This window comes from Arachis stenosperma, chromosome 2 (genome assembly GCF_014773155.1).
Source record: "Arachis stenosperma cultivar V10309 chromosome 2, arast.V10309.gnm1.PFL2, whole genome shotgun sequence".
Lineage (NCBI taxonomy): Eukaryota > Viridiplantae > Streptophyta > Magnoliopsida > Fabales > Fabaceae > Arachis > Arachis stenosperma.
The window spans coordinates 65,314,952-65,387,040 of NC_080378.1; the positions used below are offsets into that span (position 1 = coordinate 65,314,952).

Sequence of the window (72,089 nt, forward strand, 5' to 3'; positions counted from 1 at the left end):
GGTGCATTGTGGTGATGGTGTGAAAAAGTCATCAAGAAAACATAAACAAAAAGCTACTAATAAAAGTAAACAAACAACCAAAAAGATGCTATTTACACTATTAAATCATACAAACGATTTAAAACCTACTGCATAAATCATACACTATACTCTCTCCATCAATATTGCTAACACCAGTTCAACCAATCCAATGGATCCATCTGTAACTAGAACCGCTCGCGAAAATAGAATGGCAACAATCAAACAATGAAGAAACTACCTTACAATATCCCGATGTAAGAAAATTTTCATTAGTTACCTGGGTTCACTCTTAACATAATAAAAAAGACATATGTATTGTGAATATTTTGTTTTTTATTCGAAATTGTTATCTTAATCTCTCACATACCCTTTAATTTTTATTGAAGCATTAAGAACAGTGGTGCACGAAATTGTGATCATCAACAATGGCGCCAAAAACTTGGTAACGCTCTCAAACATGAATCACACTTAGTCACAACTCCGCACAACTAACCAGCAAGTACACTGGGTCGTCCAAGTAATACCTTACGTGAGTAAGGGTCGATCCCACGGAGATTGTTGGTATGAAGCAAGCTATGGTCATCTTGTAAATCTCAGTTAGGCGGATAGTAAATGTTATGGAGTTTTCGAATAATAAATAAAATAGAAAATAAAGATAGAGTTACTCATGTAATTCAATGGTGGGAATTTCAGAGAAGTGTGTGGAGGTGCTTGTCCCTGTTGGATCTCTGCTTTCTTACTGTCTTTCTTCAATCCTTCTTATTCCTTTCCATGGCAAGCTGTATGTAGGGCATCACCATTGTCAATAGCTACATCCCATCCTCTCAGTGAAAAAGGTCCAAATGCTCTGTCACGGCACAGCTAATCATCTGTCGATCGGTTCTCGATCATGTTGGAATAAAATCCCTTGATTCTTTTGCGTTTGTCATCACGCCCAACAATCGCGAGTTTGAAGCTCGTCACAGTCATTCAATCCCTGAATCCTACTCGGAATACCACAGACAAGGTTTAGACTTTTCGGATTCTCATGAATGCCGCTATCAATCTAGCTTATACCACGAAGATTCTGATTAAGGAATCCAAGAGATATGCACCCGGTCTAAGGTAGAACGGAAGTGGTTGTCAGTCACGCGTTCATAGGTGAGAATGATGATGAGTGTCATGGATCATCACATTCATCATGTTGAAGTGCAACGAATATCTTAGAATAAGAACAATCGGAATTGAATAGAAAATAGTAGAAATTGCATTGAAACTTGAGGTACAGCAGAGCTCCGCACCCTTAATCTATGGTGTGTAGAAACCCCACCGTTAAAAATACATAAGTTATGAAGGTCCAGGCATGGCCGAACGGCCAGCCCCCAAACGTGATCAAAAGATCAAAAAATACAATCAAAGACACTGAATACAATAGTAAAAAGTCCTATTTATACTAGACTAGCTACTAGGGTTTACAGAAGTAAGTAATTGATGCAGAAATTCACTTCCGGGGCCCACTTGGTGTGTGCTTGGGCTGAGCTTGAGCTTTACACGTGCAGAGGCTTCTTTTGGAGTTGAACGCCAAGTTGTAACGTGTTTTTGGTGTTCAACTCTGGTTCTTGACGTGTTTCTGGCATTTGACTCCAGAATTCAGTATGGAACTGGCGTTGAGCGCCAGTTTACGTCATCTAATCTCGAATAAAGTATGAACTATTATATATTGCTGGAAAGCTCCAGATGTCTACTTTCCAACGCCATTGAGAGAGCGTCATTGGGAGTTTTGTAGCTCCAGAAAATCCATTTCGAGTGCAACGAGGTCAGAATCCAACAGCATCAGCAGTCCTTTGTCAGCCTTTTATCAGAGTTTTGCTCAAGTCCCTCAATTTCAGCCAGAAATTACCTGAAATCACAGAAAAACACACAAACTCATAGTAAAGCCCAGAAATGTGAATTTAGCATAAAAACTAATGAAAACATCCCTAAAAGTAGCTAGATCCTACTAAAAACTACCTAAAAACAATGTCAAAAAGCGTATAAATTATCCGCTCATCACAACACCAAACTTAAATTGTTGCTTATCCCCAAGCAACTGAAAATAAATTAGGATAAAAAGAAGAGAATGTACTATAAATCCCAAAATATCAATGAGTATTAATTCTAATTAGATGAGCGGGACTTGTAGCTTTTAGCTTCTGAACAGTTTTGGCATCTCACTTTCTCCTTTGAAGTTTAGAATGATTGGCATCTATAGGAACTTAGAATTTCAGATAGTGTTATTGATTCTCCTAGTTAAGTTTGTTGATTCTTGAACACAGCTACTTTTATGAGTCTTGGCCGTGGTCCTAAGCACTTTGTTTTCCAGTATTACCACCGGATACATAACTGCCACAGACACATGACTGGGTGAACCTTTTCAGATTGTGACTCAGCTTTGCTAAAGTCCCCAGTTAGAGGTGTCCAGAGCTCTTAAGCACACTCTTTTTGCTTTGGATCACGACTTTAACCACTCAGTCTCAAGCTTTTCACTTGGACCTGCATGCCACAAGCACATGATTAGGGACAGCTTGATTTAGCCGCTTAGGCCTGGATTTTATTTCCTTGGGCCCTCCTATCCATTGATGCTCAAAGCCTTGGATCCTTTTTACCCTTGCCTTTTGGTTTTAAGGGCTATTGGCTTTTTCTGCTTGCTTTTTCTTTTTCTTTCTATATTTTTTTCGCAAGCTTTTGCTTTTTCACTGCTTTTTCTTGCTTCAAGAATCAATTTCATGATTTTTCAGATTATCAATAGCATTTCTCTTTGTTCATCATTCTTTCAAGAGCCAACAATTTTAACATTCATAAACAACAAGATCAAAATTATGCACTGTTCAAGCATTCATTCAGAAGACAAAAAGTATTGTCACCACATCAATATAATTAAACTAAATTCAAGGATAATTTTGAAATTCATGTACTTCTTGTTCTTTTGAATTAGAAACATTTTTCATTTAAGAGAGGTGAAGGATTCATGGAATTATTTATAGCCTTAAGACATAGTTACTAAATACTAATGATCATGTAACAGAGACACAAATATAGATGACATAATAAGCATAAAACTGAAAAACAGAAAAATAAGAACAAGGAATGAATCCACCTTAGTGATGGTGGCGCTTTCTTCTTGAAGAACCAATGATGTCCTTGAGTTCTTCTATGTCTCTTCCTTGCCTTTGTTGCTCCTCCCTCATTGCTCTTTGATCTTCTCTAATTTCATGGAGAATGATGGAGTGCTCTTGATGTTCCACCCTAAATTGATCCATATTGTAACTCAAATCTTCAAGAGAAGTGTTGAGTTGTTCCCAATAGTTGTTGGGAGAAAAGTGCATCCCTTGAGGCATCTCCGGGATTTCTTGGTGATGAGCTTCCTCATGCGTCTCTTGGGTTCCATGAGTGGACTCTCTTGTTTGCTCCATCCTTTTCTTAGTGATGGGCTTGTCCTCCTCAATGGGGATGTCTCCTTCTATGATGACTCCAACTGAGTAACATAGATGGCAAATAAGAAGAGGAAAAGCTAGCCTTGCCAAGGTAGAGGGCTTTTCGGCTATTTTGTAGAATTCAAGGGAGATGATTGATGAGCAGATAATTTATACGCTTTTTGGCATTGTTTTTAGTATGTTTTTAGTATGTTTTAGTTAGTTTTTATTATATTTTTATTAGTTTTTAGTTAAAATTCACTTTTCTGGACTTTACTATGAGTTGTGTGTTTTTCTGTGATTTCAGGTATTTTCTGGCTGAAATTGAGGGACTTGAGGAAAAATCTGATTCAGAGGCTGAAAAGGACTGCAGATGCTGTTGGATTCTAACCTCCCTGCACTCGAAGTTGATTTTCTGGAGGTACAGAAGCCCAATTGGCGCGCTCTCAACGGCGTTGGAAAGTAGACATCCTGGGCTTTCCAGCAATGTATAATAGTTCATACTTTGCCCGAGATTTGATGTCCCAAACCGGCGTTCCAAATCAGCTCAAAACAGCTCGGCGTTAAACGCCGGAACTAGCACAAGAATGGGAGTTAAACGCCCAAATTGGCATAAAAGCTGGCGTTTAACTCCAGAAAAGTCTCTACACATGAAAGCTTCAATGCTCAGCCCAAGCACACACTAAGTGGGCCCGGAAGTAGATTTTTATGTCATTTACTCATTTCTGTAAACCCTAGGCTACTAGTTCTCTACAAATAGGACCTTTTACTATTGTATTTTCATCTTTTGATCACTTTACATCTTTTTGATCACTTTAGATCTTTAGATCTTTGAATCTTTTGATCACGTTTTGGGGGCTGGCCATTCAGTCATGCCTAGACCTTGTTCTTATGTATTTTCAACGGTGGAGTTTCTACACACCATAGATTAAGGTGTGGAGCTCTGCTGTACCTCGAGTATTAATGCAATTACTATTGTTCTTCTATTCAATACAGCTTGTTCTTGTTCTAAGATATCACTTGTTCCTCAACTTCATGAATGTGATGATCCGTGACACTCATCATCATTGTCACCTATGAACGTGTGCCTGACAACCACCTCCGTTCTACCTTAGATTGAGTGGATATCTCTTGGACCCCTTAATCGGAATCTTCGTGGTATAAGCTAGAATTGATGGCGGCATTCAAGAGAATCCGGAAGGCTTAAACCTTGCCTGTGGTATTCTGAGTAGGATTCAATGATTGAATGACTGTGACGAGCTTCAAACTCCTGATGGCTAGGCGTTAGTGACAGACGCAAAAGAATCAATGGATTCTATTCCAACCTGATTGAGAACCGACAGATGATTAGCCATGCCGTGACAGGGTGTGTTGAACATTTTCACTGAGAGGATGGGACTGTAGCCACTGACAACGGTGATGCCCAACATACAGCTTGCCATGGAAAGGAGTAAGAAGGATTGGATGAAGACAGTAGGAAAGCAAAGAGACGGAAGGGACAAAGCATCTCCATACGCTTATCTGAAATTCTCACCAATGAATTACATAAGTATCTCTATCCTTGTTTTATGTTTTATTCATAAATCATCCATAACCATTTGAATCCGCCTGACTGAGATCTACAAGGTGACCATAGCTTGCTTCATACTAACAATCTCCGTGGGATCGACCCTTACTCGCGTAAGGTTTATTACTTGGACGACCAAGTGCACTTGCTGGTTAGTTGTGCAAAATTGTGATAAAGAGTTGAGATTGCAATTTAGTGTACCATGTTGATGGCGCCATTGATGATCACAATTTCGTGCACTAAGTTTTTGGCGCCGTTGCCGGGGATTGTTTCGAGTATGGACAACTGACGGTTCATTTTGTTGCTTAGATTAGGCATTTTTCGTCAGAATTCTTAAGAATGAATTCTAGTGTTTCAAGGTGATGTTCTTATCATCACCAAAGCTGACTGATTCTCATCAATTTAGCTCTTGAATGCAATGTCCTGCTGAAGCTTGGCTAGCCATGTCTAATTCCTTTAGACTGAAGCTTTAGACTAACATTGCATGATTCCTGGAATTCTCATTAAGAATTTCGCTATCTTTATTTTCTTTTCCACTTAATTTTCGAAAAAAAATTACAAAATCATAAAAACCAAAAATATTGTATGTTTCTTGTTGAGTCTCGAGTCTCATGTTAAGTTTGGTGTCAATTGCATGTTTCTGTTCTTCTTGCATTCATTCATGTGTCCTAAGTGATCTTCAAGATGTTCTTGATGATTTCCTTGCTCTGATCTTTGAATTCTCTTGACTTGAGTGTTTTGTTATATGCATTCTCATTTTGTTAGTGTCAGTAGTATACAAACTACTAAGTTTGGTGTCTTGCATGCATTGTTATTTGATTTTAGTTGCATTTTGATTATTCCTCATTATTAAAAATCCAAAAAATTTTTCATTTGTGTCTTTTCAAGTCAATAATATAGAGAATTGAAGATTCAGAACATACAGCAGAGGAATTATACAGAAAAAGCTGGACGTTCAAAACGCCCAGTGAAGAAGGCAAACTGGCGTTTAAACACCAGCCAGGGTGCCTGGTTGGGCGTTTAACGCCCAAAAGGGTAGAGCTTTGGGTGTTAAACACCAGAATGTATACCATTCTGGGCGTTTAACGCCATGATGGCACAAGAGGGAAGATTTTGTTTTTAATGCAAATTTTTTATTCAAGTTTTCAAAATTTTTCAAAATCAAATCTTTTTCAAATCATATCTTTTCAATCATATATTTTCAAAATCAATTTCTTCCCATTTTCAAAAATACTTGCTATCAATTAATGATTTGATTCAACATTTCAAGTATGTTGCCTTTTCTGTTGAGAAAGGTTTAATGTTTGAATCATATCTTTCCTTGTTAGCCAAGTCATTAATTTTTAAAATCAAATCTTTTTAAATTGTTTTTCAAATCATATCTTTTTAATCACATCTTTTTCAAAAATAGTTTTCAATCATATCTTTTTGATTTCTAATTTCAAAATCTTTTTCAAAAATCACTTGATTTTTTTTCCAATCTTAGTTTTCGAAAATCAATTACAATTTTTCAAAATGTTTTTTTTTAAAAAAAAAATCTTTTACTTTGTTTTCGAAAATTTCTTCCCCTCTTCTCACATCCTTCTATTTATGGACTAACACTATTGATGGTGTGGAAAGCGATCCAACACAAAACTCACCGGCAAGTGTACCGGGTCGCATCAAGTAATAATAACTCACAAGAGTGAGGTCGATCCCACAGGGATTGAAGGATTGAGCAATTTTAGTTTAGTGGGTGATTTAGTCAAGCGAATCAAGTTTTGGTTGAGTGATTTGTGTTTAACAGAAATTAAATGACAGTAAATGTAAAAGGGGAAGGGAGAAGTGCAATAAAATAAAGAACAGAAAAGTAAAAGTGCAGAAACTTAAAGTGCAAGGAACTTAAATTGCAGTAACTTAAATGGCAAGAAAGATAAATTGCTGGAAGATAAAAGGGAATTAAGGAGTGGGATTGCAAGATCTAAACGAAGGAAAAGTAAATTGCAGTAATGAAGGTAGCAGAAATTGAATTGGATGCAAACAGAAATTTAAACAGCAAGGAAATTAAAGTGCAGTAAAGGTTCACAGAAGAACCAAAAGTGATCTCAGGATCCCAAGGGCTTAGGTAGCAGAGCCTAAAACCCAATTTCCTTCCCAGATCTGAAGTTACTAAGCAAATGACAGAAAATTAAAGATGAAGCAGTAGAAGAACAGAATTTAAAGTGAATTATGCAGAAAACAAATTTAAACAGAGCTAGAATGGGAATTGGGACAGAATTTCCCCAATTTCACACATCCACAACTCAGAAAAATAGAGAGTAGAATTGCCCAAGGGAAATGAGGAAGGAGATCAATCAATTCTCCCTTGATCCTCTTAGTTCTCGGCCAATTCTATCAAGAACAATTCCAAGAGAGTCAAAGCTCCAAAGGGATGTGAAAGTGAAAATTCTAAAGCCAATGGTAAAAGTAAAAATTCAAAAGTGAGCCTAAAGGTCCTAATTACATCAAACTAACTCCTATTTATACACTTTCTATTCTTGGATTTTGGGATTTGGATGGGCTTTTGGATTGGTGAAGAAATGAATTCAAATTAATTTTTAATTTGAATTTTGGCCCAAAAACCACTCCCAGGAGGCTGCCCTGCCCTTGTGGAGGGCAGGGCAGAAAATTGATGCTTGGTGCTTGGAGTTGGTGCGGCCATGATGCGTCTTGGTGCTGCGTGGTGCGCGTTTGGCACGAGGTTGGTGCGCCAGAGGCTGCCCTGCCCGCGCCAAGGGCGGGGCAGAAAATGTTGATGCGCGCGCTTGGTGCGCCATGCTTGAGGAGCGCGCGTGCGCGTGCTGCACGTTGATGCGTGGGATGCTCCCTGCCCGCGCCAAGGGCAGGGCAGGAATGGTTTTGGTGCGCCAGGGAGCGTTGTGCGCGCGGATGGTGCTGCCAGGGGGCGTTCTTGGTGCGCCAGGTAGCAAAGTTGGTGCGCCTAGTTCAATTGCTGCCCTGCCCGCGCCAAGGGCAGGGCAGGGTCCTTCCTTCACGTCTTGGGTTCGATCCTGGGAGAGTGCAAACACGCTATTTTATTTTTTTGGCTTCCTGGCACGGTAGTGGGTCTCAAGGCTTGGCTTCCTCATGGTCCCTTGTTCGAAACTTGTAGCTTGCATGGGTGTCATTTTCCCTTGAATTTCTTTCCTCATGGAGCCCGATCCTGCTCTCCACAAGGGCAGGGCAGAGTTTGCTTCTCTTGGCTCCAAGGCACCATTTTGTGCTCTGCCCTTGGAGTGGGCAGGGCAAGGTTGCCTTGTCTTGGTTTGGTCACTTAATGCTGCCCTCCTAGAGGGCATTCTGCCCTTGTGGAGGGCAAGGTTGCTTCCCCTATGAGTTGCGGCACGCTATTTCTTGATTCGGCTACGCTTTCCTTTTCTTGGCTACACTTTCTTAGGCCACGCTTTTCATTTTCTTTTCTTTTCTTCACCTACAATAAACCAAAACAACCACTCAAAGTATCACTAAATTCAAAAGGCTTATAAATCAATTAAAATGCAATTAAAATTAGCTTAAACCTCATGATTTATCATTAATTTCATAGTGGTTGCTTGATTTAGAGAAGTTATGCATTTTCACTCCAAATCACTAACTTAGGATGCAAGAAAGTGCATAAATGCTAACAAAACAAGTGAAATTAGCTTGAAAAATGGGTATATGATGACTTGTCATCACAACACCAAACTTAAACCTTGCTTGTCCCCAAGCAAGCATCAAAACTAAGAGTAAATGATATGAATAAGAAAAGAACACAAATCCTTATTATGCAGATAGCAGAACTTCAATTTATGGGGCATTTATGCAGACAATGATACTCACTTATTGTTACTGCTGCATAATACATATCTTTCTTCAAAGGCTTGCTAAACTTGCTGTTATAAGACTCACCTTTTACTCACTCCCTTGCTAACTCTTCTTGGCTTATAATGCTTTAACAAGCTTTTTATTCTTTAAGAGGTTTGGTGTTAAATGTTGCAGCTTAGCCTTTGGCTTCATTTTCTTTTATTTTGCTCAACATCTTTCCACCACAGACACTTAGCTCACTAATTCTTCCTAGGATCATTGATGCCCAGCATCTCTTTGGATCACTTAGTGCTTTGTATCTAAGTTGCTCTTTATTGTGGATTTTCAATTGGCCATCCCAAATCAGTTGATCTAAGTGACCGGGTTTCAAAATACCCCTTAGAATTTACTCATCCAAGCAGATCTCAGTACAAGAACACCACAGGCATTTGTCCTAAGGTTCAAACCATTGGTGTCCAACCTTTATTCTTTGTTTTTTTCTTGCCATTTTGGCTTTTTCCTTCCTTTTTCTTTCTGTTTTTGTTACCAAGGGTTGTTTCATTATTGATAGGAGTCTTTGTAACAGCAAGCTAACTTACAATTGAATGGGAATGATATTATGCAACATTTATTTCATGAGTTATGCATTTAATCAAACACATGTGCCACCACTAACTTCCATTCATACTCATGCAACATTGGATTTTTTACTTTTCAATTCAAACCAAACTCTCTTATTTAAGCATATGGGAAACAAAGCAATATTTAAAGCTAAGTGATTGATACAAGCATTATGCAGACTCATCATTTTTCTAGCTAATTATTAACTAACTAAAATGAAAAGCAAAGAACAGAAATTGCATAAAGCAAAGAAAATAAATGGTGGAGGCATATCATGTTTCAGACATGCATCTCCTTATTAAAGACATGAAAGAGGAAGTATGAAAGAACTTTGCCACCTTCTAATGGTCATGGCTGCTGCTTGATTCTCCCTTCTTCTTCTTTCTCTTCCCTGTCTTGGAGTAATCTTGGATCTCTTCTCCAGGACATCTTCTAGCCCAAACAGAGTCTATGAGTCCTTTGAGCCCATAAGTTTCCAATGTGTTAAAGGTTGACTCAGTGTATTGACGAGATTTTGCTTGTTGTTTGGCTAAGAATTCAGGGCATTGATCAAATGGCTTGATCTCCGGATTGAGTGTTGGCAAATTGTGGGTCAAGTACTCCAACCTTGCTTGCATGTTTTCATCATACTCCATTCTTTGTACGTGTCTAACTTCACCTATGGTATGATGAACATTCTTCCATTGATATAGGTTGTGACTATATTCCGATGCTTTAGCTTGACTGAAATACAGCTTATCATATGATTCCTTGAATTCTTTGTATTGCTCTTTTTGTCCTTCAAGGATTTGTGCTTGGAATTCTTGCTGCTGAGTCATCATTTGTTGTTGCCATTTCTCTTGCTTCTCCTCCATTTGATGCTGCCAAGCTTCTCGTTCTTCTTTTTCTTTCAAGAATTGCTCCATGAATTCAGGATGGGGCTCTAGATATTTCTCTTGGCCCTCCTGATTTTGGCCTTGTGGCTCTAGATATTGCACTTGGCCTTCTTGATTTCGGCCTTGTTGGATCTGCATGAGTTGATTCTGACCTTGTTGAGCCTGCATGAGTTGCTGAGTTAACTCTTCAATTGATCTTTGCAATTGGCTCATATCTATGGCATCATAAGCCTGATTTCGTCCTTCCTCTCTTTGTGATCTCCTTTGTCTAGGAGCTACTACCCCTTCTTGATTTTCTTCTTCATTACTTCCCTCCATGCTCTTCTTGGTGATCCATTTTCCTACTTTCACTTTTGTTGTGTCCTCATCTTCAAAAATGACATTAGCTCTGTTACATAGCCTTTGGATGGTGCTTGGATGTCCAAGGCCTTTTGACTTGCTTGTGCTATCTGCCATTTCTTGAATGCTGTCGGCTATGAGTTGTGCAACATTGATCTCACCCCCATGCAAGATGCAGTGTGTCATGAGAGCTCGTTTGATTGTGACCCAAGAGGCATTTCCAGTAGGAAGAATAGATCTCCTCACTATTTCAAACCATCCTTTAGCCACAGGAGTGAGATTGATTCTTCTTATGTGACTTGGAACCCCCTTTGAATCTCTTTCCCAATCTGTATTTTCCATGCATATTCCTTGCAGGATCTCATCAGGATTGTTTTCCCGTTGCAATCTAGCCTCATAGCTAAGCTCTGGATAGGTGATGGTTCTCAACTTGAGAGCTCTTGTGATAGCAGCAGGGCTAAAACTCACTTCAACCCCTCTGACATAGCTTGTGTAGGGAGCACTATTTTTGTTTTCTTTGGCAGCATTTGCATAGAACTCCCTAATCATTACTGCACTGATGTCAGTCAGAGGAGAACACAAGAGTTCCCACCTTCTTTCTCTTGTAATTTGCTTCATGATGGGGTATTCTCCTTCCCTCAAATCAAGGCCTTTCTCATAGATGACATTCTTTCCCTCCATGAACCTATGATATCTCCCTTCATGGAATTGGGATCTAAACCTTCTTGCATCAAATGATGGGGGTTCGGTTGCCATAGGTTCGGCTACCATAGGTTCTTTTCCGGGCCTTCTTTTTGAGCTTGAGGAGGCCATTGAAGGTTGAAGTGAAAAGAAAGAGGAAGTAAGAGTAGAAGAAATATGTGTTGTGGTTGGGGTGAACTTTGGTTCGGTTTTGATGTGTGAGGTAAGGAAAAAATATGTTGATTTCACATGAAAGTGGTTTGAAAGAGAGTGTGTAGGCCATGTTGGTGCAACGGCTATTTATAGGCCATGTTTCCAAGCTTTTCAACAAAACCACAATGAATGAATGAAGAAGGGACCGTGAGTGTTCATGAAGGGCTGAGATTGGTTTGCTCTTTCAAGGAATGCATGAGATGGACGGCTTGCATGCATGGTTGAGGCTTGACGAGGATTCTCCTCCCATTGGTTGCATGCACTTCGGTGTCCAATGTTGCATGCATGCAGATTTTGTTCCCCATGAGCACGTTCTCCTAGGCACATGTGACCTCCCTTACATAGCTCCTCCTAGCCGTGGCCCCTCCTTGAGCTTGTCTTAATCTTTTTCTCCTGCATGAATCAAAGCAGCTAGCCTTAGATCATTAATAAGGTTGTTGGCAATTAATTCGTATTAAAGAGAAAGAATTGTTTTGTTTTGTGTATTATTAAGAAAAAATATTTTTATGGTCAATTGTGTCCCTTAATTGAAGATGTTGAAAGTTGGTGAACACCAAACTTATTCTTTTATTAAGGGAATGGCCGAACAACTATCAACCATTTTTCACAATTGACATTTTCTTTAAAAAATAATTGTGTCGTATGATCCTGTTTGTATGCTTTTGATTCCATAAATGGTAAATGATATTCTGAATTTTGTTGCACTTGCAGACACCAAACTTAGTGTTTGGTCATATGCTTTATTCAAATGAATTATGCATATGTTCTAAAAAATATGGCTCCCTTTCTTCTTGAAAAGCTAAAATTTAGTGTACCTTAAGGGACACCAAACTTAGAACTCTGACTTATGCTATAAAATGTGCATTTATCAAATATGAAGGTTCAGAATCATACTCAGGAAATCATAGCTTATTAAAGAGAAGGCAGAAATTTTAAATCATGGGTTGCCTCCCATGAAGCGCTCTTTTATTGTCATTAGCTTGACATTGAACTCCCTTTAAGGTGGTTGATGTTGGTGGTGTCTCAACTTGTCACCCCTTACTGTCAGCTTTCTCTGAGTGTCTTGATGTTCAATTTCCACATGCTCAAGAGAAAGTATTTGATTAACAGTGTAGTAATCCTTTGTTCCCAATTGTTGATACACAAGTTGTACCTTGTCACCTTTGGCAAATCCTTCTATTGGAATTTTTCTGTTCTTCCAACCCCTTTTTGTTTTGCTCCTGTGTTTCATCTTTCCTTTTGTTGACCTTTCTTTTCTGGCCATGGGCTTCTTTTGAGGATATCTCTTCTCAGTAGCTAGTATTTCAATATCTTCTTGGGCTTCTTCATTGATTTGCATAATCCTTGGCTTTAGGGTGTTGCTGTGATTTTCCTTGTCAATTTCTTCCTTCAGCTGTGATCCTCCCTTATCAATGTCCACATAGTCTTTCTTCTTTTCACTAAACTGTTCCTCTGGTAGGACCTTCAGAATGACATTCTGATCATGCATTCTGAGAATTAACTCCCCTTTTTCTATGTCTATGATGGCTCTTGCAGTTGCCAAAAATGGCCTTCCTAGTATAACAGAGTCTCCATCATCCTCATCTGATTCTAGAATCACAAAGTCAGCAGGATATATGAGGTTGTCCACCTTAACCAAGAGGTTTTCAACTATACCCCTAGAGTGCACTATTGACTTATCTACCAGCTCCAGGGACATTTGCACTGGTTTGACTTCCTCTATGTGCAACTTTTTCACCAGGGAGGATGGTATTAAATTAATACTTGCTCCCAGATCGCACATCGCTTTAGTAATGGTTAATTCTCCAATGGTGCATGGCAACAGGAAGCTCCCTGGGTCCTCAAGTTTGGGGGGAAGCCCCTTTTGAATCAAGGCCCTGCATTCCTCAGTGATCGCTATGGTTTCTTGCTCATCCCATCTTCTTTTCTTGTTGATGAGCTCCTTTAGAAACTTAGCATACAGGGGCATTTGCTCCAAAGCTTCTGCTAAGGGTATGTTGATCTCCAATTTCTTGAAAGTCTCAAGAAATTTGTGGAAGTGCAGGTCCTTTGTTTCCTTGTGGAATCTTTGTGGATAAGGTAGTGGTGGTGTTGAGCTCTTCACCACTTGATGCTGTTCTGGAATTGGTTCCTCCATGATTTGCTTTCCTTGCTTCAACTTCTGTGGCTTGTCATCTTCCTCTGTGAGTTTTTCTAGAGCATTCTTGCTTATCTTATCCTTGTTAATGGCTTCATCCTTCTTTGTTGGCTCATTGTTATTCTCCATAAGCTTCTTTGTTGCTCCTTGGTTACTCTCTGTTAACACCCTTCCACTTCTCAGTTGCACCACCTTGCATTCTTCCTTTGGGTTGGGGATGGTATCACTAGGTAGTGAACTTGATGGTTTCTCAACAGAGATCTTCTTAGAGATTTGCCCAATCTGCCTCTCTAGGTTCTTCATGGTAGCTTCTTGATTCTTGGTGGTCAATTCTTGGTTTTTCATCAGTTTTTCCATGAGCTGTTCTAGATGGGTGATTCTCTGTGAGTCTTGTGAGGTAGGTTGATTTTGGGGTGTTGATGGGTGAGGATAAGTGTTTTGGTTAGTTGGGTGGTTATTGGGTGGGTATTGGTTAGAATTTGGGTAGTTGTTTTGTGGTTTTCTGTATGAATTTTGGTTAGTGGTTGGCTGGGGGTTGTGGTTTGTGTTTTTCCAATTGTTTTGGCCTGTGTTTCTTTGCCATGGTTGTTGGTTTTGATTATGGTTGTCTCCCCATCTGAGGTTGGGATGATTCTTCCATGATGGATTGTAGGTGTCACCATAGACTTTATTTGTTCCAGGATTTTGGTTGTGCATGTATTGAACTTGCTCTTGTTGTTGCTCCTCTTGAGTTTCTTCATTTTGCACCCAAGTGGTTGGAGGTTGGCTTGTGGTGCTCACTGCTGCCACTTGCAAGCCATCAATTCTCTTAGCCATTTGCTCAAATTGTTGTTGAATCTGTTGCTGCATCATCTTGTTTTGAGCTAAGATTGAATCAACTCCTTCCAACTCCATGACTCCTCTTCTCTGTGATGGTTGGCGTTGTCTTTGATGAGCAAAGAAATATTGGTTGTTGGCCACCATATCAATGAGGTTTCGAGCTTCCTCTGTGGTTTTCATGAGTTGTAGAGAGCCTCCAGCAGAGTGATCAAGAGCTTCTTGAGCTTTAAGAGTGAGGCCTTCATAGAAGTTTTGTAGCTTGTCCCACTCAGTGAACATCTCTGGTGGACACTTCCTCAATAGAGCCTTGTATCTCTCCCATGCTTCATATAAGCTCTCGGCCTCCAATTGAGTGAATGTTTGAACCTCTGTCTTCAACCTTAGGACTCTTTGAGGAGGGTAGAATTTGGCAAGGAACTTGCTCACCAAGTCATCCCAAGTGTTGATGCTTTCTTTTGGAAAGGTCTCTAGCCATTGAGTTGCTTTATCTCTGAGAGAGAATGGGAAGAGAAGCAACTTATAGCTATCAGGAGGTACCCCATTTGTTTTCACTGTGTCACAGATTCTCAAGAAAGTAGACAAATGTTGGTTTGGATCCTCCAAGGGCCCTCCTCCAAAAGAGCAATTATTTTGCACCAGAGTTATGAGTTGTGGCTTGAGTTCAAAGTTGTTGGCATTGACATTGGGAGGAAGAATGCTACTCCCACAATGTTTGGCATTAGCAAATGTGTATGAAGCCAAAACTCTTCTCTGTTGGTCATTGTTGGCTCCTCCTCCTGGGTGATTGGTATCTCCTTCCATATCTTGGAATTCTTCCTCAGATTCTTCTTCTTCTCCAACAATATTCTTCCCTCTTTCAGCTCTTCTTATTCTCCGAAGAGTCCTTTGATCAATTTCAGAGTGGATAGTAGAGGATCTTCCTATACCTGACATACAAACACACAACAATAAACACACAAACCCAGAAATACTATGGAACTTCAATCTGTAGCTAGAATGAAGTTCTGGTTGGTTAGTTTAAGCAAGAACTCAAACAGTTAGAGTGTTAGTAAGAGTTAGAATAACAGAAAAGAAAAAAATGCTTAATCTAGACCTCCACTTCACTTAATCATTGTCAATCTATTTCAATCCCCGGCAACGGCGCCAAAAACTTGATGGTGTGGAAAGCGATCCAACACAAAACTCACCGGCAAGTGTACCGGGTCGCATCAAGTAATAATAACTCACAAGAGTGAGGTCGATCCCACAGGGATTGAAGGATTGAGCAATTTTAGTTTAGTGGGTGATTTAGTCAAGCGAATCAAGTTTTGGTTGAGTGATTTGTGTTTAACAGAAATTAAATGACAGTAAATGTAAAGGGGGAAGGGAGAAGTGCAATAAAATAAAGAACAGAAAAGTAAAAGTGCAGAAACTTAAAGTGCAAGGAACTTAAATTGCAGTAACTTAAATGGCAAGAAAGATAAATTGCTGGAAGATAAAAGGGAATTAAGGAGTGGGATTGCAAGATCTAAACGAAGGAAAAGTAAATTGCAGTAATGAAGGTAGCAGAAATTGAATTGGATGCAAACAGAAATTTAAACAGCAAGGAAATTAAAGTGCAGTAAAGGTTCACAGAAGAACCAAAAGTGATCTCAGGATCCCAAGGGCTTAGGTAGCAGAGCCTAAAACCCAATTTCCTTCCCAGATCTGAAGTTACTAAGCAAATGACAGAAAATTAAAGATGAAGCAGTAGAAGAACAGAATTTAAAGTGAATTATGCAGAAAACAAATTTAAACAGAGCTAGAATGGGAATTGGGACAGAATTTCCCCAATTTCACACATCCACAACTCAGAAAAACAGAGAGTAGAATTGCCCAAGGGAAATGAGGAAGGAGATCAATCAATTCTCCCTTGATCCTCTTAGTTCTCGGCCAATTCTATCAAGAACAATTCCAAGAGAGTCAAAGCTCCAAAGGGATGTGAAAGTGAAAATTCTAAAGCCAATGGTAAAAGTAAAAATTCAAAAGTGAGCCTAAAGGTCCTAATTACATCAAACTAACTCCTATTTATACACTTTCTATTCTTGGATTTTGGGATTTGGATGGGCTTTTGGATTGGTGAAGAAATGAATTCAAATTAATTTTTAATTTGAATTTTGGCCCAAAAACCACTCCCAGGAGGCTGCCCTGCCCTTGTGGAGGGCAGGGCAGAAAATTGATGCTTGGTGCTTGGAGTTGGTGCGGCCATGATGCGTCTTGGTGCTGCGTGGTGCGCGTTTGGCACGAGGTTGGTGCGCCAGAGGCTGCCCTGCCCGCGCCAAGGGCGGGGCAGAAAATGTTGATGCGCGCGCTTGGTGCGCCATGCTTGAGGAGCGCGCGTGCGCGTGCTGCACGTTGATGCGTGGGATGCTCCCTGCCCGCGCCAAGGGCAGGGCAGGAATGGTTTTGGTGCGCCAGGGAGCGTTGTGCGCGCGGATGGTGCTGCCAGGGGGCGTTCTTGGTGCGCCAGGTAGCAAAGTTGGTGCGCCTAGTTCAATTGCTGCCCTGCCCGCGCCAAGGGCAGGGCAGGGTCCTTCCTTCACGTCTTGGGTTCGATCCTGGGAGAGTGCAAACACGCTATTTATTTTTTTGGCTTCCTGGCACGGTAGTGGGTCTCAAGGCTTGGCTTCCTCATGGTCCCTTGTTCGAAACTTGTAGCTTGCATGGGTGTCATTTTCCCTTGAATTTCTTTCCTCATGGAGCCCGATCCTGCTCTCCACAAGGGCAGGGCAGAGTTTGCTTCTCTTGGCTCCAAGGCACCATTTTGTGCTCTGCCCTTGGAGTGGGCAGGGCAAGGTTGCCTTGTCTTGGTTTGGTCACTTAATGCTGCCCTCCTAGAGGGCATTCTGCCCTTGTGGAGGGCAAGGTTGCTTCCCCTATGAGTTGCGGCACGCTATTTCTTGATTCGGCTACGCTTTCCTTTTCTTGGCTACACTTTCTTAGGCCACGCTTTTCATTTTCTTTTCTTTTCTTCACCTACAATAAACCAAAACAACCACTCAAAGTATCACTAAATTCAAGAGGCTTATAAATCAATTAAAATGCAATTAAAATTAGCTTAAACCTTATGATTTATCATTAATTTCATAGTGGTTGCTTGATTTAGAGAAGTTATGCATTTTCACTCCAAATCACTAACTTAGGATGCAAGAAAGTGCATAAATGCTAACAAAACAAGTGAAATTAGCTTGAAAAATGGGTATATGATGACTTGTCATCAACTATTCCTTAATGCACAATTCGAACTCCATCTTTCTTGATAAGTTCGAATTCTCTACTCCTTCCTTCTATTTTTCTTTTCCTCTGACACCTCAAGGAATCTCTATACTGTGACATAGAGGATTCCATATTTTCTTGTTCTCTTCTCTTTCATATGAGCAGAAGCAAATACAAAAGCATTCTTGTTGAGGCTGACCCTGAACCTGAAAGGACCTTGAAGCAAAAGCTAAGAGAAGCTAAGGCACAACTCTCTAAGGACCTAACAGAAATCTTCAAACGAGAAGAAGATATGGCAGCCGAAAACAACAACAATGCCAACAATGCAAGGAAGGTGCTGGGTGACTTTACTGCACCTACTCCCGACTTCTATGGGAGAAGCATCTCTATCCCTGCCATTGGAGCAAACAACTTTGAGCTTAAGCCTCAATTAGTTTCTCTAATGCAACAGAATTGCAAGTTCCATGGACTTCCATTGGAAGATCCTCATCAGTTTTTAGCTGAGTTCTTGCAAATCTGTGACACTGTCAAGACTAATAGGGTTGACCCTAAGGTCTACAGACTTATGCTATTCCCTTTTGCTGTAAGAGACAGAGCTAGGATATGGTTGCACTCACAACCTAAAGAAAGCCTGAACTCTTGGGAAAAGCTAGTCAATGCCTTCTTGGCAAAGTTCTTTCTACCTCAAAAATTGAGTAAGCTTAGAGTGGAAGTCCAAACCTTCAGACAGAAGGAAGGATAATCCCTCTATGAAGCTTGGGAAAGATACAAACAATTAATCAGAAAGTGTCCCTCTGACATGCTTTCTGAATGGAGCATCATAGGAATTTTCTATGATGGTCTGTCTGAACTGTCCAAGATGTCATTGGATAGCTCTGCTGGAGGATCTCTTCATCTGAAGAAGACGCCTATAGAAGAGGCAGTGAGAGCCACTGAGGAAGACCTCAATGGACGTCCACTGGCCTCCAATGAGTTCCCTAATGAGGAACCATAGGAATCTGAGGCTCACACTGAGACCATAGAGATTCCAATGGATTTACTTCTGCCATTCATGAGCTCTGATGAGTATTCTTCCTCTGAAGAGGATGAGTATGTCACTGAAGAGCAAGTTGCTAAATACCTTGGAGCAATCATGAAGCTAAATGACAAGTTATTTGGTAATGAGACTTGGGAGAACGAACCTCCTTTGCTCACCAAAGAACTGGATGACTTGTCTAGGCATAGATTACCTCAAAAGAGACAAGATCCTAGGAAGTTTTCAAAACCTTGTACCATAGGCACCATGACCTTTAAGAAGGCTCTGTGTGACTTAGGGTCAAGTGTAAACCTCATGCCTCTCTCTGTAATGGAGAAGCTAGGGATCTTTGAGGTACAAGCTGCAAGAATCTCACTAGAGATGGCAGATAACTCAAGAAAACAAGCTTATGGACTTGTAGAGGATATTTTGATGAAAGTTGAAAACCATTACATCCCTGCTAATTTTATAGTCCTGGAGACTGGGAAGTGCATGGATAAATCCATCATCCTTGGCAGACCCTTCCTAGCCACAACAAAGGCTGTGATTGAGGTGGACAGAGGATAATTGATCATTCAAGTGAATGAAGAATCCTTTGTGTTTAAGGCTCAAGGATATCCCTCTGTCACCATGGAGAGGAAGCATGAAGAGCTTCTCTCAAAACAGAGTCAAACAGAGCCCCCACAGTCAAACTCTAAGTTTAGTGTTGGGAGGCCACAACCAAATTCTAAGTTTGGTGTTGAACCCCCACATTCAAACTCTAAGTTTGGTGTTGGGAGGTTCCAACATTGCACTGATTATCTTTGAGGCTCCATGAGAGCCCTCTGTCAAGCTACTGACATTAAAGAAGCGCTTGTTGGGAGGCAACCCAATGTTATATTTAATCTATTTTCCTTTGTTATTTTATGTTTTCTGTAGGTTGATGATCATGAGAAGTCACAAAATCAATTGAAAAAGCAAAAACAGAATGAAAAACAGAAAGAAAAATAGCACACCCTGGAGGAAGATATTGCTGGCGTTTAAACGCCAGTAAGGGTAGCAAATGGGCGTTTAATGCCCAGTCTGGCACCATTCTGGGCATTTAACGCCAGAAAGGGGCACCAGACTGGCGTTAAACGCCAGGAAAGGGCAAGAAGTTGGCGTTAAATGCCAGAAATGGGCACCAGCCCGGCGTTTAACGCCAGAATTGGTACAGAGAGCAATTTTGCTCCCCACTTGGTGCAGGGATAACTTTTCCTTGACACCTCAGGATCTGTGGACCCCACAGGATCCCCACCTACCCTACCACTCTCTCTCTTCTTCACCCATTCACCAATCATCTCAACACCTCTTCCCGAAAAACCCTTCACCCATCAAATCCCATCTTTCTCTTCACCACTCACATCCATCCTTCATAAAACCCCACCTACCTCACCATTCAAATTCAAACCACTTTCCCTCCCAAACCCACCCTCCCATAGCCGACCCTACCCCTCTCTCCACCCCTATATAAACCCATCTTCACTCCTTCATTTTCACACACCCTAAACACTACTTCTCCCCCTTTTGCCAAACCATAAAGCCATCTCCATCTCCTCTATTTCTTCTTCTTCTACTCTCTTCTTTCTTCTTTTGCTCGAGGACAAGCAAACATTTTAAGTTTGGTATGGTAAAAACATTGCTTTTTGTTTTTCCATAACCATTTATGGCATCCAAGGCCGGAGAAACCTCTAGAAAGAGGAAAGGGAAGGCAAAAGCTTTCACCTCTGAGTCATGGGAGATGGAGAGATTCATCTCAAGGGTGCATCAAGACCACTTCTATGAAGTTGTGGCCTTGAAGAAGATGATCCCCGAGGTCCCTTTCAAACTCAAAAAGAATGAATATCCGGAGATCCGACATGAGATTCGAATAAGAGGTTGGGAAGTTCTTACCAACCCCATTCAACAAGTCGGAATTTTAATGGTTTAAGAGTTCTATGCCAATGCATGGATCACCAAGAGCCATGATTAAAGTGTGAACCCGAACCCAAAGAATTGGCTTACAATGGTTCGGGGGAAATGCTTAGATTTTAGTCTGGAAAATGTAAGGTTGGCATTCAACTTGCCCATGATGCAAGGAGATAAACACCCTTACACTAGAAGGGTCAACTTTGATCAAAGGTTGGACCAAGTCCTCATAGACATTTGTGAAAAGGGCGCTCAATGGAAGAGAGATTCAAGAGGAAAGCCGGTTCAACTGAGAAGGCATGACCTCAAGCCCGTGGCTAGGGGATGGTTGGAGTTTATCCAACGCTCAATCATTCCCACTAGTAACCGGTCCGAAGTTACTATAGACCGGGCCATCATGATTCATAGCATCATGATTGGAGAGAAAGTAGAAGTTCATGAGGTTATAGCCCAAGAACTTTATAAGGTGGCGGACAAGTCCTCTACCTTGGCAAGGTTAGCCTTTCCTCATCTCATTTGTCACCTCTGTTATTCAGTTGGAATTGACATAAAGGGAGACGTCCTCATTGATGAGGACAAGCTCATCACTAAGAAAAGGATGGAGCAAACAAGAGATCCCACTCATCATGGAATCCCTGAGATACCTCAAGGGATGCACTTTCCTCCACAAAACTATTGGGAGCAAATAAACATCTCCCTAGGAGAATTGAGTTCCAACATGGGACAACTAAGGGTGGAGCACCAAGAACATTCCATCCTCCTCCATGAAATTAGAGAAGACCAAAGAGTCATGAGAGAGGAGCAACAAAGGCAAGGAAGAGACATTGAGGAGCTCAAGCACTCCATAAGATCTTCAAGAGGAAGAACAAGCCGCCATTACTAAGGTGGACCCGTTCTTTAATTTCCCTGTTCTTTATTTTCCTATTTTTCGAATTTTCATGCTTATGTTTATCTATGTTTGTGTCCTATGATCATTAGTGTCTTAGTGTCTATGCCTTAAAGTTATGAATGTCCTATGAATCCATCACCTTTCTTAAATGAAAAATGTTCTTAATTGAAAAAGAGAAGAATTGCATGAATTTTGAATTTTATAATAGATTAATTATTTTGATGTGGTGGCAATACTTTTGTTTTCTGAATGTATGCTTAAACAGTGCATATGTCTTTTGAATTTGTTGTTCATGAATGTTGGCTCTTGAAAGAATGATGAAAAATGAGACATGTTACTGAGGATCTGAAAAATCATAAAAATGATTCTTGAAGCAAGAAAAAGCAGTGAATACAAAAAAAAACGAAAAAAAGGGGAGAAAAAATGAAAAAAAAAAAGAAAGAAAAAGAAAGTTGTTATCCAAGGCAAAAAGAGTGTGCTTAAGAACCCTGGACACCTCTAATTGGGGACTCTAGCAAAGCTGAGTCACAATCTGAAAAGGTTCACCCAATTATGTGTCTGTGGCATGTATGTATCCGGTGGTAATACTGGAAGACAGAGTGCTTTGGGCCACGGCCAAGACTCATAAAGTAGCTGTGTTCAAGAATCATCATACTTAACTAGGAGAATCAATAACATTATCTGGATTCTGAGTTCCTATAGAAGCCAATCATTCTGAATTTCAAAGGATAGAGTGAGATGCCAAAACTGTTCAGAGCCAAAAAGCTAAAAGCCCCGCTCATCTAATTAATACTGATCTTCATAGATGTTTTTGGAATTCATTGCATATTCTCTTCTCTTTATCTTATTTGATTTTCAGTTGCTTGAGGACAAGCAACAATTTAAGTTTGGTGTTGTGATGAGCGGATAATTTATACGCTTTTTGGCATTGTTTTTAGTATGTTTTTAGTATGTTTTAGTTAGTTTTTATTATATTTTTATTAGTTTTTAGTTAAAATTCACTTTAGTATGATTTCAGGTATTTTCTGGCTGAAATTGAGGGACTTGAGCAAAAATCTGATTCAGAGGCTGAAAAGGACTGCAGATGTTGTTGGATTCTGACCTCCCTGCACTCGAAGTGGATTTTCTGGAGCTATAGACGCCTAATTGGCGCGCTCTCAATGGCGATGGACATCCTGAGCTTTCCAGCAATGTATAATAGTTCATACTTTCCCCGAGATTTGATGGCCCAAACCGGCGTTCCAAATCAGCTCAAAACTGCCCGGCGTTAAACGCCGGAACTGGCACAAAAATGGGAGTTAATCGCCCAAACTGGCATAAAAGCTGGCGTTTAACTCCAAGAAAAGTCTCTGCACATGAAAGCTTCAATGCTCAGCCCAAGCACACACCAAGTGGGCCCGGAAGTAGATTTTTATGTCATTTACTCATTTCTGTAAACCCTAGGCTACTAGTTCTCTACAAATAGGACCTTTTACTATTGTATTTTCATCTTTTGATCACTTTACATCTTTTTGATCACTTTAGATCTTTAGATCTTTGAATCTTTTGATCACGTTTTGGGTGCTGGCCATTCGGTCATGCCTAGACCTTGTTCTTATGTATTTTCAACGGTGGAGTTTCTATACACCATAGATTAAGGTGTGGAGCTCTGCTGTACCTCGAGTATTAATGCAATTACTATTGTTCTTCTATTCAATACAGCTTGTTCTTATTCTAAGATATCACTTGTTCCTCAACTTGATGAATGTGATGATCCGTGACACTCATCATCATTGTCACCTATGAACGTGTGCCTGACAACCACCTCCGTTCTACCTTAGATTGAGTGGATATCTCTTGGATCCCTTAATCGGAATCTTCGTGGTATAAGCTAGAATTGATGGCGGCATTCAAGAGAATCCGGAAGGTCTAAACCTTGTCTGTGGTATTCTGAGTAGGATTCAATGATTGAATGACTGTGACGAGCTTCAAACTCCTGAAGGCTGGGCGTTAGTGACAGACGCAAAAGAATCAATGGATTCTATTCCAACCTGATTGATAACCGACAGATGATTAGCCGTGCCATGACAGGGTGCGTTGAACATTTTCACTGAGAGGACGGGACTGTAGCCACTGACAACGGTGATGCCCAACATACAGCTTGCCATGGAAAGGAGTAAGAAGGATTGGATGAAAACAGTAGGAAAGCAGAGAGACGGAAGGGACAAAGCATCTCCATACGCTTATCTGAAATTCTCACAAATGAATTACATAAGTATCTCTATCCTTGTTTTATGTTTTATTCATAAATCATCCATAACCATTTGAATCCGCCTGACTGAGATCTACAAGGTGACCATAGCTTGCTTCATACCAACAATCTTCGTGGGATCGACCCTTACTCGCGTAAGGTTTATTACTTGGACGACCCAGTGCACTTGCTGGTTAGTTGTGCGAAGTTGTGATAAAGAGTTGAGATTGCAATTGAGCGTACCATGTTGATGGCGCCATTGATGATTACAATTTCGTGCACCAATGACTTCATGAACTTCTACTTCCTCTCCATTCATGATGCTATGAATCATGATGGCCCGATCCACGGTAACTTCAGAACGGTTGCTAGTGGGGATAATAGAGCGTTTAGATGAACTCCAACCATCCTCTAGCCACAGGCTTGAGGTCCAGTCTTCTTAATTGAACTGACTTGCCTTTGGAGTCTCTTTTTCATTGGGCTCCTTCAACACATATGTCCCTAAGGACTTGGTCCAACTTTTGATCAAAGTTGACCCTTCTTGTGTAGGGGTGTGCATCTCCTTGCATCATGGGCAAGTTGAATGCCAACCTCACATTTTTCGAACTAAAATCTAAGTATTTTTCCCGAACCATTGTAAGATAGTTCTTTGGATTCGGGTTCATACTTTGATCATGGTTCCTAGTGATCCATGCATTGGCATAGAACTCTTGAACCATCAAGATTCCGACTTGTTGAATGAGGTTGGTCAGAACTTCCCAACTTCTTCTTTAAATCTCATGTCGGATCTCCGAAAACTCATTTTTCTTGATCTTGAAATGGACCTTAGGGATCACCTTCTTCTTAGCCACAACATTATAGAAGTGGTCTTGATGGGCTTTGGAGATGAATCTCTCCATCTCCCATGACTCGGAGGTGGAAGCTTTTGTCTTCCCTTTCCCTTTTCTAAAGGTTTCTCCGACCATAGGTGCCATCAATGGTAATGGAAAAACAAAAAGCTTATGCTTTTACCACACCAAACTTAGAATATTGCTCGCCCTCGAGCAAGAGAAGAAAGAAAAGAAAAGAAGAAGAGAAAATATGGAGGAGAGTGGAGAAAGGTGTATTCGGCCAAGGTATAGGAGAAGGATTTGTGTTGTGTGAAAATTAAGGAGAATAGAGGGGTTTATATAGTGAGGGGAGAGGGAGTAGGTTCGGCTATTTAGGGTGGGTTTGGGTGGGAAAGAAATTTTGAATTTTGAAGGTAGGTGGGGTTTATGGGAAAGAGTGGATGGATGTGAGTGGTGAAGGGGGTAATTGGGAAGAGAGATTGAGGTGATTAGTGAAGGGTTTTAGGGAAGAGTGTTTATTGGAAAGAGAGGATGAATGTTGAGAAGAGGGGAGAATATGGTAGGTGGGGATCCTGTAGGGTCCACAGATCCTGAGATGATCCTGTGGGGTCCACAGATCCTGAGGTGTAAAGGATTTACATCCCTGCACCAATTAGGCATGTAAAATGCCTTTGCATGCAATTCTGGCGTTTAAACACGGAGGTGATGCATGTTCTGGGCATTCAACGCCCAACTGCAGCATGTTTCTGGCATTGAACGCCAGTTCCATGCTTGTTTCTGGCGTTCAGCGCCAGCTCTCCTCAGGGTATATTCCTGGCGTTTAAACGCCAGGATGCTACTTGTTTCTGGCGTTCAACTCTAGATCCATGCTCTGCTCTGGCGTTGAACACCAGCCAGATGCTCCTTACTGGCATTTAAACGCCAGTAAGTCCTTCCTCCAGGGTGTGATTTTTCTTCTGCTATTTTTTATTCTGTTTTTAATTTTAATATTTTTTTCGTGACTCCACATGATCATGAACCTAATAAAACATAAAAGAACAATGAAAATAAAATAAAATTAGATAAATAAAAATTGGGTTGCCTCCCAATAAGCACTTCTTTAATGTCAATAGCTTGACAGTGGGCTCTCATGGAGCCTCACAGGTGATCAAGTCAATGTTGTAGACTCCTAACACCAAACTTAGAGTTTGGATGTGGGGATTCAACACCAAACTTAGAGTTTGGCTGTGGCCTCTCAACACCAAACTTAGAGTTTGATTGTGGGGACTTTGTTTGACTCTGTACTGAGAGAAGCTTTTCATGCTTCCTCTCCATTGTTAAAGAAGAAGATCCTTGATCCTTAAACACAAGGTAGTCCCCATTCAATTGAAGGACTAATTCTCTTCTATTAACATCTATCACAGCTCCTGCTGTGGCTAGGAAATATCTTCCAAGGATGATGCATTCATCCTCCTCCTTCCTAGTGTCTAAGATTATGAAATCAGTAGGGATGTAAAGGCCTTCAACCTTTACCAACACGTCCTCTACCAATCCATAAGCTTGTCTGTACCTCAATGATCCCCAGTTTCTCCATTACAAAGAGTGGCATAAGATTTATGCCTGACCCTAGGTCACACAGAGCCTTGTTAAAGGTCATGGTGCCTATGGTACATGGTATTAAGAATTTGCCAGGATCTTGTCTCTTTTGAGGTAAAGTTTGCTGAACCCATGTATCTAGTTCACTAATGAGCAAGGGAGGTTCACCTTCCCAAGGCTTATTACCAAACAACTTGGCATTCATCTTCATGATGGCTCCTAGATATTGAGCAACTTGCTCTCCAATTACATCTTCATCCTCTTCAGAGGAAGAATAGTCTTCAGAGCTCATGAATGGCAGAAGGAGGTTTAATGGGATCTCTATGGTCTCTATATGAGCCTCAGATTCCTTTAGGTCCTCAATAGGGAACTCCTTCTTTCTTGAGAGACGTCCCATGAGGTCTTCCTCATTGGGATTCACGTCCTCTCCTTCCTCTCTAAGTTTGGCCATATTGATTATATCAATGGCCTTGCACTCTCTTTTTGGATTTTCTTCAGTATTGCTTGGGAGAGTACTAGGAGGAGTTTCAGTGATTTTCTTACTCAGCTGGCCCACTTGTGCCTCCAGATTTCTGATGGAGGACCTTGTTTCACTCATGAAACTTAAAGTGGCCTTAGACAGATCAGAGACTAAATTTGCTAAGTTAGAGGTACTCTGTTCATAATTCTCTGTCTGTTGCTGAGAAGATGATGGATAAGGCTTGATATTGCTGAGCCTATTTCTTCCACCATTATTAAAGCCTTGTTGAGGCTTTTATTGATCCTTCCATGAGAAATTTGGATGATTTCTCCATGATGAATTATAGGTGTTTCCATAAGGTTCACCCATATAATTTACTTCTGCTATTGCAGGATTCTCAGGATCATAAGCTTCTTCTTCAGAAGATGCCTCTTTAGTACTGTTGGATGCATTTTTCCATCCATTCAGACTTTGAGAAATCATGTTGACTTGCTAAGTCAACATTTTGTTCTGAGCCAAAATGGCATTCAAAGCATCAATTTCAAGAACTCCCTTCCTTTGAGGCGTCCCATTATTCACGGAATTCCTCTCAAAAGTGTACATGAACTGGTTATTTGCAACCATGTCAATAAGTTCTTGAGCTTCTGCAGGCATTTTCTTTAGGTGAATGGATCCACCTGCAGAATGGTCCAATGACATCTTAGAGAACTCAGATAGACCATAATAGAATATATCTATCATGGTCCATTCTGAAAACATGTCAGAAGGACATCTTTTGGTCATCTTTTTGTATCTTTCCCAAGCTTCATAGAGGGATTCACCATCTTTTTGTTTGAAGGTCTGAACATCCACTCTAAGCTTGCTCAGCTTTTGAGGGGAAAAGAACTTAGCCAAGAAGGTCGTGACCAGCTTATCCCAAGAGTCCAGGCTATCTTTAGGTTGAGAGTCTAACTATGCTCTAGCTCTGTCTCTTACAGCAAAAGGGAAAAGCATGAGCCTGTAGACTTCAGGATCTACTCTGTTAGTCTTAACAGTCTCACAGATCTGCAAGAACTCAATTAAAAACTGGTAGGGATCTTCTGATGGAAGTCCATGAAACTTGCAGTTCTGTTGCATTAGAGCAACTAGTTGAGGTTTCAGCTCAAAATTGTTTGCTCCAATGGCAGGAATTGAGATGCTTCTTCCATCAAACTTGGAAGTAGGTGTAGTATAATCACCAAGCATCCTTCTTGCATTATTGTTGTTGGGTTCGGCTGCCATCTCCTTTTCTTGTTCGAAAATTTCAGCAAGGTTGTCTCTGGATTGTTGTAATTTAGCTTCTCTTAGTTTCCTCTTCAGAGTCCTTTAAGGTTCTGGATCAGCTTCAACAAGAATGCCTTTTTCCTTGTTCCTGCTCATATGAAAGAGAAGAGAACAGAAAAAGAAGAGGGATCCTCTATGTCACAGTAAAGAGGTTCCTTATTATTAGTAGAAGAAGAAAGGGGATAAAGAAAGGAGAATCCAAACACAAGGGGTGAGGATAAGGGCAGTGATTTGAGATGAAGAGAAGTGTTAGTAAATGAATGAATAAATAGAATAATATGAGAGAGGGAGAAATTTTCGAAAATAAATTTTAAAAAGGAGTTAAATGATTTTCAAAAAATAAAGATAAGAAATAAAATTAAAATTAAAATTTAAAACAATTAATTAATTAAAGAAAAATTTTTTGAAAAAGAGGGAGGTATTTTCGAAAATTAGAGAGAGAAAAGTTGTTAGGTGGTTTTGAAAAAGATAAGAAACAAACAAAAAGTTAATTAGTTAGTTGAAAAAGATTTGAAAATCAAATTTGAAAAGATAAGAAGATAAGAAGATAAGAAGTTAGAAAATATATTTTAAAATCAAATTTTTGAAAAAAAGATAAAATTTTGAAAAAAAAATATGATATAAAAGATAAAATGAAAAGATATGATTAAAAAGATATGGTTAGAAAAGATTTAATTTTTAAAATTAAAATTAATTACTTAACTAACAAGAAACTAAAAGATATGATTCTAGAATTTAAAGATTGAACCTTTCTTAACAAGAAAGTAACAAACTTCAAATTTTTGAATCAATCATATTAATTGTTAGCATAATTTTCGAAAATAAAGATAAAACTAAGAAAAAAATTTTTGAAAAATATTTTAAAACATTAAATTTTCGAAAATTAAATAAAAAATGAAAAAGATTTGATTTTTGAAAAAATTTTAATAAGATAACATTTTTAGAATTTGAAAATTTGACTTGACTTACAAGAAACAACTAATTTTAAAATTTTTTGACTAAGTCAACCCAAATTTTCGAAATGTTGATAGAGAAACGGAAAAGAGATTTTTTTTATTTTTGAATTTTTAATGATGAGAGAGAAAAACACAAATATGACCAAAAACATGAAAATTTTGGATCAAAACCAATGATGCATGCAAGAACACTATGAATGTCAAGATGAACACCAAGAACACCTTGAAGATCATGATGAACATCAGGAACATATTTTTGAAAATTTTTTTATGCAAAGAAAACATGCAAGACACCAAACTTAGAAATCTTTAATGCTTAGACAATATGAATACATAAATGCATATGAAAAATAATAAAAGACACAAAACAAGAAAACATCAAGATCAAATAAGAAGACTTACCAAGAACAACTTGAAGATCATGAAGAATACTATGAATGCATGAATTTTCGAAAAAATGCAAGAAATATTTTTAAAGCATGCAATTGACACCAAACTTAAAACATGACCCAAGACTCAAACAAGAATCACAAAATATTTTCGGTTTTTTTTATTTTATGATTTTTTTTGTATTTTCTTATATATATATATATATATATATATATATATATATATATATATATATTTTGAAGAATTTTTGAAAACAAAACAAAAAGAAAATTACTAATCTGAGCAACAAGATGAACCGTCAATTGTCCAAACTCGAACAATCCCCGGCAACGGCACCAAAAACTTGGTGCACGAAATTGTGATCATCAACAATGGCACCAAAAAACTTGGTAGCGCTCTCAAACGTGAATCACACTTAGTCACAACTCCGCACAACTAACCAGCAAGTGCACTGGGTCGTCCAAGTAATACCTTACGTGAGTAAGGGTCGATCCCACGGAGATTATTGGTATGAAGCAAGCTATGGTCATCTTGTAAATCTCAGTTAAGCGGATAGTAAATGTTATGGAGTTTTCGAATAATAAATAAAACAGAAAATAAAGATAGAGTTACTCATGTAATTCAATGGTGGGAATTTCATAGAAGTGTGTAGAGGTGCTTGTCCCTGTTAGATCTCTACTTTCTCACTGTCTTCCTTCAATCCTTCTTATTCCTTTCCATGGCAAGTTGTATGTAGGGCATCACCGTTGTCAATGGCTACATCCCATCCCCTCAGTGAAAAAGGTCCAAATGCTCTGTCACGGCACGGCTAATCATCTGTCGGTTCTCGATCATGTTGGAATAGAATCCATTGATTCTTTTGCGTTTGTCATCACGCCCAACAATCACGAGTTTGAAGCTCGTCACAATCATTCAATCCCTAAATCCTACTCGGAATACCACAGACAAGGTTTAGACTTTATGGATTCTCATGAATGCCGCCATCAATCTAGCTTATACCACGAAGATTCTGATTAAAGAATCCAAGAGATATGCACCCTGTCTAAGGTAGACCGGAAGTAGTTGTCAGTCATGCGTTCATAGGTGAGAATGATGATGAGTGTCACGGATCATCACATTCATCATGTTGAAGTGCAACAAATATCTTAGAATAAGAACAAGCGGAATTGAATAGAAAATAGTAGAAATTGCATTGAAATTTGAGGTACAGCAAAGCTCCACACCCTTAATCTATGGTGTGTAGAAACTCCACCATTAAAAATACATAAGTGATGAAGGTCCAGGCATGGCCGAATGGCCAGCCCCCAAACGTGATCAAAAGATCAAAAAATAGAATCAAAGACACTGAATGCAATAGTAAAAAGTCCTATTTATACTAGACTAGCTACTAGGGTTTACAGAAGTAAGTAATTGATGCAGAAATCCACTTCCGAGGCCCACTTGGTGTGTGCTTGGGCTGAGCTTGAGCTTTACACGTGCAGAGGCTTCTTTTGGAGTTGAACGCCAAGTTGTAACGTGTTTTTGGCGTTCAACTCTGGTTCGTGACGTGTTTCTGGCGTTTGACTCCAGAATGCAGCATGGAACTGGCGTTGAGCGCCAGTTTACGTCGTCTAATCTCGAATAAAGTATAGACTATTATATATTGCTGGAAAGCTCTGGATGTCTAATTTCCAACGCCGTTGAGAGCGTGCCATTTGAAGTTTTTTAGCTTCAGAAAATCTATTTCGAGTGAAGGATGGTCAGAATCCAACAGCATCAGCAGTCCTTTGTCATCCTTTTATCAGAGTTTTGCTCAGGTCCCTTAATTTCAGCCAGAAATTACCTGAAATCACAAAAAAAACACACAAGCTCATAGTAAAGTCCAGAAATGTGAATTTAGCATAAAAACTTATGAAAACATCCCTAAAAGTAGCTAGATCCTACTAAAAACTTCCTAAAAATAATGTCAAAAAGCGTATAAATTATCCGCTCATCAAACAGCTCAAACAAGGAAGATATTTCGAGACATTAGCTCCTCAACTAATATAATGCCCTCAACACATAATTTTTGCATGCTTAAGCAATCAACACCAAGACAAGGTATGTTGTAGATATAGAAATCAGTATTCTATTATCATTAGAATATAAATCCAACTCTTCCATATAAGTATCAAATAACTTTAACTCAAACCTTCATGTGTAAAAAGTAAGAACAATACACTTTTCATCCACAAATTACTTTTACTCTGTATTTTTCCAACCTGAATTTACTATATCAACACTTCTCTACAACGAAGATTGGTAAATATTTTAGCCTAATTTATTCTTCTAAAACCTCTAACCAAGAACCTCATCTTTCACTCTCCAAGAAACACACTTCACAAGAAGCTGAAGTCCAGGATGATAAATTATTAAATATCTATTTTTATCGCCATTTTTTTCAAGTTATTGAACATAACAAACTTCTATATTTCTTAACTTATGATAATTTAATACAAAATTTGTATTTATTTGTGGTAGTTTTTTAATGGGAGTTACTAAAAACCTCTGCAATATATTGTGACAAATTATAAAACTCTCTAAATAATTAACAAAAACTCCCACTATTATAATACTTCTAATTCAATTAATTATAAAATAACTCAACCAAAAAAAGTATTTACTCAGCCCATAAGAAACAAAAAAAATCAAAACAGGGCTTCGAGAGAGAAAAAACGAAGGAGAGTGAGATCGAAACCCTAGAATCCACGGCCACCGCCACCGCCACCGCCATTCATCTCTGTCATTGTTGTCGTTATTGTCTCCTTCAACGACACGTCACCGCTGGAGTTATGAATGAAGGACAAGGTGATTGTGGAGCCTCTACTCTGCTTCTGCGTCGTTTTCCACGGCGGATTCTTTCGCTGGTTCTGCTTTTGTTCTGGTGGCTTGAAGCACTCAGAGCACAGTTTCTGCACGGATGCGGTGGCACTAGCGGAGCAGATTTGGAAGGCAAGCGAGCGGGAGTCTCTGGAATCTTCGATTGAAGCTGCAATAGTACGATCGAAGCTATCAAACCTTATGGAACTAATTCTCATGTCATTCCGAGTCATTGAGGTGAGGATTTGTTCCTACTTTGTAAAGGTTTCCATGAACTGAACAATAAAAATGAAAGAGGGTTGGGTCTTTATTTTTATGAACTTTTTGTATGAACTTTATTCATGAAATTCTATTATATTCATGTTGTAATGCTAGAGGGATAAATCTTTTAATATTAACTCTTTAGCTACTGCTTCTTTGCTATGTCATTATATTGCTCTGATTGGTTTGTTACATTGTAAATTTTATTTTATTTTTTGAATGAATTATGTTTTGTATTTATTTGGATCTTCATTTTTTTTAGATGTTAGGGGCTGGTGTTAGTCAGGTTGTTGTATGCACATTCTTCTAGTGAATAGGATACTTCCCTTGCTGTTTATCTGTACCACTAAATAATATGAAATTTATTTCTAAAGAATAAATTACCATTTGTACCCATAAAAGATACAGACGCTGACAAATGTACCTATATAAGAATAAAACGACAATTGTAACCACGGAAGATGGCTTTCGTGTGCTAAGAGTACCCTAACGGACCAATTACGTAACCAACGTTTGGGTACTCTTGGCACACGGACGTCATCTTCCGTGGTTACAATTGTCGTTTTATTCTTATACGGATACAGTTATCAGCGTCTGTATCTTTTATGGGTACAAATGGTAATTTATTCTATTTCTAAAACTACTTTTGCAGGGCCTGCTATGGTGTTTTGAGGTTTGTTATGGAAAATGGCGCCAAGGGATGCGAGGTATGTTCTTGACAGCATCTGATTTTAGGTTTCCTTGTTGCTATGCTTAGGTTGCGATAATATTTTGATTCTCTGCAGGTCATCGTTAGTGGCAAGTTGAGGGCTCAGCGCACTAAATCCATGAAGTTCAAGGACGGGTACATGATTTCCTCAGGGCAACCAGTCAAGGACTACATTGATTCTGCTGTAAGACATGTACTCCTTAGGCAGTTCAGTATATACTTTTAGATAAGTCTTCCTTTGATTGCATTGATAGTGTATGCATTTTGTTTTTATTATGAAGGGATTTGGATAAGAAATGTTGCAGATGAGTAACTTCACAAAGCTTACATGAGGTACAACTTTTTTTTTGTTCTTTTCTTTTGTTTTTTTCTTCAAGTCTTCATTTGTTTTGGTTTTGCTGTGTATTATTTCAGGCATATACGAGCGAGTTGCAGCTTAAAGTGGATCACTTGCTGGAAGAGAATGCAAGACTCAAGAGACAGCAACAAAAGGCATGCATCTTCATTTATATACATAAATACACACATTTTAGTTACTAGTGATTTTGTTTGTTTATGTTTATGTTTTAATATTTCATCAAGTGAACCTTATATTCATTTAGTTCTTGCAAAATAGGATCTGGTTTAACTTTGAGCATTGAAGTTGGTGTTTTACACTTGAAATTTATTGTATGTATAATTTGTCAGGTAAATTTATTGCTGAGGTTTCATGCTCCAAAGAATGTAACAAGAAAAATGGGACTTATGCTAAAGCTAACAAGCCTGCATCTGCTGATGATGAAGATATGGACCCCACTGTAAGTTTCATTGCAGCATTGCAATGCTTTTAAATAGTGATTTGATTTTCTGAAATATTCCATATCTTTTTGGGTGCAGCAATACCTTGAGAACAGGCTCAAGTACTTTGCGGATCAGAAGGCTGAAGGGATTAACCCATACCCGCACAACATAAATGATAGTAGAGTTATTACAACAAGTTTAAATTGAAGATAATTGATCCAAGTTTCATAAGTGCTAATTCAATATAGGGACTCTCTTCCCAGAAATTAAAGTGTCATTACAACATGTTTAAATTGAAGATAATTGAAACCCCTGCTTGCTTTATTTTGAATTGTTTTTTAACTGCTATGCGAGCTGTTGGTCCAACTCTTCTCACGATTTGGTAATTTCTTTTGTTGATTCAGGTTGGAAGAGTTTGCTTGCTGTAACAGATTAGCTTACAAAGGAATTATAATTATTCAGTTTTTAGGAATGAATTAGGTGTTAAAGGATCCCCAGTAACTGGCAACATCCTCTTCCATCTCCTCAATAGTCTTCCCCTTTTATATTTTTTCCACTGTTTGAGCCAATTTTATTATGAATTTGTATTGTTGCCTGCCTAATTCAGTTGTAATTTAAGCATGCTTTATTGATTGGATTTACTTCTTATTTATTTCTGATTAATCAATTAATTAATATGCAAAGTAGTGTAAAGATCTCAAGTTCTAAATCTGGTGTAAAGCTATTTACTTGTTATTTACTTGTTATTTATTTCTAGGAATGGGAAGGTTTATAAAGGTATTCTTGTTGACGGTACTACTGTCACCATAAAACGTGCACAGGAAGGCTCACTACAAGGTGAGAGGGAGTTTTTTACAGAAATACAGTTGCTGTCGCGCCTGCATCACTAAAACCTTGTGTCTCTAATTGGATATTGTGATGAAGAGGGTGAACAGGTAACACTCATTATAATCTGTTTTACCAAGTTCTTAAGTTATCTTTAAATGTTTAGTTATTTTTGGAAGATTTAATTTACCTTAAAGTTCCATTAGCTTGCTGTTCATATGGACTATATGAGACTATGATTTGAATTAACAAAATGATATTGAAATTGAAATTGTTTCATTAAAAAGAACATAGTAGTGCATAAAAGATGAAACAACTTCCCCTGAATATATTCATTAAAATGGTTAATGTTTAGTTGAAAAAAAGACACAGCCTAGTGAGTTTCTGTTCTTGTGACTTGTTATTGCAGATGCTGGTTTACGAATATATGCCGAACGGAACGCTAAGGGATCACCTCTCGCGTACGCCTATTCCTCTTATCAACTAAATTTTCTATGTTGTGACTTTGATATCTTTGTATGTAGCCTCACCTTTAATTATTCATGACAGCTTCTTCAAGAACACCTCTGAGTTTTACAATAAAAATAAAGATTGCTCTAGGATCCGCTAAAGGTCTTTTGTATCTACACACAGAAGCTGATCCTCCAATATTCCATAGAGATGTCATGGCCAGTAATATACTATTGGACTCTAAGTTCAATGCAAAAGTTGCTGATTTTGGACTTTCGTGACTCGCCCCGGTGCCAGATCTCGAAGGAGTTGTGCCTGGTCATGTATCTACAATGATAAAAGGGACCTAGTAAGGCTTTTGTACATTGTGTGCATTAAGAAATGAAATGGACAAAGCAACCTGATTAAGGTTTTTTGTTTCCCAAGAAAAGTGACTAATGAGTTCAAATAAAGATTATTTTTATGGATTTGTTTTGCTTTGTCTTTGAAGATGAATTTGTTTTTAATGAAGGTGTTTTCTATTTTTATGTCAAATTCTTGTACTCATAACTGTCATGATAAATTCAGCTATAGACCTTTGTCTATTGCAGTATACTTTTCATATAGAACATACAAGCTTCTATGCTCCTAAAATTTTTGTTTTAAAAGTATTTCTTTTATTTTAATTTTCTTTTACATTTTTAATGTCTTGCTTAAATATTTCTTTTTAATAATAAATGATCAGTAGTATAACAATAATGTAAATTAATTTTTAAAAATTATATTGACAGGTTTGTGAAGGTTTGAAACCTCCACAAAATAGCAATTATTTTTAAAATGAAAAAGCCTTTTTGTGGGGGTTTTGAACCGCCACAAACATTGACTAAGAACTGCCATAAAAATTCAATATAAAACCCCCACTAAACATACATAAAACCCCATACTGAATAGATTGTGGAGGTTTTTAAAAACCCCCACAAAAGACCTCGTGACACCTCAAATTTTGAGGGTTTTAGAAATTCCAGAAACCATTTGGTGGGGGTTATAAACCTCCACAAATAAAAGAAAAAAACTGTCACAAATAAACAAAAATCTTGTAGTGGATGAACGAGTGAAAGATTTTGTAATATATAAAAGTTATTGCCATCTATTCAACTTAAATATAGATATTTTAAAAATTAGTTACAATACTACATTTGTATACTCTGAAATTTTTTAATTTATTTATCGTAGAATCTATTATCTTTCAATTAATGTATATTTGATGTGAATTTTATTTGTTATTTATGAGAATTAGATAGTTTTATCATGCAGATAATTTTAAATGGAATTAATACATTTATATTGTGAAATGAATGGAATCTAATAGTCTTTACCATAATGCAAATTCTAAGGTATAAATAAGATAACATAGCCATAAATATATGGATTCAAACCCTTTAATCTCAAATTAATTAAAATATCTCCTGTTAAACGATTGAAAAAAAAAACCATAGTTTGAACCAAGAAAAAAGAGTTTAAGCTATATATTTAACACATCATAAAAATCTACAAGTAAATATTTATCACAATTGAACCACCTATATAAAATTTTTAAATCCTTTCAATTACCAAAATACTTAAGTTTTCTTTGATGGTCCAAAAACTTTTAGTTCTCAACAAAAGAAAAGATGTACTATATTTTTGAAAGTACCGATCTTCTAACTCAAGGAGTAACCAACACATAAGAATTGCATGCTTAAGCAATCAACATAAAAAATAAAGTATGTTATAGATATAAAAAATGAGTTCTCCGATTGAAGGTTAATAAATATAATATATTATAAAAGCTTAGAATATTCCATAAGCTATATTAGATATCTATCATATAAAAAATTAATTGGATATTTAATAATACACGAAACTCCGGTTCAATAGACATATAATTGTGAGATTTAGAACTACACTTTTTATTAAAAGACTAATCATATTTTTATTTTCTTTGACGCCATTCACCTTAGATACCTCTCAGTACTCAGCTTACATTTTTATTTCAAACTACTATCAATTAAATAAAGAATTTACTATGATTCAAAGATCTTTATAAACCATTTTACATATATCCTCTCAAGAATATAGATATTTAAAAAGTTAATTACAATACTATATTTATATACTCTGAAATTTTATTTTTAATTATTTTAGATTCTTAAAATTAGACATTTTTGTCATTTAATTATTTTAATTTCATAAAGACATTCCTATATGTCAGACATGGGCAATCTAATAAGAAAATATTACATTAATGTCAAATTTTAATGTAGAAATAAGATAACACAACCAGAAATATATGGATTCAAAATTTTATCTCTCATAGTTTATTAAAATATATCCCATTATTTGATGAAAAAAATAAAAACCATGTATCTAACACTAAAAAAGAATTTAAGCAACATCTTTAACATCTCAATAAAGTCTACAAGTAAATATTTATCATAATTGAACCACTATAAATATATAAAATTTAAAATTCTTTCAATTATCAAAGTACTTAATTTTTTCTTAGGTGCTCCAAAAATTTAGACTGTAAAAATTCAGTAACAATTAACGACTATAGGGTTCTCAACCAAATATAATAGATTTATTATTCTTTGGATTCAAAAGCTACTAAACTTTTAACTTGAAATAAATTTCTTATTTTAAACATACTTCAAACTTCTATGAGAGGATAATATTAAAAATATGGTATCAAATTTTTTTCAGGTGACTTAATAACCGTTATCAATCTTTCACAATTAAGTTATCCAACTCATAAAAAACTATTTATCTAACCAGATATGGCAACGACGAATCAAAACATAATAATTGTATTCTTAAGCAATCACACCTAAAACCAAAGTATGTTGTAGATATAAAAAATCAGTACTCCATTTGAAGGTTAATAAACGTAATTTATTATTTGTCCATAAGCTATATTATATATTGTTCATATAAAAATTAAATTGAATATTTAACAATACAAAAAATTTCAGTTTAATAGACATATAATTGTGATTTATAAAACTACATTTTTTATGAAAAGACTAAACATGCTTTTATTTTCTTTTAGTATTGTCATTCTTTCTTAGATATCTCCCAATACTCATCTTAGTTGTATATTTCAAACTACTGTCCATTATTACAGTACAACTAATTAATTAAATAAAGAAAATTCATTTTCAGATATTAGTATAAACCATTTTACATTTATCCCATGTATATTTTGCCATCATATACTCTGACATTATTATTGTAATATATTTCATACTTCTTATCTTAACCAGAGCTCGATCAGAATAGTCAAGAGAGTACAAATGCATCTAACAATGGTAGAAGAAAAAGGTCAATAGATCTAACACAATCATTGATCCCTTTAAAGAGTCACCACCACAATACGTTAATATGTATTCCCTCAATGCATCAACTTTCAAAGCTACCGAATGATGCCAGTACTTCCTCTTCAAAATTTATGCGTTAGGAGTTTAAGTCAAACAAACTTACAGCAGTAACTAAATCCATTGAAGACAATCACATGGTCGCCGAAATAACTATATCAGGTTAATCAACTTCATTTCTTTAACACTTATAACTCCAACTTATCAAATTCTGATAAACTAAGTAAATTTCATATTCAAATGCATATTTGAAATCAGAAAGTATGAGCGCTCGACAATTTAGAGCAAATGTGCGGCAAACCAAGAGACATAATAGTAACTCGGGGACTAACGATCATGTCATCAACACAACAAGTTATTTTCAATATGCGTTACATGTCTAACCAAAACATTAGTGATGAATTATATATTATTAATATGTTATTTTCAGTACAGATTCAACAACCATTTTAATTGTCCCATCCGTCACCTATGAATTTGGCAACTATATAAAACTAATTTATTAGAGGAAATTTAATTTGACTATACTACTCAGGAACCGTTGGTGATAATTTAATCAACCAAATTGAATCGAGGATGAAAATGTTAAGTCCAGGACAACACTCCATATCCACTCATTCCATACTTACAAAGAACATCTCTGGTCAAACTATCTCATGTGATGTTCGCTCCAAAAATATAATACAGCATCATTACCAACCACTAGATGGCCAAGCTACAGATTCACAATCCCCAATTTATAGGGACAAATCCAATACACTGCAAGGTATCGAATATATATACCTACTTTAAACAATATTATATAAGTGGATTATAATTTTCAAACACGTCAAACAAATTCGGCAAGAGAAAGAAAAACCTTTTCAAATGAATATATGGAGTTAAATTTTAAAAATGATATCATTAATTAATTTTTTATTATAATTTCTTTATATTTTATTCGTAAACATTTTATATCATTAAGTCACAAAAAAATAATAAAACATTTATTAAATATCATCTAATTAAACAATAAATATATATACTCCAGTTATATATAATTTATATCGTATATGAAAAATGTCCTAAAATGTTTACTTTCGCGGATAGCGCAGGTTATACACTAGTTCATTAGTATAGTTGCATGCACATAAGTAGTTTCATTCATTAAGTTGTCATCCTTTTAACCCTTCTCTTTTTTTATTAGCATGAGGAAATGCTATTGTTTAAGTGTGAAAAAATTGATGAATCCTTATTTGATGATAAATTTTAGCTTGAATTGAGTGGATTTCATCACATAAACTCACATTTATTCACTTGAGTAGCATGCTTTTGTGATTTTCCTCTAAATTGTACCTAAATGTAAAAACATGCTTTTTAGACTTCCAAAATATTAATTTTAATTCCCTTAAATTCCATTCGATACCTTGATATATTTGTTAAGTGATTCCAGGTTTATAAATCACCAATGGATTGGAAGAAGAGGAGAAAGAACCATGCAAGAGTGGGAAATCATGAAGAAGTGGAGCTTGGAACTTCAATGTACCCACATACTCACCACTATTGCCGAGTACGCATCGCCTGATTGCATTGTCCGCGTACGCGGACCTTATTGCCACATATGCGGAAATCCAAACTCGTGCCTCATTAATGGAGCACGTGGAGGCGATTTCTGAAGCTCTTTTGGCCCAGTTTCATGCCCAACTAGAGGAAAATAGGATGATGGGTGAAGGAGACCAACACACACACACACATCATTTTAGTTTTAGTTTTAACATGTTTTAGGTTAGATTTCTAGAGAGAGAAGCTCCAACTTCTCTCTAGATTTATAGGTTTTTTAGTTTAATTTCTGTCTAGTTTTAGGTTTTGATTTTATTTTTGGTTTAGTTTCCTTTATATTTTCTTGTTCTAGTATCTTGATTTATCTAGTTTCTCTTGTTAATTTCTCTATTTTGCCACTTTTAGTTTATGAACTCTCTTGTTAATTCTCTTTTCTTTAATACAATTTAATGTTTTATATTTTCTTGTGGTTAAATTTTATTTTTGTTATTGATTTCTTGCAATTGGTAGTCTAAGATTTTATTATTCTTGTAATTTACCATGATCTTATTTTTATGCACACCAAGTGTTTGATAAAATGTTTCTCTTAATTTTGTGGTAGTTTTTTAGCACTCTTGGTTTGGTATTGGGGACTTAAGTACCTTGATGTTATTAATGTCTAATGTAATTGGTAATTTAGGGTTGTTAGTCAGTTTTCAGATCAACTATGTCCATTTGATTTCTCCTTCCGATGCTAGGGGAAAGCTAAGTGGAATTAACTATTTGAAATTGCCATGTTGTGGTCAATGATCTAGATAGGAAACATTAATTCTTAATCCTTACCAGGAGTGACTTTTAGCATTTATATTATCTTAGTTGTTAGCTTTACTTTCTTGCAATTTACATTTTCTGTTCATCATTCCAAAATCCTAAAAAATATCTCACAACCAACAATATGCACACTTCATTGCAATTCTTTTGAGAGACGACCTGAGATCTAATACTCTCGGTATTTATAATGGTTTGACTAAAGTGACAAAGAAATTAAACTAAATTTGGCTAAGTTGCGAAAAACCAAAATTTCTGGTTTTAGTGCCCACGCACCCTATGGTGTGCACGCACGCAACAGAGCAGGTGTTGACACTCGTGCGTACACACGAGGTTGTGCGTATGCACGTCCTGCAAATTTTACAAGCTGTGCATAGATACGTACGCATGGTGTCCTGTTTTTTACACAAACTTCTATTTTTAACTGTTTGACTTCCTGGCAAGCTTACAAACTTTCGTAAACTCCTATTTTGGCCAAAAATGATATTTTTTATTGTTTAACAAATTCTTTAGCCTTCCAAACCTCTATAACTACTTTTTAAAGCCTGGTACCTAGTTTCTAAGCACAGAAAGCAGAGTAAATCTATGGAGGAAGGTTGTGAAAGGAAGTACTTGACTTTGTAAATGAAGTTAGAATTGGTAAGGAAGGAGACTTGAGAATGAATGATTGGTTTGGTGAGAATGATTAAAAGTGATTGTGAGGACAACGATTATGAATGTAAAGGTTAACTCTATATTCTGTTCCATTTTTGTTGCATTATTTTCTCTCTATTTGTAAAGTGTGTCGGGTACTATATTTCAAGAGTGTGCTGGACACTATATCCCAAGAGTGTAGCGAGCACTAAATCCCAAGAGTGTGGGAGCACTTTACCTCGAAAAGTGTGGCAGGCACTATATCCCAAGAGTGTGGCAAGCACTATATCCCAAGAGTGTGAAAACACTTTTCCCGGGAAATGCGGCAGGCACTACTATATCCCATGAGTGTGGCGGGCACTATATCCTAAGAGTGTGACGGGCACTATATCCCAAGAGTGTGGATGCATGTCTGAGAGACGATATCCGGGTTAGCTATCGAATGTGTCGGGTTCTGGCAATATAACCGTTATGTGAGCTCATGGCTAGTAGGATAGGCATGCATCATATGCATTTGTATGATTTTTTTGAGTATACATTTGTATTGGTTTGCCTAATCGCTTATCTATGATTAGCTGCTATCTGATCTATTTGATGTAACTGCTATCTATATTTTTGTTTGTGCTTGTATCTGAAAGACCCCTCATATGGTGGAGGCAGGATGAGAATTGTTCCACTAGTGACTCAGAGGTTTGAAAGAGAGAGGAGATGAAGAGTTAGTTTAGAAATGAGATTCCTTTGGGTAGATTATAGGACTTTATGGTATGGTACTAATTTTAAGTTTGATTCTGATTGTCGGAGTTCTAGGAATGGCTTTGGCTTTTCCGAAAACATATATATTATCTATGTGGGCACCTTTACCATACTGAGAACCTCATGTTCTCATTATATATATATATATATATATATATTGTTATTTTCGGATGCAGGACGCAAGACACCTCACTGAGCATTCTGGAGACTCTTTGGAAGCGAAGAACTCTTTTGGGATTTAGTGTTTGTATTTTGTTTATGTATATATTGTAAATAGATTCTCTGACTTTATATATTTTATTTTGTTCGTTTTAAAGGCTGACCTGGAGAAACAGGTGTTGTCTTATGTTTTAGTACTTTTGGGATGTATATGTATTTATTTATACTCCAGCCGGCCTTAACTTCGCAGGTTGCATCTGGAGTATGATATTTTGTATCTTTTGGTACTCTGATCTATATATATATATATATATATATATATATATATATATATATATATATATATATATATATATATATATATATATATATATATAATTTAAGTTTGTTTAACCGTTTTACGTTCTTTCTGCGTGTGTGATGCGCTTTTCTTTTACCGCTTTGTTTACCTTCTTTTTGAAGGCTCCTAGTTTTGACCTTTTCATCTCTATGTGTGTGTGTGTATTTTTATTTTTAGAGGTCATAATACCTCACCAGCTCTATTTTACGACTTAAGCGTAAAGCTCTGTGTGTTAGGGTGTTATAAGTAACACGTTACTTTTAGTACGATCATGACGTGCTAGAAATTGGATCGTTACATAAAGTACTAAAATAATACCTACCGGAAAGTTTATATATCTGCAAAAAATATACCCAAAAGATATACGAATGAAAATAATAAATAAGTCTTCGAAATGTTTAAAAAGATGACAAAAATAACAACAATGTATTTTTTATAACTCGCAAACAATTTTCTATTTGGCAAACAATTTGTGTATCTAATATAAATTTTGTAAAAGTATTTAGATTATTATTTAAAAGGTGCATGCTAAAAATTAGAACAAAATTTGATCATTTAAAAAATAGACTAAAAAATTTTCATAGCATAAATCATCAAATTTTTAAGATGAAATATTTTATTTTCTTAATCAAGTTTGCAAAATTTGCATCAAATTCTATTCTATCAAGTCTTAGCTAAAGATTTAATGATTTATCTATCATGTGTAACTTTTAAAATTATTTTTATGAGCTACACGAAATTTCGATTACTATTAGTTTACCGTGTACAATGGGATCGACAAACACATGGAGTGTAAAAAACTTCTATTACATCGGCCGTGGAAGCATATGTATGACTGAAGAAAAAAAAAGGGAAGAAATAGCATATTTCCTTACAACTAAAATTGGCATTCTTTAACATACACCACAATAATATAAAATACTTATTTTGCCCATCCCTAATAACAACTAGGAAAAGAAATACTCTCTACAAAATAATTATTTTACAGAAGTATCTTTCATTGGGAAGAATAAGAAACTTTCAAAAATAGATCACATTACGGTTCGTTCAATTTTTGTCCATCCCAAGGGTATGCTTGACGGTGTCGACAGCACCTTGAGCCATGTTCTTCACTTGCTCCCCAGTCTGTAGCCAGAAGATATAGTTCAGATAATTAAGCCGTTCTAACAATTGCAATCGTGACATAAAAAACAATTTATAATCATGTTCTATGTATTCATTCAAAAAAAATCATGTTCTATGTAAATTTAGAATTTCATAACAACCTGTTGGAGGAAACCAGCAGCTTCCTCTTTGTTTTCTTCACGAGCTTGTCCTGTGGTGTTGTAAGCTGCTTGAGCCCTATCTGCTGCTGCTGAGGCTGAATCCTTAGCAGCTTGAAAGCTTGCTTCAGTTTGGGCCTGATCAAATCAAACAAAGGATTAAATTCTTTCTTAATTCTTGAAGAGAGTAATAACAATAGATTTCTTAGGCCAAATAGAGAATTAAGACATAGACACAAAGACACAAAATCATGTTTAGTAAATAATGAGAGAAGAATAACAATGTTGTATCCTGAGATACTGATTTAGTATATTTTATATACTTTTTATAAAAAAAGACAGAAATATTGGGAGAAGACACAATTTATTTTTTTATTATTATTATTAATTTATCATAATTATATGTTTTTATCATTTTTTTAATTATGTGTGAAAGAAAAAATAGACATAAATTAAATCTTTAATTATTTATTATATTTTATATTCAATTTATTATAAAATAAAATACAAACAAATTAATTTTTGTATCTTTATTTTTTGTGTTTTATCTCATTCTATTTTTAAAATTAAATGTAGTCTTACTGTTAAATATTTTTTGTTCTTTCTTGGATTCAACCAATTCCTTAGGCTATGAGGCCAAGATATTTGCCAACCTAACCAATCTTTTGTTGGTTAATGAAAGATAAATTAACAAGAACATGTCCTTCCGAATTCAAAAATATGGAATAACATATAGCACTAAAACGTGTAAAAGTTAAAAATTGAAAAAAAATAAAAAATGAATTTTTACCTTAGCTTGGCCTGCATTGTAGCTTTGTTGGGCACTTGACATGATTTGTTTCCTTACTTGAAAAACAACAAAGGATGTAAGAAAACTTGATGAAGGTTAGTTTGTGTTATCGGTAGTTTTTGCTACTATTGAAATTGTTCTATAAGGTATTTATAGTGGTTTGGTACCTTGCTCTTCGTTTAGTTTATGAGATCAGAGGAAATGCACAAATGTAGAATCCTTTCTCGTCAATGATGAGCGCATTTTTCGCCATAGGCCTTCTGCTCCCCACAAGAGAAAAACTAACGCATTCAAAGATTTTGGTGAATAAATTCCCATCCATATATCCATGATTTCAGAGATGATAAATAATGTAGATTTTATAAAATCACAAACTATTAGTAAGTGCACTGAATTCTATCAAATCTATTTTATTATATAAAAATTGGGTTTGTACATTTAATGGAACTGACGTGACATGCTTCTGAGAGTGTTTTCGAATTTATTTCTTTTAACTCATTAAATATAAGTTATTATGATAAACTAACTATATCAATTAATTGATTTGATTAGATATGTAAATATCATTTAATTTATTATAATTTATTTCAATTTGATTTGGTAGTATTTTTTAATTTATTTATTTTAATATTCTGTTAATATTTTTTAATTTATTTCTTTTAATTTATTAAACCAAATTTATTGTGTGTACTAATTAATTAATTTGATTAATTTATTAGTCATTAAAATAATAAATCTATAAATAAATAGGCAATTGAAATATTTTCAACTAATAATTAAATCAAATCATATCATATCATATATATTGAGCTAAATTCAAATCATGTGAATCAAGGACTAAATTAAAATGAGATAATTTCTTACTTATTTAAGTTGAGTGCAATAAATAAATTAATTTTGTTAGATAATCATAGTTGTCTAGTCAACTATATATAAATGGTCACATAAAATTATAAGAATCGTGATTTTTACCACTCTTACTATTTCAATTCAAAATTATAAGAATCGCGATTTTTATCGCTCTTACTATCTTATATTCAATTTCTACTACTGTGGATGGAAGTTGACTTGTAGCAATTCAAAATGGCCAATGTATTTTTTATAGTATTAGATAGAAGAATATTTGTTAAAATGAATATACCCATTGTAATGAAATTTTTTTTAATTATTATATTTTTATGTCAGTCGTGTAAATTCTTTGAAGGCACAAGATAATAAAATAGGTTGAACTAAATTTAATAGTTCAAATAAGCACCACTAATTATGTTAAAAAAATAATTTTATAATAATAATGTGATTTATATATTAATTTTTTTGAGTAAATTCATTTCAAAATTAAATGTAGAAATTAGACTCAATTACGCTAAAATTTTAAAGGTAATATAGAATTTGACAACAAAAGTAACATTCATTCAGAAAATACATTTATTTATGGCTATTTCCTAATTATAAATAATAACAAGACTTACGAAAAAATATTAATGTTATCATTTTTATTATTAAATCATAATATTAGGTAATTGATAGTTTTATAGGCAGAAATTATTAAGTAATTAGGTCAAAATTTACAACAAACAAGCAATAAGGATTAAGAAAAAATTGATTATATAATACCAATTTCATAATTAAAATATGTCACATATCATATTCTCATATATTCTACTTATTATATATCCTATTATATAAAAATTAGGTTTCTACACTTAATGATGGAGTTAACGTGACATGCTTATGAGAGTGTTTAGAGATTTGTTTCTTTTAACTCATTAAATACAATTTATTAATAAATTACCTATATCAACTAATTAATTTGATTAGAAATTTAAATATCACATAATGTATTATAATTTATATCAATTTTGATTTGGTAGTATTTTTTAATTTATTTCTTTTAATGTTCTGTTAATATTTTTTAATTTCTTAAACCAAATTAATTATACTAATTATCTATATTAATTAAATAATTAGATTAATTAATTAATCATTAAAATAATAAATCTATGAATAAAATAGGTTCTCGAGATATTTTTTACTAATAATTAAATCAAATCAAACTATATTTATTGAGCTAAATTTAAATTATGTGAATTTAAGGACTAAACTAAAATAAGATTATTTTTCACTCATTCAAATTGAACGCAATAAATAAAATTAATTTTGTTAGAAAATCATGGTCTTTTGGTCTTCTATATATAGATAGCCAAACAAAATTATAAAAATCATCATATTTTTTAAGTTACTACACAAATATTATATTTTAGGTAATTGTATATTTTTTTTATGTTATTTTGAAAATTATTATATAATTTTAAGATCATTTAATTATATTTTTTTAAAGCATTATCATTATTGGAGAGTAACTAATGTTTGTGATAGTCTAAAATTAAAAAATACAAATATAAAATATTAATATACTGAGTTTTTAAAGTATAAATCTTAAAGTAAATATATGTGATTATAATTAATGATCATATTTAAAAGTCTTTATTTTATTTCAATTTGTTCAGGACATGTTTATCTTAAATTTTATTTCTTTATTAATTAGTATTTTTTTTACATTTAATTGTCATTAATTTATATAAATTAAAATGTATAACTTTAAAAAATAGATATGTGTCTAAAAAATAAAAAAAAAAATTCTTAGTAAAAAATTTATGTCATTTTAGCTTTTTTTTTGGCATCACATCTTACATTTTTACTATAATTAAAAGTTAGAGATAAATTATTAAATATAAATTAGCAAAAAAAATATAATACTTAATGAATTATCATAATCACATTTAAAGGTATTTAAGTTATTTTCATATAATAAAAGAGATATGCTTCAAAAAATATTTATTTATAATTTACTAACAAATATATGAGATATTTATTATAATTTTTATTTTTAATAAAAATATCATTGTATTAAAGTGATGCATTTTAAAAATGTATAAATCAGATTTTTATTAAAAAGATTTACAAGATAGTAAATGCAATTTTATTTTAATTTTATCCTTAATATTTAGTTTTAATTTTACCTTTAGAGTTTTAATATGTTTCAATTATACCATTAGAGTGAACAACATCAAGTATAACTATTCAATTATATTATCTGATTTGACCAAAATTAAATAAATATTAAATTACTTAATAATTAATAAAAAGAAAAATAAAATAAATGAATTTAATTTGAATTATTTTCTTATTATTTTCTATATCTAGGAATCTTAATGTGCTTTTATGTATTTTGATTAATAGTTCTCAAAGGAGTTACTATTTTATTTACTAACATTTTAAATTTTTTATAATATTTTCATAAAACTTGATTAATAGGTTCTTCTTCACAATGTTTTTCTTGAATTTTTTAACAAAAATATATCTTAATTTTTGTCTTTCATCTTTTATATTTATTTATTATACTAATCCTTTTACAGTGTATTTGTATCAACTACATACATTATTCTTAGTCATTTTTTACTTTTTTTTAATTATTTTATTACTTTATCTTTAATTATTTATTTTATTTTCACTCCTCATTTGTTTATTGTATTTCACTTCAATTTAGTTTTAATTTCATAGTGAACTTTCAATTATATAAAAGTCAATAGTTTCTTTCAAAATAAGGTTAAATATATTATCTATTATATACCATCATTAGGATAAACAAACAAATATAAATTGAATATATATTTTAATTTTAATTTAAACTAAAAACTAAATAAATTGTCAGAAAAATAGCAACTAATTTTGTTTTTAATTTTTCTATAATTTATTTAAAGGTAAAAATCTTTCTATAACCAGTAACATCGTCGATAACAAAATTATAAGTCTCTATAAAATAAAAAATATATAAAATAAATAAGATATATATGATTTTAAAGCTATTAATCATAGACTATGGACAAAATTTTTTTTTTAAAAAATCTTATGGATCAACATGTAATTTTTTTATATATTTATTTTTTTCTAAAATTTTTCAGACTTATCAACCTTTAAATTGTCTATACATCACTTCTCAAAATATTATGATTTCACAAGATATAATATGTGGGGTAAATCACCTTTATAAACTATTCGCATAATTTTACGTATATCCCCCATTTTAAAAAAGGCTACGTGCATATCTCAATTTACATATCTATGTAAATCAAATTTATAAAGTTCGAATGATGTGTTTTCGTAGTAAATCGAATCGATATGATTCGTGTAACAACCCCAATTTTCGAGTACGCGAGATATTTTCTGAAAGTACGGAAAACTCCGGAGGATCAGTAAGGGGAGAACCTCTGATATATCATCAAGTATCTCAATACTCATTGTCATTATGTCATCTTTAAGCTAGAACCTTTTTGAGGCAAGCTCGATAACACAGTGATGAAGAACCTAGTCTTTGAACCGTATCGGTTAGGAGTTTTGATTCAATTTTTTTGTAAATAGTCTCAATTTGACGAACCGGACTCGATTCATGAGAGAAGAGAGATAATAGGATAATATAATAATTATATGAGTATTAGAAGCTTCTTGAATAATATTATAAAGTTACCTGGTCAGTTTTAGTTAAAAATAGAAAATCGGTTTAACCGGGTTCACAGTTTACTGGTGCAGCTTAGCACCAGCACTCTCTGATGACTTTAGCAATGCTAAGGTCTCATTATACATATTTTATTCTCACAAGAAATATGTTACTAGTGTCATTTATGCTAGTAGCTCAGAAAATAATTTTTAGAGATGTTTTTACAACTGTTCTGATACATCTAGTTTTAGTAGTTATACACCTGAGATATTTTAATATTATTTTAATCCACCTCCAAGCCAACCAATCACAACTCACCCTACACCCCCAAGACACTCCAAGGCTAGTCATTTACTCCCTTTGGCCGAAAATAACAAGAGAGAAAAGAGATAAACTTTCATGAACACTTAATCTTCAAAGCTTGATTTCTTCTGAACTAAAACTCAAATCAAAATTTCAATTTCACCAAAATGATCATCTCTTCTTCCTCTACATAACCATGTAACTTATCAAGGCTGGAAATAAGATGAGATGGCTGTTCTTTTCCCCTTTCAATTCGATTTTCAAGGAAACATGCTTAAACATGTGTTTTCTTGATGTACTTCCTTAGGAATCATGCTTAACTTGACTTGAGGGTCAAAAAACGTTAATTTCCAGCAACTCTAAGGTGAGATATCCCTTCCTAATGTGCTGAGAGAGATTTGGTCAATTGAGGATTTGTGGATTTAAAGTTGTTCTTGATGTGATTTAGGAGGAAAAAGTGCTTTAAGAACACTTCAAAGAGTAACCGGATTTGGAGCAGCAAATCAAGGTAGGGTTTGACGAATTTAATCTTGATTGATTGTGTTTGAGTTGTGTAATTAAGATATGGTTTGGCTGTGCTTGAAATTGATTGGTTATATGAGTGATTCTTGTTGAAAATTTGGTGAAATTTTGATGAAATTTGATGAAATTCAAGCTATGAACTTGTATTCTTGTGGCTGCTGGAAAACAAAACCCTAACCCTTAAATTAGGGTTCAATTTATGTTAAAATCATGTAGAAAAGATGGAGTTTTAGTGGCTGCTAATTTATTATGAATTATGGTAAAAATCGGTTGCTAAAAAGACTGAAAAACGGGTAAAAACAGAGAAAGAATCTGAAGAATTAACGAAGAATACGAAGAACACTTTGTGTGTGGTGAAGAACATTGAAGAACACCTTTTAGATCTTAGAAAGTGAAAGGTTGTAATTATTATGGTGTTCGACGGGTTATTTGGTAATTTCTGAGAGTTAGGGTGGTTAAAGTAGAAATATTAAAAGTTACCGAAAAGTCAAGGTAATTTTCGAAAATTTAATGTTAAAATAATAAATAATAATAAAATATCAAATAATAATATTTAATTAAAAATAATATTTTAATAAAAATAATAAAATAATGTGGAAAAGACAGTTTTTTGTAAAAGCTTTAGAAAGACAACTTTAAGTGCAGAATCTCATAGTTACCTTCATAACACACTTAGGGAGTGGTAATAACATGTTAGTGAGGCAGAGATAAAGAAAAGATAAAAAGTTAAAGAAAAGATAAAAACCAAAGAAATTCTGTAAAGTTTTAATGACAGAAAAATATACAGAGATTAGTGAACGAATTAGGGCAACATAGTTAGTTATTGAGTTGCGCCTAAGGTTAGGTATTATATGAAAAGTTAAACTGTTTCAGTATAGACTTAATGAACCTATACTTGGGACAGGCTAACTATTCATACCGAAATTTACATAAGCTTTAAATACATACGTTAAGCAGAGAAAAGAGTAACCAGAGTAGAGTAAAGAGATCAAGAGATATTTGTTTATTTGTTGCGTTACGGCAACTCCAGATATACTTGTATGATCATCTGCTGCATTGAGGCAGTCAGATAGATAGTGGTGCGACCATTGAGAACGCTTTCCTGCAGTACAGATCCATATTTTATTTCCGTAAGGCAGAGGGGTTATTTCCTGCTACAGAAGTACCGTGACCACCTGTTCCATTTCTGTAGTGGCAGAGGGGTTATTTTCTGTATACAGAAGGTGTGTCGGCATACATTCTGCAGTGGTAGATGTGTTATTTCTTGCGTGCAGTGGGCCCTGTGGTGGCAGAGGGGTTATTTCCTGTACATAGGGGTATAGCCAACTGAAAAGCCATAGCCGTTTCAGCTGCTTCGGGTTACATCGGGAGCGAGTAAAAACCAACAGATGAGCTCATTACCTGCGCTAGGATAGACATGCATCATACTTGGTTGTGCATTTTCTCTATTATGATTGTTGCATGAATGTATGCTTTCTTTGTTTGTATTCTATTCTCTGTGTCTGTGTTTGTGTTATTTTCTTGTATTCTTCTATTTGTGTTTTGCTATCTGTTTTCTTTATCTTCTCTATTTATCTGTCTTCTGTTTACTGCTTCTCTATATTCTGTTATTTGATGACGGGTCATCATATACCCATTTTTCAAGCTAATTTCACTTGTTTTACTAATCTTTATGCACTTTCTTGCATCCTAAGTAAGTGATTTGGAATGAAAATGTGTAATACCCGGTCTAACCGAAATTAATTAAATAATGAGTAAGTAGGAACGAATATGGTTGGAAGATTTGGCAATTGGAATTTGATGATTTCAATATGATATTTGGATTCAGTGAATTTTTCCGAGTCGGAAGACATAGTTTTCTGCGTAAAAGTGCGCAGTGGAATTTTGACCGGCAGTACCAGCTGAGACCTGTCTGGTACTACAGCTGAGAAAGTTGATTATGAGTAAATAAGATTAAGAAATGAGGAATTATAATTAGGGGAGGTAGAAATATTTGAAGTGTGATTTAAAGCGCTAATGTTAAAGGTTTTGGTTCAAAATTGGGCCAACGGACAAAATAAGTGAACTGGGCCTAAGTGGGTCCAAGACCCAACATATAAACATTAGTTATGAGCATTTCAGCTCATTTTTACCCTAAAAGAGGGTTGGGGCGCTGAAATTGAGAGGAGGGAAGAGAAGAGAGGAAACCTAACTCTCTTTGATCTTCAAACCACCATAACTTGAGCTACGGAGCTCCGATTGACGAGCCGTTTGCGGCCACGCGTCGCTCTTCTCATCCTCTACATTTCTATCTAAGTTTTGTGGTGAGTATTCCACTCATCTCTGCCCAGTTTTCGAAATTCCCCACTGTTACACGTTTTTGGGAAGTTAGTGTTGAAATCTTGTGATTTTGGGTGTTTAGGGATACTCCAACATGGATTCTAAGTGGGTTCTATCCCTACTTCATATGGGCTGAGGTAAGAAGTGCTCAAACCCTTGTGATTTATCATTTTTATGAGCCCTAGGTTGATGTATGTATGTGATATTGGTTATGTTAGTGCATATGATGGTTTTGGTGCACAATTGGGAGATTGGTGTTGCTTGAGGAGCTTTGGTGAGGCTTAGGGCTAAGGTTGGTGGAGACTTCCAAAGAAGAGGCTCAATTGATTTGGCTACAAGAGGTACGGTTTAAGTTTCATTTAAATACCGTGTGGTGTGATGAGAATTCCTAGGCTAGATGCCCCTAGGATTAAGTTTGGATTGTGTAAATGGTTGATGCTAATATGCATAGTTGGTATGTAATGTGAATTGATGATTGGGTTGAGAATTGTGTGGCCTTGTATGCTTGGTGTATTGAAAATTTGAAGTATTGGATAATGAGTATTGATTTGTGATTTATGCATTTAAATTGTGAAATTGGGCCGGAGGCCGTATATTTTGGGCCGGAGGCCGGAAAGAGGTAAGGAAGGTAAGTTGATGTGTGCATTGTATGATGACACAAGTGATTGGATGAATTTCATATAATGAATATATGAATGATTGGGTTGGTTATTGAATAATGAGGTTTGAGGAGTTGAAGTGTGGAAATTGGTAAATTTTGGGTGAAATAGTGTAGATGAGGTATGTTTGATTTTGGTTGAGATATATTATGTGATCATATATGTGAGTATGATTATTGATGCCTTGATGGTATGTTAATGCATGAGAGATATGTATGTTGTGATATATGCTTGAGAAATGGTTGAGGTTGATTTGGGGATGAAACCACGTGTTAGTGGGTATGATATTGATCATGTATAATGATGGTTGAATCGAAATATTATTGTTGGAAATTGGGATGAGGAAGGATGTATGACATGTTGATATGTTTGTAATTTAGCCATTTGTTTGAAATGGGTAAAGATGGTTATATGGCGGTTTGTGATTCATGGTAAAGTGTTAATGTATGAGTTGAGGAGGCTTGATGTTGATTTTGGTGTATTTTGATTGGTTTCAAAAAGGGTTGAAATTGGCATGTTTTAGTTGATTTTGAAAAGAGTTGAAAATGGCTTGTTTTGAAAATGGTACTTTGTGGTTTTATATGAAAACATGGTTTTTGGGCATACTTTGACGAGACATAACTTGGACTACGGATCTTTGTTTTGTGCCAAATCTGTTTAGAAATGAAATTGGATCCGGGATGTCCATGCCGTTCGAAGAACGGGTGAAAAACGATTTAAAATGAGGAAGTTATGTCCGTCGGAAGATTGGGGGTTGAATTTGTGAATTCTGCAGTTTTTAACTTAGAAAATTTTTAGCAGAATAACCCCTTGCGCGTGGGCGCACTTGGCGCGTACGCGCCGATCTTCCAGAAAACGCCATCCACGCGTGCGCGTGATGTGCGCGGGCGCGCCGATAGTGCTGCACCCAATGCCCAGCCATTTTCCAGAGAGTTGTGCCAGAACTGTGCCAGCTTTATGCCTGGGGCACGAGAGTATCCACGCGTACGCGTGGTTGACGCGTGCGTGTCGATTTGGTAACTTTTTAATCCACGCGTTAGCGTGCATGACGCTTGCGCGTCGATGAGTTTTTAAGGACATCCACGCGTGCGCGTAGAGTGCGCGTACGCGTGGCATTGTTTTCATGCCAAAGTTGATATTTGAGTTTTAAAAGCCAAATCTCATACTTCTAAGCCTCCGATCTCACCACTTATATCCTAAATCGTTATGATATGCCTAGCTATTAGAAAAGGGCTAGTGAATGAGGTAACTTGCGAGTGAAGCAAGGGGAAAATGAATAATCAATGAGGATCATTGATGATTATGTGAGATGTGGAGGATGGTGGTGGAAGTGCTTGGTATGCCATTGGCCGAAGGGCCGTAATTGTTTATAAATTGGCTGGTTCTGGATTGAACCGTGAGCCGAAATAGCTGTGTATGCTATGAATATTGGCTGGTTATGGATTTAACCGCGAGCCGGATGGCTGATATGGATGTTGATCCATGGATGAGAATTCATGCATGTTTATGCTGAATTATTGATAATTGTGATTCACACTTCCACTATCTGAGATGCGAGTTTCCCTGGGTAGTAGCAGTGGCTAGTCCACTTGCTCCAGGTATGAGACGAAAAATGATGTTTATGATAAATGAGTTAATTATGGAGTTTTGAATGAATGTAACTCTGATACCTGGGTAGTAGTAAGGGTTGGGGTTCGTCCCACTTGCTCCAGGTTAATGTTTGAGATGTGATAACAATGAGGATTGATAATATGAATTGAGATTGAATGAATATATGCCTAAGATACCTGGGCAGTAGCAAGGGTTGTGGTTCGTCCCGCTTGCTCCGGGTTAGTGCTTGAGATACCTGGGCAGTAGCAAGGGTTGTGGTTCGTCCCGCTTGCTCCGGGTTAATGCTTGAGATACCTGGGCAGTAGCAAGGGTTGTGGTTTGTCCCACTTGCTCCAGGTCAGAGATTGTGACGCCTGGGTAGTAGCCGCAGTAGTGGTTGTTCCACTGGCTCCAGGTTGAGCTGTTAAACACCCGCCTGGGTAGTAGCCGCAGTAGTGGTTGTTCCACTGGCTCTGGGCTGAGCGGGTAGTAGCAAGGGGGTTGTAGCTCAAACCTACTTGCTCCGCGAGGGGTGTTTCTGTCCATGGTTAGCTACCAGGACGTGTCGGGTTGGCTATATAACCGACAGATGATATCATCAGCCATAGGGCAGGCATACATCATTTGCATATGTTTGAATTGTTTGGGTTTGCCTATTTGTTTTGGATTTCTATATCATATATACTATGTTACCTGATTACATGCTACTTGTTCTACTTGTATCTTATTTGTGTATTACTTGTCTGTATTGCTTGTGTTTGTACAACTGAGAGATCCCTCATGATGGTGTTGGTGGATGTTGGGGGCTGTTCTTGATGAGATGAATTGATAATGCGATTGCATAATAATGATGATTTTCGAATGAGATCATTTGAGCCCCCTGGATAGACGCAGTGACGTGATTTCACTAGCTCCAGGCGAGGGTATGATGTATTGATATAGAGTTGCTGAGGCAGAACAACTGGTGATGATTTTGCTTATGATTCTGAGTCTGATTCGTGAAAGAATCAGCGGATTGGGAAAAACATGTGTAATATGAACTAGATTTAGTATCCCCTTACGACAGATGCCTATTCATGGATTAGTGAGAATCTAGGCTGGATACTTGGAGAAAAGGAGTTTAGGATGCTTAGTGAGTTTTTATTGCAGTGCATTGTATTTTTTGGCACTTTTACCGTACTGGGAACCCATGGGCCCGGGGTTCTCATTCCGTATATATCTCTTGTTTTTCAGATACAGGTCCAAGTGCTCAGAAGTGAGCTGTGGTACGTCTGAGAGACGGCGAAGATCTTTATTTTCTCCACTTTGTGTTTTGCTTAGAATCTCTCCATCTTCGTTTTGAAAAGATTATATTATGTATTGAACTCTTTTGGAACTTGCCTATAGAGGCTCTTATGTTTCCTTTGGGAGAGATTAGGATGTACTGTTGTCAACTACTTTCATATTGTACCCTAGCCGGCCTAAACTTCGCGGGTCGCGACTAGCGGCTATTTACTTATGTTATATATATCTATCTGTTATCTATCTCTTAATCTCCTTTATGCCTTATCCGTATATCGCTTTCGGCTTCACGTTTTATCTTTTCGTTGTCGAAACGTGAGTGATACGTCTTCGCGATTTTATTTCTACTCCTTTCAGGCTTCTCGATTAATACTCCTTTCAAAATTACCTATATTTATATATTAAAAATCCACCTGAGAGTCGTACCACCGTAATATCACTGACTTATGACTCGAGCATAAGGATTTGAATATTAGGTGGGGAGACAACCACAATCAAACTCAGCAACCATGGCAAAGAAACTCAAATCAAAACAATTGAAAAAACACAAACCACAACAACCAGCCAAACACTAACCAAAACACATACAGAAAACCACAAAATAATTACTCCAACTCTAACCATTACCCACCCAATAACCACCCAAATAACCAAAACACTTATCATCATCCATCAACACCCCAAAACCAACCAATTTCACAAGAATCTCAGAGGATCACTAATCTAGAGCTGCTTATGGAGAAAATGATGAAGAACTAAGAATTGACAACAAAGAACCAAGAAGCTTCCATGAAGAACTTAGAAAGGCAGATTGGACAAATCTCTAAGCAGATTTCTATTGAGAGACCTTCAAGCTCACTACCAAGTGATACCATTCCTAATCCAAAAGAAGAATGCAAAGTCGTGCAATTAAGGAGTGGAAAGACATTGGTGGATGGCAACCAAGGAGCAACCAAGAAACTTATGATCGAAGAATGACAAAGAACCAACAAAGAAAGATGGAGCTAACAACAAGGACACAACAAGCACGAATGTCCCAGAAAAGCTCACAGAAGAGAACAACCAACCACAGGATTTAAAGAAGGGAAAGCAGATCATGAAAAAACCAAATCCAAAACAGCAGCAAGTGGAGAAGAGTCCTACACCCCCATTACCTTATCCACAGAAATTCCAAAAAGAAGCAAAGGATCAACATTTCCACAAATTTCTTGAGACTTTCAAGAAGCTGGAAATCAACATACCTTTGGCTGAGGCATTGGAGCAAATGCCTTTATATGCCAAGTTCTTAAAGGAGCTCATCAATAAGAAAAGAAGTTGGAATGAGAAGGAGAGGGTAATGCTCAGTGAAGAATGCAGTGCACTAATCAAAAAGGGGCTCCCTCCCAAGCTTGAAGATCCTGGAGGTTTCTTCCTACCCTGCACTATTGGAAGCCTATTCATCAACAAGGGGATGTGTGACTTAGGAGCAAGTATAAATCTAATCCCATCTTCTTTAGTGAAAAAGCTTGGCAAAGAAGAGGTGAAACCAATACAGATGTCCTTGGAATTGGTGGACCAATCAGTAGTACACCCTAAAGGGTTGATTGAGAACCTTTTAGTTAAGGTTGACAAGTTCATCTATTCGGCAGATTTTGTGATCCTAGATTCAGCAGAAAATGAGAATGACTCCATAATACTTGGTCGACCATTTTTGGCCACTGCTAGAGCCATTGTAGACATAGAGCAGGGAGAGCTAACCCTCAGGATGCATGAAGAGAGCATCACCTTAAAAGTGTTTCCAGAATCACAAAGCAATGAAGAAACAAGCGAGATAAGTGACTGTCTTTCAAGGCAAGCAACCAACAACACAGTAGAACAGAAGAATGAGCAGGTACAAGGAGGGGAAGCAATTCAAAAAGAGGTCGGGATGATAAACAAAAAGGGAGGAATCGCAACTCGAGTCGCTGTCAAAGGAGACAGATCAACAAGGAAGAAAAAGAAGAAAAACAGGAAGAAGGCTTACAAAGGGTGGAAGAATAACAAATTTCCAACTGAAGGATTTTCCAAAGGTGACAAAGTACAATTAGTATATCAACAGCTGGGAACGGAAGATCATTACACAGTCAACCAAGTACTCTCTCTTGAGCACATTGAAATTGAGCATCAAGGCACACAGAGAAAGCTTACAGTGAGAGGGGACAAGTTGAGGCATCACCAGCATCAACCACCTTAAAGGGAGTCCAATGTCAAGCTAGTGACAATAAAAGAGCGCTTCATGGGAGGCAACCCATGATTTAAGATTCCTGTCCTTTCTTTTATTCAATAAGTTATGATTACCTGAGCATGATTTTGAACGTTCATATAAATGAATACATTGTTTTGAAGCACATGTCAGACTTCTAAGTTTGGTGTGCCTTAAGGCACACCCAAGTTTATTTTTCAAAAAAAGGGGGTTATTCTTAGAACATATGCATAATCCTTTTGATGAAGCATATGACCAAACATTAAGTTTGGTGTCTGCATGTGTAACAATGTTCAAAAGATCATTCCCTATTCATGGAATCAAAATCATACAGAGAGGGATCATGCATCATTATTTTATGTATATATATCAATTGTGAAGAATTTACTGCATTGCTAAGCCATCTTCTCAGTAAGAGATAAGTTTGGTGTTCACCAACCTTTAGCAATTCTAATTAAGGGACACAATTGATCATTTATGAAAAAGAAACAAAAACATTTTTTTCTTTATTGCAATTCACTTACCAACGTATACATTCATATCCTAAGGCTAGCTGTTTTGGTTTATTCAGGAGAAAGAGATTGAGACAAAAACAAGGAGGGGCCACGGCTAGGACAAGCTAAGTGAAGAGTGGTCACATGTGCCTAGAAGAGCGTGCTCCTTGGGAAGCAGAATTTGCATGCATGCATCATCGAACACCTAAATGCATGCAACCAATGAGAAGAGAATCCTCGTCAAAGCCTCAATAATGCATGCAGACCGTTCATTCCATGAACCTTTTGTATGATCAACTCAATCTCAACCCTTCATGAGCATCAACGAACTCCTTTCTCATTTATTATGGTTTTGTTGGAAAGCTTGAAGAATCTGCCCATAAATAGCCGTTAGCACTAAATGGTTTACACACTCATTCAAGCTACTTTCACTTGTAAGCCATAATCCCCTCTACTCCCAAAACTAAAACCAACAATTCCCTTATCTTACACAACAGAACCGAGCATCATCCCAAACACAACACATCTTTCTTCTATTCTCACTTTTCCCTTCTTCTCACCTCAAATCCAATGGCCTCCTCAAGTTCAAAAAGAAGGCCGGGAAAGGAACCAATGGTGGCCGAGCCTCCATCATATGATGCAAGAAAATTTAGGTCCCAATTCCATGAAGGGAGATATCATAGGTTCATGAAGACAAAGAATGTCATCTATGAGAAGGGCCTTGAGTTGAGGGACGGGGAATACCCCATCATGAGGCAAATCACTAAAGAAAGAAGGTGGGAACTTCTATGTGCTCCTCTTGTTGACATCAGTGCAGTCATGATCAGGGAATTCTATGCAAATGCTGTAAAAGAGAACAAAGATAGTGCCCCTTACACAAGTTATGTCAGAGGAGTTGATGTGAATTTCAGTCCAGCAGCCATCACAAGGGCCCTGAAGTTGAGAACCATAACTTATGCAGAGCCTAGTTATGAGACCAGATTGCAAATGGAAAACAATCCTGATGAGATCTTGCAAGGGTTATGTAATGAAGACACAGACTGGAAAAGAGATTCAAAAGGCATCCCAAGCCACTTGAAGAGAATAATCCTCACTCCTGTGGCCAAGGGATGGTATGAAATAGTAAGGAGATCTATCCTTCCTACTGGAAATGCTTCTTGGGTCACAATCAAACGAGCACTCTTGACAAACTGCATCCCACATGGAGGTGAAATCAACCTCGCACAACACATATCCGACAGTATTCAAGAGATGGCCAACAGCACAAGCAAATCAAGCGGTCTTGGGCATCCAAGTACAATTCTCAGACTGTGCGATAAAGCTGGAGTAATTTTTGAAGATGAGGACACAAAAAAAGTGAAAAAAGGGAAAGGAATCACCAAGAGGAGCATGGAAGGATTGAATGAAGAAGATGATCAAGAGGGAGTGGTAGCTCCCAGACAAAGAAGATCTCAAAGAGAGGGAGAACAAGAGCAAGCTCATGATGCCATAGACATGAGCCAGCTACACAGAGCAATTGAAGAGCTATCTCAGCAACTCATGCAAGCTCAACAAGAGCAAAATCAGGGGCGCCAAGAGCAATATCTAGAGCCCCATCCAGAGTTTAGGGAGCAATATTTGAAAGATAAAGAGGAGCGAGAAGCTTGGCAACGTCAAATGGAGGAGAAGCAAGAGAGATGGCAACGGCAAATGATGACTCAGCAGCAAGAATTTCAAGCACAGATTCTTGAAGGACAAAAAGAGCAATACAAAGAATTCAAAAAATCATATGATAAGCTGTACTTTAGTCAAGCTAAAGCAGGGGAATATAGTCACAACCTGTATCAATGGAAGAATATTCATCACACCATGGGAGAAGTTAGATATGCGCAAAGAATGGAGAGTGATGAAAACATGCAAGCAAGGTTAGAGTACTTGACCCATAATTTGCCAACACTCAATCCACAGATCAAGCCATTTGAGCAATGCCCTGAATTTGGAGCCAAGCAACAAGCAAGGTCTCATCACTATACGGAGGTAACTTTTAAAAGATTGGAAGAAGTTGGGCTCTCAGGACTCTTAGATTCTGTCTGGGATAGAAGATGTCCTGGTGAAGAGATCCGAGACTATTCCAAGCTAGGGAAGAGAAAGAAAAAAAAGGGAGAATCAAGCAGCAGCCACGACCATTAGAAGGTGGCAAAGTTCTTTCATACCTCTTGTTTCATTCTTCTAATAAGGAGAAGCATGTCTAAAACATGATATGCCTCCACTGTTTATTTCCTTTTTATTTCATTTTCTTGTACTTTTCCTTGTTCAATAAGTAGCTAGAAAAATGATCTGCATAATGCTTGTCATTCATCACTTAGCTTGAATTTTGTTTTGTTTCCCATATGCTTGAATAAAAGAGAATTGTTTGAATTAGAAAGTAAATATCCAATGTTGCATAAGTTAGAATGGAAGTTAATGGTGGTGTATGTGTTTGATTAAATGCATAACTCATAAAATAATTGCTGCATAATGTCATTTTCATTGAAGTGTGAGCTAGCTTGCTGTTATAAAGGTTCTTATCAATAAAGAAAAAGCCCTTGAGAACAAAAAAAAAAATAAAACAGAAAGAAAAGGAAGAAGAAAAAGCCAATGTGGCAAGAAAAACAAAAGAATAAAGGCTGGACACCAATAGCTTGGACCCTAGGACACATGCCTGTGGTGTTCTTGTACTAGGATATGCTTGGATAAGTAAATTCTGAGGGGTATTTCAAAACCCGGTCACTTAGATCAACTGATTTGGGATGACCAATTGAAAGTCCACAATAAAGAGCAACCTAGATATAGAACATTTAGTTATCCAAAGAGATGCTGGGCATCAATGATCCTAGGAAGAAGTAGTGAGCCATGTGTCTGTGGTGGAAGATGTTGATTAAAAATAAAGCCAAAGGCTACTACTACAACATTAGACACCAAGCCTTCAAAGAATAATAAGCTTGATAAGCAACATGAGAAAAGAAAAGTTAGCAAGGGAGCAAAGAAAGAATAAACCTTATAACAGCAAGTTTAGCAATCTTTTGAGGAAGAATGTATATTATGTAACAACAACAATAATTGAGTTATCATTGTCTGCATAAAAATTCCATAAGTCAAGTTCTGCTATATGCCTAATAAGGATATGTTTCTTTTCTTGTTCATTTCATTTTCTCTTAGTTTTGATGCTTGCTTTGGGACAAGCAAGAATTAAGTTTGGTGTTGTGATGACGGGTCATCATATACCCATTTTTCAAGCTAATTTCACTTGTTTTACTAATCTTTATGCACTTTCTTGCATCCTAAGTAAGTGATTTGGAATGAAAATGTATAGCTTCTTTAAATCAAGCAACCATCATTAAATCGATGCTAAATCATGAGGTTTAAGCAAGAATTAAGTGATTTTTAATGAATTATAAACCTTATGAGTTTAGAGATACTTTGAGTGGTTGTTTTGGTTTCTTGTAGATGAAGAAAGGAAGAAAAGAGGAAAAGCGTGGCTTAAAGAAAGCGTGGCCCAAGGGAAGGAGAAGTGTGCCGCATGGAAGGGAGGAAGCAAACATTGCCCTCCACAAGGGCACACTGCCCTCCAGGAGAGCAACATTATGAGCCAAACCTTGAAAGGCATCTCTGCCCTGCCCACAACAAGGGCGGAGCACAATTTGATGCTAAGAATTAAAGGGAGCAAAAACTCTGCCCTGCCCTCCTCAAGGGCAATATCGGGCTCATCAAAGGAATAAATTCAAGGAAGAAGCTCACCAATGCTTGCCACAAGGATCGAACACGGCACCATGAGGAAGCAAGGAACTAGGCCTTACTTTGGTGCCAAGAAAATTAAGGAAAAGAAGTATCGTGCGCATCAATCGAGTTTCAAACGCGGAGCTTCAACCTTGGCACATTGCCCTGCCCTCCACAAGGGCAGGGCAGCATTTTGGTGATGCACACACGGGCACAAGATTGGCGCACCAAGGAGTCTCGGCCAGCAAGCACACACGCACGGGCAGCAAAATCTGGCGCACCAAAAAACTCTGCCCTGCCCTCCACAAGGGCAGGGCAGCATCCTGCAAGTATCAACGCACCACGCACGCACGCACAAGGCCGCACGCATCATTTCCTGCCCTGCCCTCCGCAAGGGCAGGGCAGCCTCCTGGGAGCTACTTTCTTCATGGGCTGAAATTGGATTAAAAATCCAATTAAATTCATTTCTTCACCAAATCAAAAGCCCATCCAAATTCCAAAATCCAAGAATAGAAAGTGTATAAATAGGAGTTAGTTTGATGTAATTAGGACTTTGCTTGAACCTTTTACCTTTACTTTGAGCTTTCTTTTCACTTTTGAATTGAGAGTTTCTTTTGATTTTGAATTCTGAGAGCTAGGAGCTGAGATTTAAGGGAATTGGGAAGGAGAATTGATCTCTCTTCTTCCTCGTTCTTGCTTGAGCATTTTTACTTTTCTTGTTTGAGTCTTGGGTGTGAAGAATTGAGGAATTTCTGTCTCAATCTCCATTCAAGATCTCTTGAATTCCTCTTCTGCATAATTAAGTTCAATCACATTCCCTTTACTGCTTCTTCTTTAATTTCTTGTTAATTGCTTTGAGAATTTGGATCTGGGAAGGCAATTGAGATCTAGACTTTGCTATCTAGTCTCTGGAGTCCTGAGATCACATTTTCCTTTTTGGTTCTTCTGTGAACCCCTGCTGCAATTCAATTCCATTTCCTGTTTGAATTCTAGTTACTTCTAATTCAACTTCTGCTTTATTAATTGTTGCAATATAATTTCCCTTGCTTAAACTCTGAATTCCCAATCCTCAACTCCCTTTTTCATTCAAGTAATTTATATTTCTTGCACTTTAAGTTACTGCAATTTACATTTCTTGCACTTTAAGTTTCAGTCATTTAATTTCTTGCTCTTTAAGATTCAGCTCTTTTAATTTCAGTTCTCTTTAATTTCTGCAATTCACCCCTTCCCCTTTACATTTTCTGTCATTTACTTATTGTTGGATACAAAATCACTCAATCAATACTTGATTCGCTTGACTAAATCAACCACTGAACTAAAATTGCTCAATCCCTTAATCCCTGTGGGATCGACCTCACTCCCGTGAGTTTTATTACTTGATGCGACCCGGTACACTTGCCAGTGAGTTTTGTGTTGGATCGTTTTCCACACATCATTATTCGTCTACCATACACCACAGAATTAATGAACTTAACTAATAACCCCGACCCTACTAAGAACTCCTCAGTTCTTACCCCTTCTCTCTCCCTTCCCCCTTCAAATGGAAGCATGAGTACCCTTCCGTAGTTCGCTGACGATCATTTCCAAAAAAGATTCCGCCCTAGGTAGTCTTCTGAGTCTAGGATGAATCTCATTTTCTATTTATATGTATATACTGTGAGACCAGCCAATATCTGCACCCCATTTGTACGCGAACTTTAACCTAAATCTTGTGTACGAGACTCTTGTTATGTGGCTACTTGATGAGGTACTAGAGTGACATCATATGGCAATGACTAATCGTGCAGAGGAGTGATAGACGACCTTCCACCTTTTGATGACATTCCACCTGACTTGAGTTTTGAAGACTTAGAACGTACTTTCCCTCGCTTTAGTAGTTTAGAGGGACTAGGTGAGTATAGAGTCTAGACTAGCCTGGGTGCCAGCTTAGGGACTTCTTGAACAGGTCAGGGCCTGGGATGTTGTATGTATCTAGCTATATCTAAGGGTGTTCTAACTAATAGTCTATACTCTAATAAAGGCTAAATCACTGAATGTTGTCTACTACTTGTGATGTATTTATGTGTGGTTGTATATAACTGTTTTATCTGTTATTATTTGTGAATTGATTATAAATGATTCTATTTATTAATTCAAACGATTTCAAAAAAAAAAGTACCTCGCAAACTAACTACATTTTTAACAACGAATCATGCTCATATAATAAATAAAATTGGTAGCACTCAGTTTCCGGTGTGTCCTAGGTGTATTGAAAATTGGGTCGTTACAATTCGAATTACTTGGATGCTATCTATGATACTAAATCGAACAAAGGAGATTCAAAATTTAAAATGAGCTGGATTGCTACTAAGTGAGTATAAATTGAACCTTATTACTTCGATTTAGCATGGACCATATAAATCGAAATTTATAGATTCGATTTAGTAGGGGATGACATAAATCAAATTCTTTGAATTCAATTTCCTTTCGAATCACAATGTCAAGTAATTCGAATCCTATAGATTCGATTTACTACTTATTACCATAATTTGAATTCATTAAATTCGATTTATATAGAAATGTAAAAGGAGACAACTAGGTAACATCTTAAAGTTTATAACATTTTTGGCCAATATTTGTTTTGGTTTGAACAAGTTGGTTATATTATTTTGTTTTAAAAAATTTGGTTTATAATTATAAAAATTTTAATGTGTGTGAATTTAAAAATTATAAATTTTTTTATGTTTTTAGAAATTATAAATTTATTGAAATTATTGTGAAATTATATATATTGTTTAATATTTAATAGTTTATAAAAAAAAGGAAATTCCGCCAACCCGCCAGCCTTCCATTAGGCGGAACAGGGGAGAAATTCAAGACCGCCTTACTAGGTGGGGCGGGGCAGACTGATAAACCCAAATTTTGTGGTTTATCTTGTGTTTAATTTGGGGGATTTTATCACCTTTTCCCACATTTATTCAATGAAATAGCATGGTTTTGCAATTCTCCCTTGATTTGTGCTTAAATGTGAAAACATGCTTTTAGGCCTTAAAATAGCTAAATTCAATTCACTTTAATTCCATTCGATGTCTTGATGTATTTGTTGAGTGATTTCAGATTCATAGGGCAAGTATTGGATGGAAGAAGTGAGGAGAAAAGCATGCAAAGTGGGAGAATTCATGAAGAAATGAAAGAACCGTAAAGCTGTCAAGTCCGACCTCTTTGCACTCAATCGACAATAACTTGAACTACAGAGGTCCAAATGAGGCGGTTCTAGTTGCGTTGGAAAGCCAACATCCGAGGCTTCGAAATGATATAAAATTTGCCATATGTTGCTTCGCGTATAGGGGTGCGCACGTGCCATGTACGCGTGCGCACCGATGTTGCTTGTGGCCCACTAAAGTAAAATCGCCCCCAGCAATTTCTGAAGCACTTTGGGCCCAACCCAACTCATTTCTAATGCTATTTTATGCAGAATTCAAATGGGGAGCAATTGTTTGTAGCATTAGCATCATGTAGGTTAGTTTCTATAGAGAGAAGCTCCCTCTTCTCTCTAGAATTAGGTTAGGTTAATTCTTCTAGATTTAAGTCCAATTTTATGATTTCAGCTTGTTTTCTTTATGAATTCTTGCTTCTACTGTTTTACTCTCATGGGTTGTAGTATTAATTTTCCTTTTATGCTCTCTTTTATGCTCATGCACTCATTATGGATTTGGTTTACTTTTAATGAATTTTGATGTTGATGTTCTTTTAATTGTTGATTTGAGTTGTGAATTTACTTTTCTTGCAATTTGTAGTTGGTAGATTTTACTATTCTTGCACATTTACCATGCTTTCCTTTTATGCCTTCCAAGTGTTTGATGAAATGCTTGGTTGGGCTTTAGAGTAGAATTTCATGCTCTTGGCTTGGAGAGGTAACTTAGGAACTCTTGAGTTGCTAATATCCAAGTGATTGATGATTGAGAGCCATTGACTCTAGGTCACACTAGTTGAATTGGTGGAGAACTAGGACTTATGGACTTGATTTGACATAGCTCATTTGACTTTCCTTTATCATTTAGAGGATGACTTAATAGGGTTGATCCTTGCCAATTCTCATGTTGTGGTTAGTGATTAGGATAGAGATCCTTGACCACCAAACCTTGCCAAGACCTTTTTGTCATTTGATTTTCTTTACCATTTACTTTTCATGTCTCTTATTCCAATAACCCAAAAAATATACCTTCATAACCAATAATCAAGTACTTCATTGTAATTCCTTGTGAGACGACCCGAAGTCCAAATACTCCGGTTAATTCTTATTTGGGGTTTGTTCTTTGTGACAACCAAAATTTTTGCATGTGAGGATTCCTTGTTGGTGTAGAACTATACTTGCAATGAGAATTCATCCATTTGAGGAAAATTCTATATCAACAAGAGTTCACACATCAAAATGGCGCCGTTGCCAGGGACTTGCAATGGTGTTATGTTATTGGTTATTGTATATATGTGAATAGTGTGAATATCTTGCTTTTTTGCTTTATTTGCTAGTTGTAGAATTTTTATTTCTCTTGTTTTCTATTAGCTTTTGTTTTTATTTTATTTTCTCTTTCCATTATGAATTCTCACTTTGGCTATGAGTGTGATTACAACTATGTTGTAGGAAATGGGAGCCACAATGAGGAGATGTATCAAGGATGGGATAACCAAAGGTGGGAGGAGCCATATGCATATGATCAATCTTCATGGCAACAACCTCCACCAATGCACTATGAAGAAGAGCCATTCTATGATGCATACCAACCCAATAGCTATGGTGAATATCCTTGTGATTTTCAAGAACCACCACCATATGCCTATGAGTCATATCTTCAACATGAACCTCAACCACACTCACAAGCCTATTTTCACCAAACACCTCCATATGACCATGATCCTTACCCACCATACCAACCTCCTTTTGAACCATATGAGCCATACATGGAACCATAATTTCAAGATTACTACTCCCAAGAACCACCTCAATATACACCACCATACCCTTACCAAGAGGAACCACCTTCCTATTATGAACCCTTTCTCCAAGACAATGAGCCCTTCTATCCACCCCAATCTCCAATGGATGCCATCCTTGATGTTCTTGCTCAAGAACAAGAAGAGATGAAAAGGGATGTGTAAAATTTCATGGCCGCCTTAAATGCGGTAACAAATCAATTAGCCTCCCAATATTTGAGCACTCAAGGAACTCCCATGGCTACATGTGAAGAATCTAATGAAGAACATAGCATGAAGGAGAGATTGGAAATTTCGGTGGATAAGGAGGAATGTAATTTTATGTTAGAACAATTGGAGAAGCCTATGATCATCGTAGAGAAGGAAGAAGTGGTTGAAGACTTAGGAGATGCGGAACCTCCATGGGAACCTCGAGTTGAAGAAAATTCCTCCAAGAAGATTGAGTTTGATGTTACAGAGGACCGTTCACAACCTCTAAAACAATTATTGAATGAAGGCTTGGAAGGAATAGAGCAAGAGTTGAGTTCCCTTGGTGATGGAGATCATGCATCCAACCCTCTTGGTGAAGAATCTTTTGAATTTGAAGAACCTTCTCACAATGAATTTGAAAGTGATGTGAAGGTAGATTTCTCTCATCCCCCCAAATTATGACTTGAGTGATGGAGAAGAGTTGGATGAAGATTATGAGCAAAGGATTAAAATTAAAGAATTTTATGAAGAGGTGAAAGTTGACGAGGAAGAACACAAGGGTGTAGAGCTTATAAGGACATTGGAAATACCTCTCCCCAAGCCACCACCATCTATTCTTTCATTCAAGTGGGTAAATCCCTTATACATAAGCTTTATTATTCCCCTTGAATATGGTTTGATTGAAACAGATGGTCAACCTAGACATATGTGTGGAATTAAGCGTAAGAGGAGGATGTTTAGTGGTTGGCGTCATAAGTCTAGGCTCATTATGGTTGAAGCTTCAAGGAGCAAGAGTTGGACTAGTGCTCAATTAGATGGGTCTAGGAGGGTAGTTTGGTGCTTCCATGAGAATTCATCTCTCTTGCCACCCGGAGAAAATCACCATGATCGACTCAAGGATGGGTGTGAAAACAAAGTGTGGGATCCCGGATCGCACAAGGAAGATCAACTTTGGGAGCCCATGGTTTGTGAAGAACTCCATCAAGGCTTGGAGTTATTAACTTTAGATGATGAAGCACAATGGAAGTCCAAGCATTAGTGGATGTTCAAGGATGGATTCAAGCACAAGCCACCTTGATGATGAGCTCCCCATAAGTCCAAATTAAGGACAATAAACAAAAGTGCTAGGTGGGAGACACCCCACCATGGTAACATTTTTCCTTTTTTCTTTTTGTAAATATTACTAATAATTAGTTTAATTTTATGTTTTGTTTGGTTAGATATGTTTATTTGGGAGTTTAGTATGTTAAATAAGGTTTTATGTTTTGGTAGTTGTTTGGAGGTTTGGAATGCTTGGTTTGGTGCAAAAACATAGAAAAATTTTAAAAAACAGAGCACCATCTGATGTGCGGAAAATGGTCCGACACAAAACTCACCGGCAAGTGCACCGGGTCGCATCAAGTAATAAAACTCACGGGAGTGAGGTCGATCCCACATGGATTGAATGATTGAGCAATTTTAGCTTAGTGGTTGATTTAGTCAAGCAAACAAGAGTTGAGTTGTGTGATTTGTGATTGACAGAAGCTAAACTACATGAAATGTAAAGGGAGAGGGGTAATTGACAAGAATTTAAAGTGCAGAAAAATTAAAAGAGCTGAATCTTAAATTGCAAGTAATGTAAATTACAGAAACTTAAATTGCAAGAAATGTAAATACAGAAACTTAAAGTGCATGAAATCTAAATTGCTTGAATCTTAAATGGGTTACGGATGTGGGATTGCAGAGATTAAACAAGGAAAATAAAATGCAACAAACGAAAGAGTAGAAGATGAATTCAATTGAACCAGATCTCAAACAGGAATGAAAATAAGCTTGGTGTAGCAATTGAACAAGGAAATTAAAATTGAAAAACATAGATCTCAGGACTCAAGAGACTAGATAGCCAAGTCTAGATCTCACTGCCTTCCTAGATCCAAATTCAGAATTCAATTGCAAGAGGATTAAAGACCAAGCAGTGGAATAAAGGAATTCAAATATCAATTTCTCAATTGTGCAGTAACTCAAAATAGAGAGAGATCTCAAGGTGAAATTGAGACAGAATTTCCTCAATTCTCAACACTCAAGACTCAAGTAAAACTTTGCACAAAAGAAAACAAGAAAACCCAGAGGAAAAGAATTCAATTCTCCTCCCAGAAACTCTCTATCTCATTGACAACTACCAAAATGCAAAGTGAGCTCTCCTCCGTGAGCACTATGAAAATTCTAAAAGAAAAGCTCCCCGGAAAACTTAAATTCTAAGCTATTTATACACTCTCTTCTAATGATCTTCAAGCCTTGAATTGGGCCCTTGCTCTTGATGGAATTGGGTTGACAATAGCTTCTGTCGATTGCTCTTGGTGTTGGGAAAAAATCCATTTGCAACTTGGGCCTTGGGGATTTACGTTTGAGTCAACGTTTGAGGCAAACGTTGACTCAAACGTCTTCGTGAATCACTTATGCAGCTCGGCCACTTTTGCTGCCATCCACGTTTGAGCCAACGTTTGAGGTCAAACGTGAGCTCAAATGTGGCCCCTCCCATGCTTCTCTTTTAGCCAATGTTTGGCCCAACGTTTGAGGCAAACGTTGGCGCAAACGTTGGTCATCCAAGGCATCAATCAGGGATGCTTCTCCATGCTAAAATGGCGCCAACGTTTGACCTCAAGTTTGAGGCAAACGTTGGCGCAAACGTTGGCAAGCTCCTGGGTGAAAATTTGTAGCCAACGTTTGACCTCAAGTTTGAGGCAAACGTTGGCGCAAACGTTGGGTGCCTCCAGGGTGTGATTGTGCTCCCTCACGTTTGAGTTCAAGTTTGAGGCAAATTTTGGCTCAAACGTGAGTCCTTCCTCTTGCCTCTTGCTATCCCCTTTTCTTCAACCTTCTTCCAATCCTTTATCCACCTATCATCAATCAACAATTGCATCAAAGCTATGCTATAATCATGAGAGTTCTTCTTCTTATTGATATGTAAGCAATTATAGCACAAAAACTCATGAAAATGCATCAATTCAACCATGGTTGATTGAATCTAAGAAACATGAAATTCCACCCAAATGGCTTACTTGTGGCTCAAAAAGTGCATAAAACCCAATGAAAATCAAAGAAAAAGACTAGTAAAACTAGGATAAGATGACTTGTCATCACCATCCACGCCACTACAAGAAAAATACCCATTCAGGTACATTTGAAAAGTGTAGCCAAAAACAAAAAAAAGTGATGCCTTAGGAAAAGGCTACGTTTTTTAGGCTTCGAAGACACTTTTGTAGGGGATGCCTATACTAGTGTTGCCTATTCTCAAAGGCTACGCTTTTTTGTATCAAAGGCTACGCTTCTGACTTTTGAGAATCGGGTACGCTTTTTAAGTGATGCTGTTCAGGACCTAAGGCTACGCTTTTTAGCACTAATAGTTACCGTAATTCTGAAGAATAGGCTACAGCATCACTTTATAAATGTAGCAAACAGTATACCTATAGCTACTCTATATAAGTGTAGCCTTTTGTCCCTCATTTTTTTTTAAATTTCTGTTTATATATATATATATATATATATATATATATATATATATAAACAGAAATTTCTAACAATTTTTTTTATTTAAACTCTAATATTTGAGAATATAATTATATATATAATCCTGTATTTTTAATTAAATTAGTTAATTATTATAAAATAAAAATGAATACATATATAATAATACTATACAATAATCTTTAAATAATAAAAATTATACTGAAACAAAATATAATTATACAATGAAACAAAAATATTGGGATGATCATAATTTTGAGTATTCATACATCTCAAACTAGAATAAGTATACTCATATAATGCACTTAGAGTTTACTGCTAATAAACTAGGAAAAACCAAAATATTATATCATATAAATGTATCTTAACTTCTAATAAAAGATATCATCATCAACCATACATCTTTCAATTTCCATCTTTGTCACTAAACCATCATGATCAGCATCTCAATCTTCACTCGCATCTTCAGAATTATCCTGCATAATTATATAGAAAAATAATTATAATTTGAAAAAGTACAACAAGAAAAAAGTAATTAACATATTAATAACATATACAATATCCGAGCGGCATAGGATAATTGAAACTACTCTTCTTTTCATTTCACCAAAAACATAAAATAAGAAACAAAACCATACTATGTTTGAATAAATAATTAAATAAACCAAAGTCTTTTGCTTTAAAATAACAATCATATTCAGGGAATACTATAAATCACCATAAAGGACATAACTAAAAAACGGAGTAACACGACTTCATACTAAATGGGAACTAAAATCAGAAACTCAAGTGCATTGTGCAAGTGACAAGCAGCGCATAATAGCATGAAAAAACAAAACCAGAAAAATAAGAAAAACCAGAAAAATTACAACTTCCACCCTGATAACAATAATAATAAAATTACATAACGAAAAAACAAAACCAAAAAGCCCAAATCACAGCTTTCATCTTCTTCA

At 36.4% G+C, this 72,089-nt stretch overlaps 1 protein-coding gene, 2 long non-coding RNA genes and 1 other non-coding gene across 4 annotated transcripts in view; 2 read left to right on the forward strand and 2 right to left on the reverse strand.

Annotated features, from left to right (window-relative positions):
* The first annotated feature begins 27,421 nt into the window (after positions 1 to 27,421).
* Positions 27,422 to 27,525, forward strand: LOC130965130 (small nucleolar RNA R71). The gene has a single exon (XR_009081182.1). It is a non-coding gene; the product is annotated as a small nucleolar RNA R71 (small nucleolar RNA).
* A 6,283-nt stretch (positions 27,526 to 33,808) lies between these two features.
* On the forward strand, positions 33,809 to 35,755 carry LOC130959806 (uncharacterized). The gene is made up of 4 exons (XR_009078865.1): positions 33,809 to 33,917; positions 33,997 to 34,835; positions 35,135 to 35,186; positions 35,275 to 35,755. It is a non-coding gene; the product is annotated as an uncharacterized LOC130959806 (long non-coding RNA).
* Positions 35,756 to 43,845: 8,090 nt separating this feature from the next.
* Positions 43,846 to 44,892, reverse strand: LOC130962951 (late embryogenesis abundant protein 1-like). The gene is made up of 3 exons (XM_057889108.1): positions 44,851 to 44,892; positions 44,064 to 44,198; positions 43,846 to 43,923 (listed from the first exon to the last, which is right to left on the reverse strand). The coding sequence occupies exons 1-3, from the start codon at positions 44,890 to 44,892 to the stop codon at positions 43,846 to 43,848; spliced, it is 255 nt and encodes an 84-aa protein (XP_057745091.1).
* Positions 44,893 to 71,376: 26,484 nt separating this feature from the next.
* LOC130961918 (uncharacterized) overlaps positions 71,377 to 72,089 on the reverse strand; it is a 3,941-nt gene continuing 3,228 nt past the window's right edge. The window contains exon 3 of the long non-coding RNA XR_009079660.1: positions 71,377 to 71,609. This is a non-coding gene — a long non-coding RNA (uncharacterized LOC130961918). The remainder of the gene's footprint in view (positions 71,610 to 72,089) is intronic.

Coding starts and splice junctions, on each gene's coding strand:
- LOC130962951 (XM_057889108.1), bottom strand. CDS start 44,892: ATGTCAAGTGCCCAACAAAGCTACAATGCAGGCCAAGCTAAG. Junction 44,199..44,850: donor ACAATGCAGGCCAAGCTAAG/GTAAAAATTCAT, acceptor TGATTTGATCAG/GCCCAAACTGAAGCAAGCTT. Junction 43,924..44,063: donor CTGCTGGTTTCCTCCAACAG/GTTGTTATGAAA, acceptor TTCTGGCTACAG/ACTGGGGAGCAAGTGAAGAA.